The 72,089-nt window shown below is 39.5% G+C and overlaps 1 protein-coding gene and 1 pseudogene across 1 annotated transcript; both read right to left on the reverse strand.

The window, feature by feature from the left end:
* Nucleotides 1-21,491: 21,491 nt before the first annotated feature.
* Nucleotides 21,492-26,597, reverse strand: LOC114204766 (cell division control protein 42 homolog pseudogene; annotated as a pseudogene).
* An 18,466-nt stretch (nt 26,598-45,063) lies between these two features.
* ISL1 (ISL LIM homeobox 1) lies at nt 45,064-54,773 on the reverse strand. The gene is made up of 6 exons (XM_028097921.2): nt 54,746-54,773; nt 53,730-53,919; nt 50,698-50,957; nt 48,585-48,871; nt 47,234-47,401; nt 45,064-45,180 (listed from the first exon to the last, which is right to left on the reverse strand). Exons 1-6 carry the CDS (start codon nt 54,771-54,773, stop codon nt 45,064-45,066), a joined length of 1,050 nt encoding a protein of 349 aa, XP_027953722.1.
* Nucleotides 54,774-72,089: the final 17,316 nt, after the last annotated feature.

Raw genomic sequence — 72,089 nt, forward strand, 5'->3', positions numbered from 1 at the left:
CAACTTGCTAAAGGAAGTGATGAAGTGGCGCCATAGGAGACAAGAAGTCATGACCAATTTATTGCTCCATTCTGATATTGCATATGTATGCGAAGTTTTATTTATAAAGGTAATTTATGTGGCACTTGAGTTATGTGGTAATCGCCAGGACATAGTGTCTAAAACTACATAATGTCATGCTGGAATGTAGACAGAAATTCTCTTGTATTGATCTACATACGAAAGCCCCACAAGAGATTATGCTACAATCAAAATGTATCATTTGTTTTTCCATATACTTCCTTGAAGGAGAGAAAATGAAAACCTGATATTTCTAAAAGTCATTAATTATTGCTACTCCCATTTCGGTCTACATTTTGCTAAAAATAAATTATAAAATCTTATATCAATAATTCACTGTGGCTTTCTTATGTTCCTTTAATTCTAAGCTTTTAATGTATCTTAAAATGTTGATATTATTATTTAATATCTGCTCGATTCATATTTAACAAAAGTTCAAATGGAATAAGCTCAGTGTTGATCAGAAACCCAGGTTAAATGAAGTCAGAGTCACAATGTCTATATTTGATCTCAGAGCCGATATATTTATTGACAACTTTTCAATGAAAATTTGTATTTTAAAGAGAAGGGAACAGCTTAGCAATTTGAAACCTAGAAGTCTGTTCTCTCTCTTTTAAATCCAGTGAATAGATTCTTACAATGAATAATCTGCACCGTTTAATTGTTTCCATCATATTTAAATTTACACACACCACTTTCTTAAATTTACATATTCATTCATAATCAACAAAGCACAACAACTAGAACCATCTCTAGATTTCCGAAGACAACAACAGGAAAACAGAAAAAGTATTTAAAGGCTGGAATTCCATAAATATCCTCATTATTTATTGTTTTCTTTTCTCCACGCTTGCTCCACCACTGTTCTTCTTTGGACTTCACTCTTATTTACCCTCTCATTATTTCCAGCTGTTACTTCTCTGTAAAGCATTTCACAGACTTACACACATTACATAAAATTTGAAGAGAAGGACATTTCCTAACATCTTCAGTTGTCAGATGCATGTGAATTTAAAACCATCACAAGATACTACTATATACCCACTAGAATGAATTAAAGAAAGATTGACAATATCAAATGTTGGAAGGATGTGGAAAAACTGGCGCTCTCATATTGTTTCCGGAGAATGCAAGCTAATACAATGAGTTTGGCAATTTATGATGGATTTAAATATAAACTTTTGATATGACCCATGTGTAACTTCAGATCCTCTAAGAAGCAGATGTTATGACCTCGTTTAGAGGTGCAAGAAATTTGTTTGGGAGACACCTCGGAACAATGAAGGGATGGGATGCGGAGAAGGTGGGATAGCCCTCAAACCATGATGTAGGTCTGACACCTGTGAAAGAGAGGGGGGAGGAAGAAAGGATTGACAGAATCACTGCACAGTTCCAAAAAAGCAGTCAAGAGTACTCAAGTCAAACTCACTGGTCAGAGAAGACCCACATTTTACAGCACAGATTCTCTATAGTTCCCCTGCTGTGATGAGTCACCGGCCTGGAAGTGTGGAAAAGCATTGAGTAGCATGGCTGAGGTGCAAACTTGGTGGTGCAAACAGAGGGCGACAACTAGAACTGTCTGTCACTATGCCTCTCACAGCAGGAGGCATGACTAGCAGTTTCAGGGCAGCCATGACCCAGCAATTTCAATCATAGATATTTACCCAAAAGAAATGAAAACCTATCCACAAAAAGATTTCGTATGATTTAATAGCTTCCTCCTCTATTCTCCAACACTTTATGGATACTCAGAGAACTTACCAGCTTGCATTAATTGCCAATTATTATGAATCTAGTTCCGTTTCTTGAATGTAAAGTTCTTAAATCATCACTTTATTTTATATCTTTTACTCTCTAACTGCATTACCCAGTAATTCTGAATGAGCATGCACGAAGACGTACACACAAGTGTTGACAGAATATTCATTCACATTAGCCAAAAACTGAAAATACATCCGAAACAGCTATACAGCGGTATATCCATACAATACAATGCTATTCAGCAATAAAACAAAACTAACTATGGGTATACATAAAGAAAGCAGATCAGTGGCTGCTGCAGAGGCTGGAAGGAACTTTTTGGGATAATGATGTTCTATATTTTTGATGTGGTAGTAGTTACATAGGGAGATGTATTTTTCAAATTTCATTGAACTACACTTTTAAAATGGTACATTTATTATGTGGGAATTATATCTCAAAAGGCTGACATTTAAAAAGTAAACTAGAATTTTATAAAATAACGTTTTTTAGTATTTGCTTTTCTGTAAATATAGAAGATTCAAGAGACTGGTTGTTCAAAAATGCAAAAGATAAACAAAATAGAAATGGATTATTTCTTTACCTTTGGCCATACATTAAACGAATAGTAGTATATGGTCATGCAAGGTGTTTCTATCATAAGTGATATGATGAACAAATAATTGTATATTTAAACCAATTTTTAAAACCATCAATACTGACCTCTTAAATATCAGGAAAAGTAAGGAAAGGCCACAGAAGTCCCTGATGTAAAACAGGTAAGTAAAATTCACAATTATATTTTTTGAAAATCCTAACATGGGAATGAAACACACAAGTTACCTGTTTTATTCATGAGTTCAAGGTCTCCCACTTTTGTTACAGTCATTGAAGATGGAACACCAAGAGGTACCTCATTCCCAGAGGAGACAGAGAATAAGAGGGATATTGTGCAGGTGACTGGCTTTAAAAAGAAGTTCTTGTGAGAGTATTATTAACAAAGTCAGTGCTATGGTTGAAAATATAGTTATTTTCACAGGAAGGAAAATGCAGCAACAAGCCTTTGCTGGCAACTTTATCCTCAGTCAGCATTTTATCAATAGTAACTGAAGGACAAATGGAAACCATAAAAAAAATATGGTTATATGTGAAAAAAAAATAACAACTTGAAATCCACATCCCACTGGATGTGGGTCAGAAGTACATTTCTAATGGAAATAAAAAATGAAAGTGCCTGGGGGTGCCTGGGTGGCTTAGTCAGTTAATCGTCTGCCTTCAGCTCAGGTCATGATCCCTGGATCCTGGAATGGAGCCCCGCATCAGGCTCCCTGCTTAGCAGGGAGCCTGCTTCTCCCTGTCCTCCCTGCTTGTGCTCTCTCTCACCGTCTCTGTCGCTCTCTCTCTCTCTCTCTCAAATAAGTAAATAAAATCTTTAAAAAAAAACAAAAACAAAGAAAGAAAAGAAAAATTTGCCTGACCTAAAGAGTGGTGTATGTTAATAAGAAACTCTCTTTCATCCTCTGCCTAGCAGAGTATGAAACCACCAGTACAAATGAGGAACAGAAATCAAAGGAAAGATTATCTATGAATATTTTCATTGAAATCATTATATTGAAATTATTACCCAAACCATTCAAGCAAAAATGATTCTTCTTATACAAATGACTTAGATAGGGGCATCTGGGTGGCTTAGTCAGTTAAGCGTCTGCCATTGGCTCAGGTCATGATCCCAGGGTCCTGGGATTAAGTCCTTCATCGGGCTCCTTGCTCAGCAGGGAGTCTGCTTCTCCCTCTCCTTTTGCCCCTCCCCCTGTTTGTGCCGTCTCTTGCTCTCTCTCTCCCCCTCTCTCTCTCATGAATAAATAAAATCTTTAAAAAAACAAAAACAAATGACTTAGTTAAAGAAAACTAATTATAAAATATTTATCATAATAGGTCATAATGTATATTTCTTTTTACCCTCAAAATTCCCAAAATTATGGCAAATATATAACATCTATCATTCATTAGCTTTGTAGCGAAAGACAGATTGAATAAAAATGCAATTTTTTTCTTGAATCACTACATGGTTTTTGTTCTACTTCCCATTTCACTGAGTTCTGTCAGAATCAGTGTACTTTTGTATTCTTTTTTTAATTAGAAAATTCACAGTTGTATATGTTTTTGCACATCCCCAAATAAAATAAAGTGACATATATTTGTTTATTCAACATTTATGAAGCAACTACTATGTGCAAAAAAATGTGCTACTCATTGAAGATAAAACAATATACTATATACAGACATCTTTTCTACCCGCATAGAGCTTAGACAATTAGAATAATTAGAAAAAAATAAATAAATTGTAGTAAGTGCTATGAAGGAAAAGCAATAATCGGAGGACAAAAATGATAGAGAGTAGTCAAGAAGGTTTTCTAGAGGTGGACCATTTAAACAGAGATCCAAAGGAAGAGAGGGACCTATTCAGGTGATGAGAACTAGGGTGAATTTCCCTGGCAGAGGTGAGAACATCTACAAAACTTCTGGAGACAAAGGGCTCAGACCTTGCAACAAAGAAGAAAATTAGCTAGATTGTAACCTAGCAAATGAGGAAGAGAGTGTTGTTAGGCAAAGGCTGGATCACAGAGGGATTTTTCAGTCCTGATGAGAAGTTCCAATGTAATTCTAAGTGCAGTGGAAAATCAATGGAGGACTTTTACAAGGAAAATGATGTGGTTCTGTTGACATTTTGATAAAGTCACTTTTCCTACCAAGTCAAAATTGGGTTGAAAGAGAGGAAAAGCCTGTGGAGGACACCCAATATTAGACTATTGCTGTCATTCAGGAGAGAAATAACAGAGGCCTGGGTTAAGGTGACAATGGTGGAACTAGAGAAAAGAGAATGGGTCCATATCTGCTTTGTAGAGAGTAGAAGCAGGATTGCTACTAGATGAGTAGGGCATAGGACAAGAAAGAAATCAACATCAGCTTCTAGCATCTGGCTTCAACAATAAAATGGAGGATGGTACTATTTACTGAATCAGAAATGACTGGGAGAAGTAAATGGGCTTAGTGGGATAAAGAACCAAGATTTCCATTGTGGAGATACAAAGCGCAAGGTGACTATAATACATCTTAAAAGAGATGCTAAGTAGACAGTAGAATGCATGTGACACAGGTGAGGACTAGAGAAATACATGTAGGAGTCATCAAAACAAACTGGTGCATCAGACTTAATGAGATCATCTATGGTAGAAGTGTAGAATAGAAAAGTGAACCCAGCAGTAAATGTAGATGAATGCCAATATTTGTAAGTTTGGTAAAGGAGAAACCAACAAAAGGAACTGATAGAGAAGGGTCAGTTATGGAGGAAGAAAACCAAGAAAAAGACATGTCCATGAAGGCATGTCCTCTAAGCCAACAAAAGATGGTAAGTCAAGTAAGAAAATACCAAACTGAGGACAAAGAGTCATCTAGAAATGGTACAAGCAAGTCATCAGTGACATTGACTAGAGCAGTTTCAGTGTGGTAGTGATGACTAAAATCATGAGAAGTGAATGAGAGGTAAAAAAAAATAGAGACGTGTAGATAGCTCTTTTGAGAAGTTTATTCAGACTAGGAGAGAGACTTTAAAAATTTTTGCTGCAATGAGAAATATTGCCACATGATTGAATGCTAGTGGTAATAATCTAGAAGGAAGTGAGAGAAAATAATGTGAGAAAAATTGTACCATCAAAGGAATGAAGAACTTGAGGCAGAGGCTGCAGAAAATTTTCCTCCATTGTGACAGAAGTGAGGAAAGAGAACACGGAATCTAGCATAGGCAAGTTGTAGTTCTGGAGAAAAGAAGATTGAAAATTAGTGTTTAATGATTTGTCTTTCTATATTTTCTGTCCAATTCTCCCAAAATGTTTAAGTATTAAAATTTAATTCATCCTGACTTGGAAGTTTAGCTAAAGGAACAGATTAAATAAACCTCAAATATAGTACTCATCCTTCTCTGTGGTAACTCCCTAAAAAATTGTCTCTGAGTACAAACGAATCATTTTTCTGGAAAGTTAATATATATGGGTCACAACTAATATGCTTAAAAACACATGAAGTTTTTCCAAAGATAATTACAGACCAAATAGAATACCATTTACTCCTTCCTCTCTATGCAAGAGAAATTTAGGGCATGTTAAAGCACAAACATATATTATAGTTATCTGTATCATATATCAGTTGAAGGAAGCACACATTTTTGTTATTACTTAGTTGAATCCACTTAGATGACATAATACTGCAAATATCTATGATTTTAGAAGTATGGATAAAAGGTCATGGCAAAACAAAAATCACATGTCTCATGTATAGGCGTGCTACCAATCAACGGCTGAACCAATCCATTTTTCAAAAAGGCTTTTTTTCAGTCATCCACTGCTGTATAAAACAAGTAGGGCCACCCCTCAAAACTTTGGAACCTTAGGAGTCAAGGAATAAAGTTTTGGAAAGTGATAGAATTACCACAGGATAAAACTAGAATGAGTTTTTGAGATCATCTAATTTCATGGTTTTTATAATTCCTCTCAAAAATTTTTTTTATTTTCCAGTGAAATATCATGTGAAACAGATGAGAATTGTGCTCAGATTCTGATGCTAGGCCTATCCCACATACTCCTGGTAGCCCTCAATGAATCTCCAAAGAACCACAGAGCCCCAAGGAGACAGAGAGAGAGAGAGAGAGAGAGCAAGTGAGAGACATAATAGATCTGGTTGGTGACAATGGCATTTGGACAACCCAGATCCTCAGGCTGACAGATTCACCATGGGAGTCAAGTCATCTTGAGAGACTCTAAATATTTATATTGGCTGTAAGACATTGACCCCAAGAACAAAACCATGGTGTCTGGGATGACTCCAGCTCAGAGAATGTGTCCTAGAGACTACATGATGGGTTTCTGTTGTGCTCTCCCATTGAGATAATCCTCCAAATTGTGAGAAACCCAAACTAGCTCAGAATGAGCAAGTAAGCCATGGACCATACATCACACAAGCACTGTGCTTTGGCACAAGGCACAGTGATATTAGTGGGACTTTTTCTTCATACTTTTCATAGAAAATGGGAAGTGCAATTAAATGATAAGAAAATAATAGTTTTCATTTTATGTGGCACATATATTAAAATATATAAAAATTTAAATATTTAAATAATACACCACATATGGAAAATGGTCTTGTATCTGTCCATATTTAGAATATAAAACTCACTTTAAATCCATAGCATAAAGAAAAATTACTGAATTTTTAAAATTGCTCTTCCCGTCAAAAGATGATCATTGAAGGAACCGATCCTACTAGTTGTGTCGGCGAAAAACAATTCTAAGACAAGGATTACAGCATTTTATTCAAGACTAATGCAGGTTTTGCTATATTTTGTCACTGTATGGTCTACAGTATCTCCCTCCCTCCCTCTTACATACACACACAGACTCAAAAATATGTTCCTTCAGTGTGAGTGTGGTTTGCTTGCTGCACTGATTCTTAGTGACAAGGGACTCTGCCAGCATGGTATGCTTCAAAATGTCTCTCTTGACATCATATTTCTGCACCACAAGCTGCCCTTCTTCACCTCCCTATCATTGAGAACAGGGTACATTTTTATAGGATAGATCTTCATTATCCATCATCATATTTATAATAAAATATAGTAATGAAAATAATATAGTAATAAAAGGAAGTCTACATAACCATATAAGATGTTGCAAAAAGAAAGAAAATATTAAAACACACATATGCCTTATTAAATCATCTATATAATTTAGTCACATACCAAAGTAGAGATGGTATCTGCATTTCCTATATGGTTGCCCAAATTTCCTTTTTTCTCTCTTATATGCAATTTAGCTCTAGATGTTTTTCCATATTTGTTGGAGATGAAATTTCCAGTGTATACATGGGAATTATGGGTCCAGCAGGAGAGAAGGAAACCCCTCAGAACTTAGTCTTCTTCTATTACACATCTAATAGGGAACTCTGACTTTAGCACAGCAGGGGATCATCCTTGAAGACTATAATTTATGTATTGATGTTCTTTGGAGACACCGTAGTTACTTCAGGAAAATGATACACCACTAAAATTGGCATAACTTAATATACAAAGATTATAATGATGTTCAATAGACTGACTTCAAGGAATGTGCTTTCTAAGAGAAAGGTGAAATTAAGAAATGATCTGGAAGGAGGAGCTTGGGTAGATGCAGAGTAGGAGGACACTGAGCTCACCCCACACCACATTTACACCTAGATATCACCCACATCCAAGCCAATAAACCACAGAGTGATCTGAAGACTGGAGAAACAAACTCCACAACTAAATATAGAGAAAAATCTGCATCTGAAAGCTTAGAAATTTCAGAAAGTCAGAAGGAGGCTGCCTGCAGGAGGGAGGTAGCTGTGTGCTCAGAGAGGGCAGAGAAATGGGCTCTTGCACCAGTGAGTTCACACAGGGAAGACTAATCCCCATAATGTTTGGCTTTAAAAACCAGAAGGTCTAGGTGCCTGGGTGGCTCAGTTGGTTAAACATCTGACTCTTGATTTCAGTTCAGGTCTTGATCTCAGGGTCATGAAATCAAGATCCAGGGTTGTGAGAATAAGAACCCTGCTGGGCTACCCGCTCAGTGGGGAGTCTGCTTCTCTCCCTTTTACACTCTCTCTCTCTCAAATAATAATCTTTTTTAAAATAAAACCCAAAAAGGGCTGAATTCCATGAGTTTGTAAAATGAATGGGATTTGGAGCCTGGAGCTTTAAAAGTCATCTGACTCAGCACCGGGCAAGCCAGGAGGGTAAATGATAGCTGGGTCACTTCCTTTAAAGAGACAGTAGCCTCTCTATAGAAAGGAAACATAAAAATGGCAATTTACACAGCACTGGGGGCAAACTGGAGACAGATCTGTTCATTCTAATTTCAGAGCATGTTGGAGGACTTCTTTGAAAACAAGGGAGCTGACAGGTGCCATTTTCCTCCTCTACCACCTGCCATAAACACAGTGCCACCTGTGGGAAGCAGGGCTGCCCAGACAATTGTAGCTTTGGCCCGGGGCTCAGGGAAAATTTTATTAAAGCTGTGCACTTGCCCCACCGAGCAGTCAGGTGCACAGCTGCCTCTGCATGCCCTGCCCAGCTGCAGCACAGTGCCCAGCCACATGCCCAGCCATGGTCACATTCTGCTCCCAGCCTCATGCCATCAGCCACCCTGGTGCACAGTCCCCAGCCACCACAGTTCTTTGGGGTATCTGGCATAGGACTAGTGGCCCAATGCAAATTTTGCTAATACCTCCGCCCTGCTCCCAATTCCCCAGAAAGTACACTGCCCCCCTCCAGATCTAGCCTGCCTGGGTCCCACTAACACCAGAGAGAACAAACACAGCCTACAACAGACAGAGTCAGTGCAGACAACTGCACTGACAGCAAGAGTGACTCAGACACAACAGCAAGGCATAAACAACACAATGAATGGCTCAACCAAGAAATAAAAGAAGAAATAAAAAAGTACAGAAAAACAAATGAAAATGACAGCACATCCAAAACCTCTGGAATGCAGAAAAAGCAGTTCCAAAAGGCAAGTATATAGCAATATAGGCCTACTTCAAGAAGAAAGAAAAATCTCAAATAAATAAGCTAACTTTATACCTAAAGGAGCTAGAAAAAGGACAACAAACAAAATCTAATGCCAGCAAAAGGAAGGGAATAATAAGATTAGAGCAGAAATAAATGATATAGAAACTAAAAATCAATAGAACAAATGAATGAAACCAGGAGCTGGTTCTTTGAAAAAGATCAATAAAACTGACAAAACCCTAGCCAGACTTTTTAAGAAAAAAAAGAAAAAGGACTCAAATAAATAAAATCACAAATGAGAGTGGAGAAATAATAACCAACACCACAGAAATAGAAATAATTGTAAGATAATATTATGAAAAACTATATGCCAACAAATTGGACAACCTAGAAGAACTATATGCCTACAAATTGGACAACCTAGAAGAATTTATTCATGTATAAATTCCTAGAAACATATAAACTACCATAACTGAAACAGGAAGAAATAGAAAACCTGAACAGATCCATAATCAAGGAAATTGAAGCAGTAATAAAAAATCTCCCAACAAACAAGAGCCCAGGACCAGAAGGCTTCAGAGACAAATTCCACCAAAAATTTAAAGAAGAGTTAATACCTGTTCTTCTCAAACTATTTCAAAAAATAGAAAAAGAAGGAAAACTTTCCAATTTGTTCTATGAGGCCAGCATTATCCTGTTACCAAAATCAGATAAAGACATCACTAAAAAAGAGAAGTACAAGCCAATATCCCTGATGAATATAGGTGCAATAATCCTCAATGAAATACTAGCAAACTGAATTCAACAATACATTAAAAAAATCATTCACCATGACCAAGTGGGATTCATTTCTGGGTTACAACATTGTTCAATATTCACAAATCAATCAACACGATACATCACATCAATAATAAAAAGGATAAGAACTATATGATCATTTCAATAGATGCAGAAAAAGCACGTGACAAAGTACAACATCCATTCATGATAAAAAACTCAACAAAGTAGGTTTAGAGCGAATAAACCTCAATATAATAAAGGCCTGATATGAAAAATCCAAGGTTAATATCATCTTCAATAGGGAAAAACTGTCTGATCAATCATGACTAGCACAACTGTAAATTGATACATTTCTAGAAGGCAATTTGACAATATAAATCAAAGACTTTACAACTATATACATTCTTTGACTCAGCAGCTACAAGTCTGGAAAATAGTCCAAGGAAATAATAAGACTGGTTTGCAGAAACCACTCAAAGCAGTTTATGTATAAAGATGTCCCAACACTGAGAAGCCAAATAAATAAGTGACTAATCAGCATGTGGAATACTATGTAATTATTAAAAATGATGAAAATCTATACTCCAAAACAAAGTAGGGAGGAAACCAAGTCAGCATGCTGAAAGCTGTTGCAACAGCGTCTTACCCTCCCCCTCAACAGGCCAGTTCCTGACAGAGTTCTGGGGACATCAGTCCCACTAGACATCATTGCAAGCAGAAAAGTATTTGCTTGGTAATCTTATATTGAAGTTTGTCTGCAGGAACAATGGAGCAATGTATTTAGGAACTGTGTAAAGGTTTTATTGACTTTGAGGATTTAGGGCAGGAACAGAGAAAGAACTTTTTACTTTCCAGAAGACCTGGTGCCCAGAGCTGAGTGTCAGGCTCCATTGAAAAGAACCATCAAGTCTCCATTCATGAGAAGTTTGTACCTCAGGAACATGTTCTATTGTTAGAAATTTCATTATCAGAAGTAATTTTGGGAGTAAATGAGTCTAGGTTACGATGGCAGAACAGGATGAAGTGTAATGAGTAATAATAAGAAGAATTGCCAATCAAGACAATTTGCTACCACTCTGATAAAATACTCCATTCTGTAGCAGTTCTAGTGTTCAATTTCCAGGGACTTTGTAAAGTGATTCTGATATCCATCCATACATACGTGTATGTGTGTGTGTGTGTGTGTGTGTGTACACATATATATAATATATATAATTAATGTATATGATTATTTAATAATTAATTAATAATTAATGTAATAAATATAAATATAAAATAAATAATAATTAATTTATATATAATTTAATTTTTGTGTATTTAACAGATTTGAAGCATTGGTGAAGCAATAGTTTGTGTGAGCTAAGGAGGGGATTAAGAATCATGGTTCTGCAGTTTCATTTTCATGATGATCTGGTAGTGGGATGGCAGACAAAATGGACACACCAGAAGAGGTTGAAAACCCCCAGATTTTCTCATGAAAGAATCACATTAAAAAAAAAAATACACCTCACTTGAAAAGAACATATGATGACTCACATTTACCCAGAATCTCCCCATAACTTTTATGACTCCTCTTCCTCCACGAGCCAGTTCAGATAAAGCCAACTTCAACTGATAAATATGTGCTCTGAGATATACATATTAATGTAATTTTTGTCAATGTCAGCATATTTTTCTCATTGTTATTTCAGATTGACCTTTACTACAGAGGTTTATAAAGTGAAATTTTATATTTCTCAACAGCTGATCACTCTGTCAAGGAGGTAAAAACTAACTTTAAATAAATATACAAGGAGGTATTATAATTAAGCATGCCCTAGGAAAATGCAGAAATTTTTTGTGATAGAAAGAAAATCCTTCCATATTTACCTAGGTTTTCAACATATCACAACAAATCTTCTGAAAACTTATTTGTGAGCCATTAGGGCCTCAAAGATAATCTTTAAAGATACCCCACAATCTATATTATTCTAAATAAACAAAGGCTGTCTATTTAACTTTTGTTATATTAATCACAATTAATGAGATATATATTAGAAATTCAATGGTAATGAACATCCACAAAAGTTCAGACTCTAGCAACCATTAACATTCCCAGGAAGGCTAATTACTATGTGGCCAGAAGCACACAGAATACAATGACTGAGGTCTTTGATTGGAAGAATACTATACCGGTATAGGCTTGTTATTAATGCTGCCAGGAGTTTTACTAAATACTATAAACATGAGCAATAAGATTGCCTACTTCATGAAGTTCAGAATTTGATGGGGAGGACAGACATATGAACAAATAACTATAGGCAATGAGATAAATGGTGTAAGAGCATGTTGGAGGACTTCTTTGAAAACAAGGGAGCTGGCAGGTGCCATTTTCCTCCTCTACCACCTGCCATAAACACAGTGCCACCTGTGGGAAGCAGGGCTGCCCAGACAATTGTAGCTTTGGCCCGGGGCTCAGGGAAAATTTTATTAAAGCTGTGCACTTGCCCCACCGAGCAGTAAGAAGATGAACAGGTGCTTCCAAATCACAGCATTTAGCTTTAACTGGTTATCTGACAATAGTCCCTGAACTATAAAGATATTTGGTTGAGAACTAAAGGATAAGACTTTTCCAAGCAAGCAGCATAAAAGCATATGAGGTAGAAGGGTCAGCATGCTCAAGAAAAAGCATGGCCCCTTTTGAGAATTCCAAGTATAATTCCAAGAGACTAGATCACTAAGGAGCTAAGGAGTTTTGTCAGTCCTGTAGGTAATAGAGCACTTTTGAAGAGTTTTTACACAAAAGTGTTATGCCATACCTGCACTAGTCAAGGTTCTCCAGAAATAAGAATACAGTAGCATGTGCAAATATGTAGTAAAACATTTATTAAAAGGAATTGGCTATATGATTATGGAGACTAGCAAATCCAAAATTTTCAGGGGGAGCGGGCAACAGGCTGGAAACCCAGGAGAACTAATATTCTAGTTCAAGTCTAAAGGCCATTTGCTATAGAGCCAGGAAGAGTTGATGTTGCAGATGAAGTCCAAAGGCAGTTGCTAGAGAAGTCCCTCTTGCTCCAGAGAGGTCCACATTTGTTCTATTCATGTCTTCAACTGATTGGATGTGGTCCATCCACATCTTGGAGGACAATGTGATTTACATAAAGCCCACCAATTTAAATGTAAATCTCATTCAAAAACACCATCACCAACACTGAGCGCTGGGTGTTGTATGTAAGTGATGAATCCCTAAATTCTACATCAGAAACCAATATTACACTGCATGTTGACTAACTGGAATTTAAATAAAAATTTGGAGATATAAACAACAACAACATTAACAAGTTTGTAAAAAACAAAACAAAACAAAAACCCCATCACAGAAATATCCAGAATAATGTTTGATCAAATATCTGGGTAATCCATGGCCCAGCTAAGAAATTAAGAATTAATTCTTAACAGAATTACACAAAGAATTAACCATCACAGTACCATATCTCAAATTTCAAATCTCAAATCAAGTTGGAAGGAGTTATACCATGTGAAGTAGACCACCCAGCACCTTTTATATATTAGTGCACAGCCAAAGTTTAAAATATGTTTCCCTTGGGGTGCCTGAGTGGCTTAGTTGGCTAGGTATCTAACTCTTGGTTTCCTCTCAGGTCATGATCTCAGGGTTGTGAGATGGAACCCCACATTGGGTTCCACAGTGGATGTGGAGCCTGCTTGCAATTGTCTCTCTCCCTCTTCCTCTGCCGCTCACCCCTGTGCGTGCACATGCTCTCTCTTCAAAAAAAAAGGACTGATTTTTTTAAAACTCTGCTTTTTATTATGGCAGCCACCTAAAATCTCTTTGTAGTTCTGGTTATCAAGAGTCAGTTTTGTTATTTGCCACAAAAAGCCAACAACCAATATAATATTATTCCCCACCTAGCAAAAAGATTTCTCTCTTATCCTCTATTAAAATCTGACCTTCATGTGCAACCCAAAGTAAGCCTTTATTGACTTCCATTGATCTCTTTCAGTTTGGAACCCACCTAGGAATAAATCTGATACAACAACACTTTGTAAATACAGATGTGCATGCTAATATTACTCTGTAATATAGAGTTATCCAATATTTTAGTATTCTTTCCCCAACTATACTCCCATCCACCCAACTCTATCATATAACATGGTTCTGGGTGTAATGATAAACATTGAACATATATATATATATATATATATATATAGAATTGAATCATCACTATCGAATACACATTATAGGGGCACCTGGGTGGCTCAGTCAGATAAGTGACTGCCTTTGGCTCAGGTCATGATCCTGGGGTTCTGGGATGAAACTCTGAGCCAGGCTCTCTGCTCAGTGGGAACCCTGCTTCTCCCTCTCCCTCTGCCACTCCCCTTGCTTATGCTCTCTCTCTCTCTCTGTTAAATAAATAAATAAAATCTTTAAAAAATATGAATTATAATTGTGTATAATTTATTCTATATAAACAGTCTCATCATAATAGGAATCTTATTTTGTAGTACACTGCAAATATCTTTAGCAGAGGACTAGATGTTTGTCCTTTGCCAAGGTAAGAACACTTTCAAACTAGACATTATGTTACAGCAGTAAATTCAACCTTATCTCAAAATGTATAGATTTTCTTTAGAGCTTAAACCTCATAAACAAAAATTTTGACCACATGCTACCTTTCACATTCTCCGGTCTGATCACCCCACAGAATGCTGAGATACAGTAACTTTTCAGTTATGTTAAGACCACTTGCCTTGCCACCCAGCCTAAGATTAGCAAATAAAGAGTTCTGGACAGAAGCCACAAAATCAAGGTAATAGAATCTTGGACAAGTTAGTTCTTTTCTTTAAATTTCACTTTCCTCGATTGTAAGGTGAAAATTGATAATTATTCTAATCTGCAGTGTCGTATTAAGGACTAAATGGGATAAAGTTACTAAAGTGTTTATTGCAGGTGGTGCTGCAAACATCAATATATTTGAGAATCAGGTTGAAGCAAAACAAACTCAGGAGTTTTACTTACAGAAAAGCCTCTTGGACTTGCTCAAAAAAAAGTTTATTCGTTTCTTGTACATAGTTTTTACAAACCCGGTTATGCATTTTCCACCCTACAACAGATTAAGAGTAGCAAATTAAAACACTGGTAGGGAAAATCTCCAAGCAACCATTACAGTGACTGGCTCACAGTGACTCATCTGTAAGTATTTATTGGTTATTGTTGTCCATGTCAGAAGCAAGGAAGCTGAAAGCAAGACACATTTAGAGTTACCTTGCTGAAACTGAGGAAGCACATATAAAAATCTATTTTAAAAGAAATATCCACAACCCCAAAAAGCAGATATCATGCAAATATAGCCCTGGACACTTATATAGACTGGAGGGCTTCCGAATATTTTTTTGAGGGCCTCAGAATATTAATACACAATATAAGTGTGTTGGCCATAGCATAAAAAGCAGAGGGTTTAAACTTAGGTTCAAATCATAGGCTGTGTCTATTATCTATTGTCTCTGTAACCTCAGTGGCTCCTACAAAAGGAGATAACAGTAACTATTTTGCAAGGTTGTTTTGAAGACCAAATTTTACATATGCATGAAACATTTTTATGATTTTGTGGAGTACATTTTGTACAAGGAAGGAAGGAGGTGGATTACACAATTTAGAATGATTTTTCATTTAAAAATTGTCTTTCCATTATAAAAAAAAAGCCTCAATTATTTGGACACTCTATTTAGGTGGTATTCCTCATTCGTTGACAATACCAGATAAATAAAGCACTACCTATGAATTGAAAATGTGTACCTCATTTTTAAAATCATCAAAAACATAATTTAAAAAGCAATGAAAAAGTGGGAAAGTGGGAAAACGTATTCACAACACATATGAGAGGGATTAATAACTTTAATGTACAAAGATCTCCTAAAAATTATGAGAAAAAGTTGGACCACCATCATGAACAAGCAATTTAAAAAGAATTACAACTGGACTCTACATATTGGTTTAAGTGCTAATTAAAAAGTGAGATACTATTTGCACCTATGACCTTGATACGGAGTTTCTTAAGTTATTGTAATGCCCAATATTGATTAGGATGTGGGGAAACAGGCACCTTTACACCCTTTACACACTGCAAGGAAAAATAGAAACTGGCAGTCAGCCTAGAAGGCAAGTTGGCAATTTATATTAAAAGGCTCAAAATGCTATTTACTCTTTCATCCAGAAATACTAGTGAATGTATACAAGGAGTAATAGAAAAGAATAGTCATCTCTTTGAGAGATTGGAAACTCCTAAAGTCTTTCTTCAACTAATAGGGAAATAGTTAGGTAAATTATAATTGTGGTTTATTCACATAAAGGAGTATATATGAATTTACACAATCCTATGAAGTACATGTATTGTCCTAAAAACATAATCATAATATAATGTTAAGGGAAAAGGTACAATCTACATACTGCATATTGTGCACTGCAATAATAGTGTATACTTTTAAAAACTATATGCAGAAGTAAAAGTTTAGGTGAAAATTTAGAATGATGATGGGTGATTCTTAGTTCCTTCTTTTTGCTTTGTTTTAATTTTCTGTTTTTTATATTTCACCTTCACCATGTATTGCTTTTTCAATGAGGTAATTGAAACAAATGTGTATTAATTTTTATAGAACTTGAATATAAACAATAGCATTTATTAGAAAATAGGGAATATCTTCAACAACCTTACATTTACATAAGATTTTGTTTGTAACACTTTTCCATGCATTGTTGTCTTAAGGCTCTGTGACATATCTATTATCATACCAATTTTAAGGATGAAGAAACTAAGTTATTTGAGCAAAGTCATCCCATTGATAAATGACATGGCTCTGTCTTAAATGCAGCTCTTCTGAGTTTAAGGCCATGGTCCTTTCCACAGCACCAAGAGCTGCCTCCCATTTACTCCCTGCCGGCAGTAAAAAAGCCGACTGAGCATTAAAATATAGTATCTTTAGCACTTCTATTCCAAATGTCTGTAGGCGCAAGCCAGCAGATCATTATTTTTCATTTCATTGAGTTTTTTTAATGACAAATTTTGACTGCGAACTCTTTTCACACTGGAGAGTTCAAATTAAAATGTCAATTTTGATTCAGTGAAGATGCTTTACTTTCAAAATATTTAAGGAAAATATTTTCATGAAAACCAAGATGATTGGATGTTAGAGTATATAAATGTCATGATGAGTTCCACCATTTAGTAAAAAGACTTCAGGCCTTATTGGACAAATCCTGAAACTTTATAATGCAGGAAAACACTCTCGTTTCAAATATACATGTGCCTATGTATAGTCACGTAAATATTTTAAATGTATGCAAAAGTTCAAGATCTTTATGCTACAATTTGTCAGTGTCTATGACAAACAATCCAATTTGTTGACAAGCAGTCTCCAACAATTATTGACAGATAGCATCCATTAGACTTCTGGATACTAATATAGCTCTCATTGATGAATTGCTATGCATTTTGCTAAGCCTCATTTCTTTCCATATATACATGTTAACTCCTTTGTAGTCATTTTATTTTACAGGAGATCAATGAAGACTTTTGAGGTTTGCTTTAGTCCAGGTTGACAGTCTCTAGACAAACAAAACAAAAATTTTATAGATCTCTCATTATGCAGAAAAATCTTACAATTTATCATAACCAATCACTCTACTCCCCAATGATCAAGCACTTCACTAAAACCTATTAGAGCCACACCTCACAAGCAGTTTTAGTTTTAATGTAATTCATCCATAGTTAGGTACTGATCTCTTCAACCGGGGATCACTACTGGCTTAAGAAAAAAGGCTTTTGCACAAATCTCCTTTACCTCTCCTTTTTTCTGTCTTCCAGAACCAAAAACAATTCTGCCCCACCTCTCTCTCCCTCTGCCTTCCCTCTTCTCTGAAATTTCCAGTGAAGATAAGAAGGAAGGGATGTCTTTATGCCTTCCTCTTCTGAGAACTCCTGAGTACTCTTCCCCAAGCCATAGGAAGATAAATCAGAATGAGAAGATGTAAGTTGATAGTGCTGTCCTGTGTAGGACATAGGAAATAGCCTTTCACTATTTTCTCTCCTCTCTTCTACCTTCCCTCTTAGCATTCATCTTTATTTTTCTGCTTCACACAAATACAAGCAGCTCTCCTTGAGATCTCCCCAACATGACTTTTTGCTAAAGGAAATTAAGAGGTTTTCCAATGACACACCCTGGATCATCACAATCTTTGTTGCTTGTTTTGTTTTCACTACTTGAACCACTGAAAGACTCCTCAGCCATACACACGGCCCTAGCAGGGGTATTTTTTTGTCTTACTTGTAAGTGGTCTTATTGCACATGTAAAGTAATTCCAAAAACATAATTACAAATATTTTATTTTTAATGGATTCAATCCAATTGTCAAAATACTTAAAAAAAAGTAGTCTGCTGAATTTAAACAGATTTCCTTAGCCATTGTTTTTAGACATAGTAAATCATAAGCTGACAGATCCATTGGAAAGCAAAATAAAGAGGGCTTTGGTAATATCCAGTTTCAGAAGGTTTCTCTAGGTCAATCCAAAGTTCAAGTTAACAATTATTTATAGAGTACTTATATTCTAACACTATTCTAAATTCATTGAAGTTACAATAGAAAAATAAGACAAATTAGTTGAGAATTCAGGAGAAGTATACACAAAAGAAATTAGAGAACAATGCAAAAATGTAATATAAATATATGTTTTAAAGTGTAAAATTAAAAGGCAACCACCCAGGCAAAAGCCAGAAGTACTAAAGAAACTCTCATAAGTGAAATACTGGTAAAGAGAGGTTTTGTGGAAGATACAGAATGCAAAATGGACTATGTGGCTGAGAAACATTTCAGAAAAGTCCATAGAAAGGACGCAGAGGTGTAAATTAACAAACGTGTGTGGACCTAGAACTAAAAGCTGTAGGAAATAGATGACCTTATTCACATGTTTCACATACATTCCACACTGGAAAAATCAAAATGGCTGTAAATTCTCTTCTCATCAAGAGCTAGAGTCTGTCTGGACAACTCCTGAATCAGGGCTGTTATCGTGGCTTCCTTTGGCCAATGGGAACTTGGGAGGCATGACACAAGCAGAGGCTTGAGAAACACTTGCACCTTGTATAGCCTTTTGCTGTACTCGGTACCCTGAGACTACCATGGATGGGAAAGAACCCAAGCTAGTCTCCTGAAGGATGAAAGATGAAATACCTCAAAGAGGAGTGAGGTGACACAGACAACAAACACAGTCCCCTTGCCAAAGCCTGCCACCAGCCAGGGATGCAAGTGAGGCTCGCTGACCACAGAAACACAAGCACACCCAGTGGAGATCGATAGAGCCAGTCCAGACAGCATGCTCCCAGTCCACAGAGTTCAAACATATACATTCACGCACACACACACACACACACACACACACACTTTTTATTTTTTTCTTTAAAATTGCTATCATCCACTTAACCAAGTAAGTCTCCAAATTAGTCACCCAGTATTCAGTTTTTCCTTCCAAGTTACCTTAACCATTACTGTCAGATTAAGTTTTCAAAAAAGGACAGCTTTGATGCTCTCACTCTTCTGCTCACAAACATCTACTAAGTATTCATTCATTCATTCATTCATTCATTCATTTAACACACATTACCAACCATCTGCTAGGTGCCAGCGACTAATCTAGATGCAGGAAATACAGCCTTAAAAATGTTGTACAAAGTCCCTGTTCCACAAGACTAACAAACATTCTAGCTCATCATTTTCTACAGTAAAGGCTCTCTAGTCTGGCTCCACATAAGTTCACTGGGACAGATTTACAATTATGTACTGAACATAAACAATAAATGACAAACCATACACTATTTAAATGGTCATCCACAGGGAGAGGAAGCAGAGAGGCTGATGGGACAGGCTAAATTACTTTGACAATAATTTGTTTTGTAAATGTAACTTTGAAACCATGTAAATATTGCACATAATTACAAAACAAAATTAAATTTATAAATTTATCTCTAAAAATTAAAATAAAATAAAACAAATGAGCCTGAATATGTAACAAACTGCTGGTATAATCAAATAGATGAACTATTCAAAGTAACCTTAAGATGGAGCAAACACCTATACATCCTTAGTGGCATATACACCAAGAACAAAAACATTAAAAGAAGAGCATTTCAGCAGTAATATTATTAGAAAAGGTGTTAGTACTTTTTAAGGGGTTTTTGTTTGTTTAATACATCTGAAAAGAATGCATATACAAGAAACTGAGACATGAGAAACATTGGTTCAACAGTAGTGAATCTACAAGAATTAGGATTTGGGGAAGGGGGACAAGATTACCTAAACATTTTAAAAAATTGGAAATTGCAACCAAACTAAGCAAATAAGATCCCTGCTAACACATAGTTATGAAGTCTTCATAAGACTGCAGGATCTTTTTATTAAACTACAGAGCCTTAACTAGCTACTCTAGAGTTCCTCATATACAAAACAGAAATAAGGGGATTCTCCTAACTGGTCCCCTTGTTGTTAAATGTTCTCCCCAACCCCAGCTTCTTCATGAAGCAGGTCTCCATCCTCCCAACTTAGACGATGTGCATCATTACATAGACCTCTGTCTTCTGGCGCCATCCCTCACATTTTCTCCATTTACCAGATCTTCAGCTGTGTTCTAGGAACACCATATCATATGCTAGTAAGCTGGACATCTATGCTAAGCATATAAGACAATGACTGACAGTGAAAAAAGATGTTTTTTAATTATGTACTCAATCCATCTGGTGTATTTCAAAAGGTGAAACACTTTTCTTCATTGATCAGTGAAAGAAGTTAGAAATTAATTTTAAAAAATTAGCAAATGGCAAATCATTCTTGAAAGTCACAGTCACATATATAGTGCACCCTAGAAAAAAGGAGGGGAAAGACAGGTTCCACCCACTTTCATGAGTTTCATCAAATACTGGACCTACTTAAGGGTGGAGAGAAAAGGCAAAGTTCAAAAAGGAGTATGATATGAAATGAGGCATTTACTATACTCCTTCTAATAGCCCCAGGTGGGGAACAAGTTTCCTAAACTAGATCTAAGAAGCAGAATGTGGAATGAATCCGTCCTTCTCCCATTAAGGGTTGCCCCATCATTAATGAATTTTAAAAACATGACTAAATAAAAACAGACCCCACACACCCTTCCTACCCCCGCAAAAATAAATAAATAAATAAAATAAAAAACCTAAATGTCCCAGATTATTCTACAGAGTGGATGGAGACTGGGAGCAGCTTCAACAACCCAAATAAAATGAATTTTAATCTTTAATCTTTAGTTTGATTTCACATTGCCTTTAGAACAATGCTGACACCAGCTGTGGCGAAAGGGCTCTGGGAGACGTTCACAGCAGCACGCAGGCACCTGCGGCTCTTCCACGGTTCTGGAGGCTCCAGGGCAGCTAATACTGCTCCATCAAATACATTCTTTAGGCCTTTCCGTGTGAGTGCAGAACAGTCCACATCCTCGACTGCCTTCAGGTCACGCGCCAGCTTTTCAGCAGTCTCTGCAGTGATAGGCTTTTGTTCGTTCTTGGCAAGTTTCTCAATCGTAAAGGGGTCATCTCCGAGATCAATTTGAGTCCCAACAAGCAAGAAAGGAGTCTTTGGACAATGGTGAGAGATCTCTGGCACCCACTTTTCCCTCACATTTTCATATGAGGTTGGAGAAAAACAAACTGGAAATACATCTGTTTGTGGATAGCTCAGTGGTCGTAATCTGTCAGAATCCTCTTGCCCTGCAGTATCACAAAGTCCAAGAGCATATGGCTCTCCACCAATCATAACCATGACTGCATAGCTGTCAAAAACAGTAGGTTAATACTCAGATGGAAATCTGTTTGTTGTGTGGGATAACAGGAGCCGTGTTTTACCAACGGCACCATTGCCCACAACAACACATTTAATTATCTGTATTGCTGAAACAGTTTTGTATCCACTTTAAATATTTCAAATTCAATGATGTCATCAGGTACTCCACCAGGACATTGGTGGCACCACGCAGGGTCCCCTCGGCTCTAGTGTTGTTAATCTGAAACATCCATGTGTGCACTGTAGGGCAAAGGATTTAGTATAAACAGTTTCATTTTAATATTCCTGATGTCATTGAGAACTGGGATTTGGGGGAAAGCTAGGGAAAAAGAGATACCCTGTGGTTCTGGCTTTGAATTAAAAGTATCAGTATACATTTGTGATATGAAGTTACCTTAAAAAAGAAAATCTCCCTTAGCTTTTTGTATTGAAGAGGCTCAGAAACATTGCATAATAGCAATGAGAACCACTAGCATCTAGACTGCGGTCTTAAAATATGGTTTCCTACTAAAGAGCTCTTTGGAGGAATAACTGTAGGTTTGGGGCAGGAAATGTATGTGATGTATGTGATGATGCTGGAATATCTTTTCTTACCAAATAGTAAATAATATTTTAAATACTGTTAGGGTTATGTTAAAAGGACTCAGGAGCCAAATTGAACAGGTTCCCACTAAGCAAAGAGAAAACAATCTGAGCATCAATAACAGTAATATTGCAATGGACTAGAACACCCCATACATGTTTAAATTCATATTAATAGCAAGTCAAATAATTACTCTAATAATTGAATTCTGTTACATGATGCTAATGAACAAATTCATTATTTTGAAAACTGATAAATAAGGGAGTCATGTATCTTGCCTTTCCTATTTAAACTGTACCACTTTTTAAGCAACTAGTAGATGAGAGAAAATGTCTCTACAGAAGTATTCCAGCAAGTTAATGAAGATAAGATAGAATATCATCATTTTGCAATTTATATTAAATGGCTCTAGGCATTGATTATCAGTGGTTGCTAACACCTCAATAAGAGAGACACATAGATATTATATGCTCCTAATTAAAGAACACACCTAGAAAATGGTCTTGCAAAAAACAAAACAAACAAACAACAACAACAACAACAACAACAACAAAACAAAACCCTGGAACCTAAATCTTATTAAACCTCTAGATCCAAATATCTATAAATGATTAGAAAATATGTTACATGATACCACAGGAATGTAATCAGTAAAATGCAGGGTGAGGGAAGCTGTAGGACAATCTAGTTTCTTGAAGAAAACTAAACTAAAAGAGAGAGAGAGAAATAGAGAGGAAACACATAGATTGAAAGAGACATATCAACCAATCATAATGTGTAGACCTAGTCAAAACTCTGAATCAAACAATCTGTAAAAATTTATATGCATACGCACATTTATGAAACAGTAAAAAATCGAATGCAACTGGCTATTTCATGATATTTAAAAATTACTGGTTGGGATGCGTGGGTGGCTCAGTTGGTTAAGCATCTGCCTTCGGCTCAGGTCATGATCCCAGGGTCCTGGGATCTAATCCCACATCGGGCACCCTGCTCGGCGGGGAGCCTGCTTCTTCCACTGCCTGCTGTTCCCCCTGCGTGTAGGCACGCTCTCTCTCTCTCTCTCTGGCAAATAAATAAATAAATAAATAATCTTTAAAAATTATGTTTTGTTTTTTTTAAGATGTATTCATTTCTTAGGAGACTCCCCACTGAGTGCAGAGTCTGACAAGGGGCTCGATCTCAGGACCCTGAGATGATGATCTAAGCTAAAACTGAGTCGGATGCTCAACTGATTGAGCCACACGGATGCCCCTAAAAACTTACCATTTTTTTAAGTGTTTTAAGAGTATTATGGCACTTTTACATCCTTACTTAGAGATACATACTGAAATGCTATAAATGAAATTTTGAGGGAGGCAAGATGGCAGAAGAGTAGGGGACCTCATTTAATCTGATCTCTTGAATTTAGCTAGACAACTATCAAATCATCCTGAACACCTATGAATTCAACCTGAGATGTAAGAAAAGAATTGCTGGATTCTATAAATAGAAAAGCACCACTTTTTGCAAGGTAGGAGGTATGGAGAAGTGAATCCAAGGGGATATATCGAAAGATAAACAGCAGGGGGAGAAAGCCTCTGTAAGCCAGCTACGGGAAAGTGATATAGCCCCAGAGTGCAAAATCGGAACCTTTAGAAATCTGAAATGTTATAGACAAAATTTTGTAATGTACAGGATTTTTTTCAAAATCATATAGAAGGTGAGAAAACTGATAGAGATGCAAATGAAATACAACTGGTACAGTTACTGAAATTGGGTGGTAGGTGCATCGGGTGTTCACTATAGTGTTCTGCTCACTTTTATATATATTTAAATTTTTCCATAATAATACAATGGAATATTTCTCAACCATGAAAAAGAATGAGAGCTTGCCATTTGCAACAACATGGATGGATCTAGAAAGTATTATGCTAAGTGAAATAAGTCAGACAAAGACAAATATATGATTTCCCTCATATGTGGAATTTAAGAAACAAAACAAAGAAAAAAACAAAAAAAAGAGACAAATAAAAAAACAGACTCTTTAACACAGAGAACAAATTGGTGGTTACCAGAGGGGAGTAGATGGAGGGGGGATGGGTGAAATTGATAAGAGGGATTAAGGGTACACTTACTGTGATGAGCATTAAGTGTACTCTTATAGTGATGTTAAATCACTATATTGTACTCCAGAAATTAATATAACACTGTATGTTCATTATACTCAATTTTTTAAATTCCATAATAAAAAGTTAAAAAATATATACATTGATACATAGGCCCCATGCTCAGAGATTCTAGTTTAATTGGCCTGGGGTTTAGTTATGAAAGAAAGAGAAAAGGAAAGAAGGAAGGGAGAAAGGGACGGAGAGAGCATGGGAGGGAGGATGAGCCACCTCTCTGCTTGATCTTAATGTGTGTGCAGCCTGGGCTAAGAACCACTTGTCTACCCTCCAGCCATTCCATTATTTCCAGTTACTCAGCCATGTCTGTTTCTCAGTGGTTCTATCCGAATGAACTGGGATCCATGTTAAACATGCTAACTCCTGGGCCTCATCCCAGAGGGACTTTCGGGAGGCTAAGAGGGGCTTGGGAGTATGTGATTCTGCTATAAACCCATGGCGAAATGCACATCAAAGGGGGACTTCTCATTGTTCCCTGTACACAGCCCTCACACTATCATTCACGTTTTTGTTCATTTTATTCCTTCCTTCTTCCACCTGAAATGTCTTCCGCTTATATTTATTCAAATCATACCTACTCGATAACCAAGTTCAAAAATCACCCATTCGTGAAGTCTAATCCCTTCAGCTGAAGGGATTCTTCCTCCTGTGAACTCAGCTTTTCGCCCTTCCACACGTTTATATCTGTTTATATATAATGTTTCAGCTCCCTTACTCAACAATAAGCTGCCGTAGGTCAAAAAGCCTTTTTTACATATCTTTGTAATTTCACAGAATTTAGACATAATTAAGAGTTCAATAAGTCTAGGCTAAATTGATGAAGTAATGAAAACGTAACCGCTGAGAGTGTCCAGGATATTTACCCAGTAAGCTCTCTTAAGAACTAGTTAACTTCCCCATTCCACCCTCAGTATGCAAAGAAGCTTCTCTAGGAAAGGTACTGGGAGGAAGGCAGCTCAAGATAAATGGCTATCAGCATTTCTCAAGAATCAGCCAAATAAGCTATAAAATCTTAACTACTATCTTAATAAAAAATGCCAATCTTACCATTTTTACAAGCTAAAGAAATTAGTTTAAAGGAAAATATTCCGAAGTACTATTTTACATATAATAACTGTGTCCAAAAAGTGTTGACTATCCTGAGAGGCCACGTTTTATAAAAATGTAAATAAATATGCTTTTATGGATAAATATGCTTCAATTTTATGAGTCTTCTAAAGAAAAGGGGTATGTTTTTATAAAGACCTCTATTTCAAGTTCCTGAAGGAAAGGGGGAAAAAAACCTTTCAAACTTTGACTGGGAGGCTTATCTTTATAAATTAATGCATGGTGCTCATTGAGTGCCTGCTATGCTCCGCAGCTGATCTGATTCTCTCACTCAGTCTTCCATGAGTTAGGATTATCCACAGCTTGTCAAGGAGAACAGTGAGACCTGGAGAGGTCAGCTAACTGCCCAGGTCACTCAACTGGCAGAAAGGGGATTTGAGCCCCCATGGGCTTGAGTTTTTCTTGCTGTAGACCTTTGTTTCCTTAGTACTTTCCTGTCTTTGGGAGGAAAACCACACATGGCCAGGGAAGGGAGTGGGAAAAGAGGGGAGGGTGGATTAGAGGAGGAGAAACAAGATGGAGGGCTTTTCTGTCAAAGAGATCTAGGTTCCCATCTTACCACCTTCTCTGTATTGGACTTCTCTGATCTTCAGCTTCCTTCTCTGTAATAACATGAACCGTTTGGAGCTGTTGTGAGGACTGTGTAAAGTGATGCATATGAGGATCCTGGATCAATAAATGGAAGGTATTGGTAAAAACAACTGGTGTGGTCAACTTTGGTCTCATCCTGAACAGGGTGTTCTTGTAGATTTCCCATTACTGGGTTATCAACTCTTTCAGTGAAATGAACTGACTGACTTTTCACCCTACACAGATTTTGCTGAAATCACTATCTAATTTGTTATTGTTCTTTGGGGAGTTTTCTTGTCAAATATCTAAAAGCATTATATATGTATGTATGTATACACACACACACACACACACACACACACACATATATAATATTCAAACTGTTGCAGATCTTTGTTGAATCCCAAACCCACCAGCTAAGCTGCTCTCAACTACCTCACCTCCCATGATCTGTCATATAAGCAGAAGCTCCACTCTGTGCACAAATCTTGCCCAAAGGGATGAGACCCAGGAAGGGTCAATGCAGTACACCTGTCACAATCAGCCTCTACAGCAGCCTTTCTGCAGCTTGTTTTACGTTACCCAGGCATAATGATCATTATTTTTTCCTAGAGCAATTCTTTCTAAAGGCTCAGACATGACAGAAGGGAATGGTCTAGGGAGGACACTGGGACATGCAGGATGACATTTTTCCCTATTTCTCTTATTAGATTGATTTTATCCTAAACCAATGGGTAGATGTTGATTTCTTAGGATACACAAGTTAGAAAATATATATATATATATATTTTTTTTTTTTCTGGAATCAATTTGTACCACCCATCCAGAAGGTAAATAGGGATTTTATTTTATTTTTCTTTAGGATTTTATTTATTTATTTATTTATTTATTTATTTATTTATTTATTTGCCAGAGAGAGTAAAAGCAGGGGGAGCAACAGAGGGAGAGGGAGAATCAGACTCCCCACTGAGCAAGAAGCCCGACTCGGGACTTGATCCCAGGACCCTGGGATCATGACCTGAGCCGAAGGCAGACACTCAACCCATTGAGTCACCCAGGTGAAATAGGGATTTTATGGAGTGTCTGATTCCTTGGTTAAATTCTGAGGTGACCCAATACTTAGAGATGCAAATTCTTGTGCCTTCAAACTGGTGTGAAGCTTGAGCGATTGAGACAATAGTGAAGGGTACTGAAAGAGATTAAAAACCACTGATGAATTATCTTTTTATTGACCAGTTATAGCCACAGATATTATTTATGGAAAAATGTTTATAATCTCTACATTGCTTGTGAGAAACATAAGTTACTAACCAATATAATCAATTCATAATTGTGTACAGTCTTTAGTCCTCAAAACAAGGCTATGCCTTCTTATACCTGACTTGAAGAAGAAAGTAATAAAATTGTCTATTTATAACTTAGAAATAACTTTATAAATATTTTGACAGAATGATCCAGATACCCATACTAATGAGCATACATGTTTTTCCTAGCAAATAGTGTGGTTCTCATACCTCTACAATGCTGAGAATCTCTTGCTCTCTGGGGGAATATTCAACATACTAATTTATTCTCCCTTTATTCACAGAGAGCTAAGATTGAAGAGGCTACCCTTTTAAGGTAGTACAAACATTTCTTAAAACTTAAGATCACTCATGTTTTTCTAAAAGATATGTTCAGATGTTTATACTTTTAATAATATGGCTATTTTAAACATAAACATAAAAAACATAAGACATAAATACAAGATTAAAACTATAATCTTGTTGTGGAACCAGCACTAAAAAAGGATTTTTATTGTTAAAATCTTCCTGAAAGCACTCTGCATTTATGAGATTAAGCTGTTGTGAAGTCTGTTTTATCTATCCCTGAAATTATTTTGTCAGTCTTTTTAACTATCTAAGTATTTTTTACAGTTAGAATTAAAAACCCAAACCTATCATTAGTATTCTTATAAATCCTTAGTAGAAAATCTGTTTACCAAGGAAAAGAAACAGAGAATTTCTTCTTAAGCAGGGGATGCGCTATAACCAGAAACAAAGCATAAACGATGTAAATTACACATTTTTCCAAATTTTTATTTTCTCTATTAGAATGATAGAGAAGACAAATTATAGCCAAATATGCAAGGAAAGCTTGGTCATGTTTCCAGTACAAGGGATTAAGCTTTCTTCAGTGCTCCTGTACCATTCTACACTGGTTGCTGAGTAGCATTAGCATAATCCTGAATTATTAAGAAAATTAGAGGTCAGATTTACTTTACAGGAGAATTCGACCTATCTGAATCAGAACTGAGAGGGTCGTAGCATTCCAGATGTGAGCCTGGTGGTAGGTGTAAAGTGCACCACATGGAGAGAATGTGCACAGTAAGGAAAAAGACAAATTACCCAGAGCTATTACTGTCATTAGTTCCATCAGCCTGGGAAGCCCTCCCACCGCATTTTCAGAGCAGTGTGTGGAGAGGGCCTGGGGCTTATCACATCTCGCAGGGGGTTGTCTTCTGCCGGGCATAGTCACATAGCTTGACATTTCAGTTAAAAAAAAAAAAAAAAAAACTCTGGGCCTTCATTCTCCATGCAGGCTTCTGTCTCGCAGCTCTACAACCAGTAGCTAAAATAAAGGGAGCCAGCCCACTGAAGGCTGCAATCATTTATCTGATGGCAGAATTGCTAGCCTTTCTAGAGGTGCACACTGTTCTTTCACAGAATCAGTTTTAAGCCAGGGACAATAAGCCTGGGGAACTATATTGTACCAGGGGCTCCTTTGGGGGTTGTTTCATTAACCTTTTGAATATTTTGCCATAATTAAAAGGTTAGGAATCTATGCCATGAGAAATGCGATGAAATAATAGAACATACACAATAATGTTAGATGGACTATTACATTTAGACTGTACAATGGTAATCAATGAGAAGGGCGTAAGGGACCAATTGATGTAACAAAGCCTTTTTCCCAGATGTTTTCGATTCTGGAAGTACACATGGATAATACTTATTATGACATATTAAGCAAAAGAGCAGAATATAATATATACTTATGCATATTATATACACAACATATATACACACAATAATCATAACTAGGTAAGAATCTGTGCTTGTGGCGAGTTGTATGCAAAAGAGAAATGGGTTGGTCTAGGGTGGTATGATTTTTTTAATTGTCTTTTAATTATTTGTTAAATCCTTTTAATGGTGCATATTCTCCTCAGTTAAAAGAAGCCATAGGAGTATAACATATACAAACATTCTCATGAAGGAAATAGGAACAACAGAAAGGAAAACGGATGTAAAAATATAAAGCATCTTCCACCTTGCCTAAAATCAAGAAAAAGCATAAAGACTCAGCATCCATCTCAACAGGGAACAAAGAAAAAGATGCACAGAACCAAGTAAATTTATCCAAGAGAATAATACTTTTCTAATACCCTTCATAATAATAATAATAGTAATGCCACATACAGGGTTTTTTACATAGTAGGCAAACATCAAACTAGCGCAACAACCCTTTCTTAAACACATGAAAAAGTAGTTCAGAGAAATTAAGTAACATGCCCAAGTTCAAAGAACAAGTATTAATATCCAAGACTGCTTGACTCCAATAAATTACAGCATTCTCTCTCTCTCTCTCCACCTCCCCAACCCTACATCTGTCTCTTTGTCCCTGTTTGCCTCTCTCTCATTATTTTATTAAGTTCCAGTCCTCATTCTGAAATAGCCCTATTTTCTGTTTCTTTCTTGCCTTCAGCCCTTAATAAAGCAGTGCAGTTCTTTCATCTGACTTCGGCAGGTCTGATAGTCACTTATACTTTAATGTATATACAGTAAATAAATATTTGAGTACCTGTTCTGCATTGTGCTGGTTCTGGGGTTACAAAGCTGAAAAAATTATATACTCTGGGCACCCACAGGCAAGTGGGGGTACAAGCATGCAAGCAGGCAAAGGCACACAGCTGGGGCACATGACCTCGGCTTCTTGAGGAATTGGCATCTGAATTGAGAAACCAAAGGCTGAGTTGGGATTGGGCAGATGGATGGTGCATCACAGGAAATAATCCCTGTAGAGGGCCAAGGGGGGATAATCAAAAGAAGACAAAAACAAGACAAAACAAACATGGTACATTCCAGAAACTGAAAGTGACCCATAGAGCTGGACTTAGAGAGCCAATGATAACCACACATTGTTGTACCTACAAGTCTTATTTTCTGAAGACCTGAAGGGTTTGCTTTTCAAGGAAAAAAATGATTCATGATGTCAAAAAGCAACACTTAAAACTTTTTAGGTTTTCCTTGATTGCGTATCAATAATAAAAATGGCTTTGTGAATAAACACATCAGAATTAAGTGTTACAAATGCAATTAATTTAAATATAATTGTGTCTCTAGCCACATATTCTGAGACACTGAGCAACTTCTCTTGACTGGAGATTACTTTCCTTTTCTGCAAAATGGGATACACTTATCTTACATGTTTGTAGATGAGAAAGAGAAATAATATAAGGCTAGCACCTAGTCTGGTGCCTGGTACATAGAAGACAACTATTAAATGGTAGTTACAGTAGAAGAGTTTAGACAGCCAAATGCCCATAAGTCTCATTTGTGTGACAAGAAGAAGAAAATGCCATTTTCTCATCAGCCTCACACTTGGTTCCCAGTCCTGACTGGCTGTTCAAATATAAGATTATTTCACTCATAGCAAACTTCAACCGGGTTAATGATTCTCAAGCCTTCCTGTCTTTCCCTACTCCCTATCGATTCCTGTTTGATATAAGAATATGTGCTATGGATTAGTGGCTACAGGTCACAACATAAGGCTTGATTCATTCAGGATACAGCCTCTGGGGACAGATAGGACATTACTAAACTAAGAAGAAGGTGTCACAAAAGATCTCACTTACTGCCTCTGTCATCCAGTCACCCATCTGGCTTATGCATGGCTTACTATAGCACTAATTAGTTCAATGCAAGAGGTTTGGGGACTCTTGTAGAATTCTAACTTCATGAATTTATGCTGTTTTTTTGTCAGTTGTTAATTGCATTATGTCTTATAAAACCAAGACCTTCAATTAACTCTACAACTTTCCAAAACATGTTGCTTATGTATTCTTGCTAAGCAATAGTGAGTGATTTCAGGCTGCCATTCTGATTTAGTGGGTGGTGGGGAAGGAAAGGATTCTCGCTAAATCTCAAATATAAAAATAGATTTATCATCATTAATTTTGAAGAAAAATGTTTTTTCTCTCTAGAAGAAAAACAATTTTCTAAAAACAAATGTAGCTTGGTTTGTTGTGGCATTTTTTTCCCATACAGACAATCAAGGCTTTGTCTTTGAAAAAAGACAACCAGTGTCAGGTGATTGCAAATTAATCTAACTATAAGAGGTAAATTATGTTTCCGCTATTAATATACTTTGTACATGATGTGCATTTTAGAAAGTACACAGGGTAAACACAAATGCTAATTTTTTCAGAAAAAAAATCATAGGTTAAATTGGAAAACATTTTATGTAACAATTCTGGATTCCACAAGGAATAGAGTAACTAAAACCTCTACAGTTATGAGGTGTCTTCGTTTTATTGCCTAATGCACTTTAACGTAGTCCTAAAATTAGAGCCTGGGGGAAAAAAACGGAATCCCCATCATTCTGAGGGAAAAACAGCATTAAAGAAATCACCATGACTAAACATTTTTACAACAAAGTATCTCAACTATCTTCACCGAAGTCTTTTGCTTTGTCTAGTCGCACTTTTCCATACCACACCTTGTGCATTTACCCATCAGATGAGTGCTTCTTCCCTATTTCTTTTGTGTTGGCCCTCAAATCAAGTAAGGCTTTTTTCTTCTTCCTCGATTCATGACTACTCTTACCAAAGATTTTATGTTTTATCCTCTTCTGTAGACTCTAAAGTATTGGGTGGGGGATAATTGATCTTCTAAAATTATTTTGAACTACAAATAATAACTAACCTCGTGTGCTTGCATGTGTTACTAGGTTTGGTTTTTATTTACTTGGGCTTGCAGTACAGGCAAACCTACAGTTGTATATGCCCTATTATTTCACACAGAGCAAAGTAAAACTCAGAGAAACTATAAATTATTGGGAAGATTCCATTTCCAGAGAAGCAGATTATGGCAAATTTTATCACTGATTTTCTCTTGCCGTGGATGCCTTGGAGATGCAAAGCTGTATGCCACCTGATTCTCCAGTGTTTTCAGACTGGCCAAGCATCAGCTGGATGATGGCTCACAATCCAAAATGCAGGAGGATTTTGCTTCTTGCTACCTGAATTTCTAAGGCCCAGCTGATTTCTTTACTTCCTGTCATTTTCACATGTGTTGATTTTTTTCAGAGTCTTTTCAGCTGAGTTTTTAATAGTAATGGTAATAGAGAGCCCAAGGAACATCACCTTCTGATGAAACACATATTTTAGCCTAGTGTCAACAAAACTAAGCAAATTGTTAACCTCTCAAACAGTTTTACAACATGCCAATAGACCTTTTTTCTCTTAGATTTTTGCCTAGTTTCTTATAATTGCTGGATAATTACCTTTCTACCCTCACTTTTTTCTGACAGCTTAGTTGTAGCCTCTGGTATTTTAACATCTAATTGGTTTGTCTGCTTAGGTTGTGGATACTTGAGTCTTGCTGAATTCAGCAGAGCCAGGCAACCAAAAGGGTTAAAAATATTTTGTAATTCTGTCCTCCAGAGCCCTTCTAAAAGGGTTAACAGAGGTGCCAGACTCTGGTACTTCTTCAGTTATTCTTCACAAATGTGGTAACTAGACTCAGTGAATACTTTGGTTATCAGAGTAGAGCTCTATAGAATCACTGCACTCAATAAATGTCCAATAACAATGGTGAGGAGTTAGATGAACTATATTTAAAGTATTTCCCCCCCTAATTCCCCTCCTAAATCTGGCTTCCATCTTTGCCTCTTTATGGTATCCAATGATCTCAATTCAGCCAAGTTCAAAGGCATTTTCTCTGTCCTTATCTTCCTTGATCTTTCTGATGTATGGGGCACAGCTTTTCATACCTGCCCCTTTGAAGACTTCTGGCTTCAGTTCCTGAGACATTTCTATTGTCTTTTATTTTTCTTCATCACCATCCTGATCTCTTCACCTATTTCTCACATTTATAGGTCTTTTTTTCTTATACCTTCCCAGTCACTTTTCTTCCAACAGATCTTTGATAATTACTATATTCATTGTGTCCTCTTGCTTTTTGTTTTTACTCTTCACAGATTCCTTTGTTTTCACTGAGTTATATAGGTGAATAATGTACAGATACCCTCTAACATTGATCCATATCTTTTTGTACAGTCCCAGCTACATCAAGGGCACATCAAAACTCAAATATGCAGTTTCAATACAGAATCAGTGCAGTATATACAGATCTCATTTTCACTTTCTCAGGTGCTCATCACTTCTTCAAAAGTCAATTCTTCAGAGAAATCTTACTTGATTACTCTTCCTCAAATTCTCTGTGCCCTTTATCTGCCTGAGTTTTCTTCCTAGCATCTGTCACTACTCTCATCGTATTTATTTGCATGGCATTGGAAGGCAACCACAAAAATATAGGCTTCTTGAAGGCAAGAACTTTTTGCTTTGTTCACTGCTGAATAGCCAGCACATAGAACAGTACATGGCAAATAACAAGCACTAGATAAATATTTGAGTGAGTTAATGAATAAGTGAGTAAGGAAGTGAACACATGCATGATTTATTCAGAATCTGTCATTCTGGTTCAGAACCTTAGAGTTATCCTTGATTTCTTACTATCTCAAAGCTCTACTCTATATCCTGTTGTATGAGGGTAAGGCTAAGCTAATGTAATAAATGGGGCCACTAATAATTCAGTGGCTTAAAGCAGGTAAAAATTTGTTTCTCAGTTTGAATGTAGGCTGAATGCTTCAGGTGAATAGGCAGCTGCATTCCCCAAAGTTATTTAGAACATTGGTTATATCCATCACGTTGTTCCACCATACGCATAAGGCACTTTCATCATCTGCCCAATTAAAGCTGGACTTTCGTGGGTTCTAGCTAATGGGAAGGCAAAAGAGAACGTAAAGGAAGCACATCCCCAAGGCTAGCCTACCATTATTTCTGCCTAGATTCTGTCGGCAAGGATGAGGTCATGTGCACCCACCCTCCAACCTGTAAGGGAACCTGGGCTACATGGCCAATCCATGTGCTTGTGAAGAAATGGAAAACAAATCTTGATGGGCCACTGCCAGTCTCCTCCACATCAGTCAATTTCTCAGAATATCTCTCAAACCAATGCTTTTCTTTTCTTCTCATGCTGCCTATAAAAATGTCCATCCTTTGCCTGAAACCACTATGCTCCTTGACTTGCTTTTTTTCTAGCCTTCGTCTTTCATCTCACAAGGCTATCTCATTCCAAAAACCACATGACTACTCCAAATTATAACTATTTTTAATTCCTTGCCTCAGAATGCTGTGGTTAACAATTCCTACCTATGCCAAGTCTGAATTATTTGTTACAGATTTCGGGGCTCATTAGCCTCCATGACTTCACAAGGATAAAGGGTAAAAAGATAAAGGAGTCCAGCACATATTACATATACTAGTCCACATCCATAGGTCTGTCTTTCCTAGAGTGTTTTTTTAGAAAGGAGACTTAAATTTTCAGTTAAATAACATCACAATATTTTTTTTCTTCAAGGCCCAGGGTATAAATGACTTTCAGATCAGTAGTTGATGATGGAACTTAAAAGACAAAATAAAACTGTGACCCAGACTTGGCTTAAAAACAAATCTGTATCACGAGAGCATTATTATAAGCAATTAAATTCCCTCAAACAATAGTTTCTCTATAAGCCTTCTGTAAAAGTCCATTTTTAAGGCAGAAGTACTCACTATGTGTTCTGAGGACCTCTCAAGGGTGTCCCTGAAACTTTTTCAGGAGGTCTAGGACGTCAAAACTCTTTTCATAATAATGCTAAAAAATTATTTACCTTTTTACTTTCATTCTCTCACAAGTGGACATGGAGTTTTCCAGAGGCTCCCTGATGTGTGATATTGCCACAGATTGAATAATGAAGCAGATATGAGAATTAAGCTCTCTTCTATTAAGCCAGATACTTAAAAAATTTGCAAAATTAGAAAACTCTGCCACTCCTCTCACTAATTTTTTTGTTTTGTGACCTATACTTATTTTTCATCAAAAAGTTATTTATGGTAACATGTTATTTTAAATGAATAATAAATATTGCAAAGCCCTTATTTTTAACTTATCATACAGCAAATATTAATAGATATAATTCAGATAAACAAAAGCTTTTTGAGATCCTCAAAAATTTTGCAGAGTATAAAGGGGTCCTGAAATCAAAAAGTTTGAGAGTCACAGCTTTCAGGGGATAAATTACAGTTCTGCTAATTTATTGGATCCACTGGCATCACCATTCAGCATCTCTCCTCAACTCCTGGAAGTAAGGAGAGTGGGCATCACTGAAAATGTCTATAAAATAGTTTCCATTCTCTGATCTAATATAGTCCCCCTTGAAGTCATCAAGGACAGAGCATTGCTTCTTTGATGTTCTGCTCTTAAACATATGAAGAAAAGAAGAAGGAATTGAGAATTGTGCTGAGAAACAGGTACAGAGGTCATTAGGAAAACGGGCTCTGTGGACTCTCATGCATAACTAATGACTGTAAAGTGCTTTACAGATAGAAAAGTGTCATGTCACGGCAGAAACTACCACTATGCATCTTTTGCTCTAGGAGAAACTGCCTCCTTTCTTGATATTCCTTATGAAGAAGATTTAAAATATTCTTAGTCTGTATAGTGATTCTGGAAGATTTCAACTTGAATAACCAAAACAACATCCATGATGAATAACATTCGTCATTTACACTCTTGGACCATCACTCAATTCTGTAATGTTACAGATTCTATTCTGATGCTAGCCACTTAGCTTTGCCCTAGAGAAAACTCTACACCATGGCCAAAGGCTGCCATAATACACATTACAAATGCATACCTTTATCCACAAGAATGATTTCATAGAGTCCATCACCACTACAAAATGAAAACAAATAAACAAAGCATCACTCAAATTCCAGTAAATAATTCAATGGAAACAACTTCCTATATGTTGAGTCAGCAGTATATAACCAGGTTTGCTCCCAGATCTCAGTGGTAGAGAAGCTACTGGATTTGCCTGGAAGGAGTATTTCTGAACTGTTAAATAGGGGTTACTCCAAAAAATTCTAAAAGATGGTGGTGGGAGGTTGTTTTCAGGCCTTTTTAAAAAATAATACACCTATTTTTAAAGTCAGTTCTAATCCAGCCACTTCATATGCTCATTTGCACCTGCAAGACTAACATTATCTGGGCTTAGATGTGATGGGAACTACTTCTTAGGTCATTTTAGCCCTAGCATACTTGCTATAAAGACATTGCTGGGTGAAGTATCTCCAAGCCCTATTTTGCACATGACACATATAGATGTTTTCCATTAACATTAATGAGACCTATGAATCCGTTGATGGGATAATAGAACTAAAAGGTGAGGTTTTATTGGTGATGTACCATCTTTCATCCAAGTGTTTAACTTCTCGTAAATAGGCAGAAATTTGGCTGTGCGTAAAATACAAGAGTGACTATTGTCTCTGAAGTTGTAAAGACTTCAAGGACACATCAGAGTTTTAAAAATATGAAATGTACATTGATACAAATATAGAATTCTAAGTAGTGAGCTCTAAAATATTTCCATGTATTACTGTAGAAAGTGAAAGTTTTCAGAATTTACTAAGCATTTTCATTCTCCAGAAACTGGTAATCTATATGTTCCACATTTAATCATTTTAGACATCAGCATTCATTGTTAGTGGGAGCAATTATTGCATTTTACAAATAAAGTCACCCATCTTGTTTTATGAATTAAATCTTTAAATGTATTTGGGTTGACAGGCTATTTTAATTTCAAGTATTTCTTTTTGAGAACTGATATCCCAGAATAAAAATTTTTGACTGCTGATATAAAATGTTAAATAACTAGCAGGTATATATTGTGAGTTTAAAATGAGATTTTCCACTATTTGGTCCATAAGTATTTTTCACTTTATTGCTTAAGATGCACTGTTTCAAAGTATATATGCTTTTTTCACGAATCTATCTCAGTTTTTTCTGTTTCCTGCTAGTCCTCTCCTAAAATAAAATACACTTTTTGCTTTGCTAAAGCTATTTTTAAAGTAAACTTCCTGTACATACTTAAAAACAAAGTAATAGTTGTTCTAATAAGTAATCATTGAAATTTTTAAGACAAAAAGTGTTTTTACCTAGGTGTGGGCATTTTTTTAATGAAGGAAAAGAAGACTTATTTAAAACTAATTAAGAATATAGGTAACTTACCGAAATGACTGCAGGATAGAACCTGCATAAGGAACATGTTGCCAATCATACCTTTACTGTGCACGGAACAACTAGTTTACTGCTGCTATTACAGGACTATGAGCAAAGAAATATAACATTTTGTAGAAATATTAATTAAAAAACTATTAGAAAAAAGTAAAATCCTTCATAGCCCTTAAGTTAATTCCCACCATATTTTACTTTATCCTATTCAGTGGCCTGTCTAGTATTATCTCCATATACCTGCTAAGTATAACAAGTTTCAAACAACACATTGTATTTGTGACAGGTCAAAATAAACAGCAACCCTTACCCATGAGAACAAGACAAGTCAGTGCCTGAGTACAGTTAAGAATTATTTTCTGGAGAAAGAATATTTTTTCCAATCTCCTTACTGAAATTCGTCAATTTTATGAAACTCGGGTTTTTGTCTTGCTTTGTCTTTTTTTCATCTAACACACAGTTGTGAGGCTGAGACTAGGCAGGGAAAGCATGATATGGATTTGTGGTGCCTCCAAAGCTGGGAGATGGTGGTGTTTGTATTACCACCACATTAAGCACATAACCAAATTACTCTCACCCACATCTCTGATTAGTTTTCAAACAGAGGCAATATTATCTATTCCATGCCAGGGACACGCACGGACACAGAATGTTGTTTGCAAACTACAAGAATAGTGAATAACAAGATGTAACTAGAATCTCTCCCTCCTTTCTGAAACAAGAGAAAGATCTCATAGGGAAGGACCAAAATTATAATTAACTTAATCTCAATTAATCTGAAATGCGAGCCACAAATCCTTGATTATAAATCCCCAAGCTTGGCTATTTGTCCTTCCAAGAAAGAGCACTGCAAGCAATCCCTGCCCCAATGGTCCCCTTGCTCCCAAGTGATGGCAGTGCCACCTTCTCCGTGGTAGAAGCCAGCTGGAGGACCAAGGAAGACCCATGGTCTGCCCGATGAAGCGGTCACGAAAACACTGGACAGTCACGTCACTTCTTTGTGCTCATGGGGAAAGAAAGGGCGCTCCGCCGCTCTGGGACACCCTGTCCAAGATGGTGACGCATCTTTCTCGGTCTATTGAGAGGTGGGCGGGGGGAGGGAGCAGCTTATTACTGAACTAAATGTTTTTATTGATCGCCCTTGAGTCAGAGCTCACTGACCCCGCAAACCATAAATGGCTATAGCGCAGAACTGCCATTTCCAGGCAGCAAGAAGAGATACCGGATTAGTCCAAGACACCTCGCCCTAGGCTTTCTCCACAGTCCCTCCACCCACTCCGCCTCGGGGGTTCAGAGTAAAGAAAAGGGCAGCAGCGGGTTTCCCCCGTAGGCCCTCCCGGGGGGCCTGGATAGAGGGGAGGAGGCAGGACGGAGCTGCGGAAAGCGCTCTCCCTCGCGGTGCCGGAGCGGACAACCGGGCGCTGGTGCACACCCCACCCAGAGTTGGTGGCCAGAACGCGAAGCGGCCGGGGCGCGGGTCCAAGAAAACAAATGACTGTTCTGTAGCATTCCCATTAAACAATAAAGCAAGCTGTAAAGCCTCAGGTGCTGTGTTTGTTGTGCCGTCTGTGCTGAGCGGTGGCTCCGGCAAGGGTGAGCGGAGCGCATTGGGCCGGGGGAGCGCCTCTTCGGCTGATTCCAGGGAAAGATAAGGAGCCGCCGAGCCACCAGCTCTGTCTAGACTCGCGACCTCACAAGTCAAGCGCCTTGTTTGGATTAGCCCTCCAGATCTGCCAACCTGATCAACTCCTGAAAGAGAAGGGCCCAGCAACACCCTTTTTTCCTCTTACGGACCACGATTGTCCCTTCTTTAAGGGATCAAGGGTTGACTTGCCTGCAGGAGTCGCGGGGCTGGTTAGACCAGTGTCGGTCCCCGCTTCTTAGCGCCCACCCACAGGAAACGCACCAGAAGGAAGAACCACCAGGAAGATCGGCAAAAATAAGTAGCCATCTCAATCAAATCCATAAATAACACCACCCTGAAATAAACACGAACTTTCAATCAATGGAATGGAAAGAGGATCCCAGGCAAGGAGAGGGCTAAGTAGAATCTCCCACAGGACTGTCTTAAAGTGCCTTCCCCGCCCCCCCCCCCACGCCACCTGGCGAAAAGCAATCTTATCCACGTCTTTTTCTCCAAATCTAGGCGTCCTCTTTTGGAGGGGGGGGAGAAGGTTTTCTTTTTAGAACGCTTTGCTTATCATCGCCGAGCGCTTTTCCAAAGGATAATTAGGCAGAAAGATTTGGAAAATAAATTAAAAAAAAAAAAATAAAAAGAGTCAAGTAGTCTTAAGTGCGGCTCTGGGGAGAGACTGGTTTCTCCAAGGCACAGAAACTGGCTTCTCAGAGCTAACAGCTTAAGCGCCATAAAAATTAAAGGATGTGATAGTAACAATGCTCACAGCAAACACTCAGCAGCGTTCCCTCCCACCCCTCCCCCTCCTTCGCTCCCTGTGAACCAACTTCTCTGTCTACACTTCAGAAGTCTCCGGGAGGTGTGGAGAGATCCTCCATCACGACTTGGGACATTGTAAGCTGTGAAGTTTATGTTTGTGGCGCCTGGGCTCAAACAGCCATTCAGTGGCTTGCTCAGTTATCAAGAAAACAACAATCAGAAAAGATCAGTAAACAGAATCGGCTGCCAGCGCCCTGAATTAACCACTTGCATTTTAGTTTAAAAGCATTGACCCACACTGTACAAGTTAATTGTTTTTATTTTAAATAGTTAATGAGAATTTAAGATTTGGGGGCATTTTTGAAAGTAACACTTTTTAAATAAATGCACACACACAAAGAAATGCTTTAGCCTTTTCTCCCTGCACATCCGTCCAAAGAAAATTTGACTTGCCTTGTTGTTGTGACTAATCTTTAATTGTTGATTAGCAGAAAGGAAGTAAATAGCCCTTAATGAATAAAACTCAAGCATAATTTGGATTATAAATCTCCCTTATAAAAACTGACTAAACTTTACAGATAAGAAAATAAGTACTTTCTGCTTAGTTTACTTGTACTAGGGCTGGAATTAAAAACCCAAACTGATTGAGTTCTATCCAGATTTAGCTCTTCTGGTGGTTTGGACAGAATTTTTAACTTTTTCCTTCTTTTCTTAAGAAAATGGAAAAGACTAAATAAATCCACATGGGATTTACAAGAGATATTTCATTGAGAACGATCTTATGGCTTAAAGATTCAAGGTGCTAGGGAAATGCCAACTACTTGTAGGTACCTTAAAAGCACATTGTCTTTTAGCTAATAGTCAAAAGACCAAAAAAAGAGGTCAATGCAATGAGTTTAACAAGCTTATTAGAGTGAATTGCAGCAGAGTATTACAAAGTCATCCATTTAATCTTGAATTCCAAAAAAAAAAAAAAACTTGTGAATTGGTAAGTGGGTACACACACCCACGAAGAATGTCAAATAACCAGAAATGTTATTTCAATGAAGAAAAAAGTCTCTTCAAATATGATTCTAACTTAGAAAGGACCTTTTTTAATGGTAAGGAAAACCAGGCCCATTTAATGAAAAGGAAAGAGAGACAGTAGACTGAAATAGAAGATGTTATTGCTCTGAAACAATGGAGGGGGGAAATCCTGAGTATCGACATTGATATGGATTGCCTGATTTAAGGAGAGCATCCTGGATGTTTTTAGGTGCATTAAGTTTTAGCTTGCAGAAGCTGGAGGAAATGAGTCATAATGTCCAGAAGGAAGAATTCAAAGTAATAAGGGGAAGGAGGATCAAAGATAATAGCAAACAGGAGGAATTTCATTAGAAGAGCACAGCTCAAAGCTAGGTCTCCAGAGGTGTGCAGGAAAAAGGAGAGTATGTGCAAGAGATGGTTTGCAAACAAGGAGACATTTCAGCTACACATTTTAGAGCGCGTGCTGAGGAGTCTAGAGGGGAACACACCTTTCATATGAATAATACAAGAACTAGAATGCTATCGACCCATCAATCCATTCTCAGCCATCAGGCAACAAATATCTTGAATCTAGCAAGTGAAACCAAATCGTTCATCACTCCCCTCCCAAATTACTGTACTTAAATTCAAGCTGTGGACCTCAGAAAAGTCTGACATCTACATATGTAAAACATCACCTCCTTCCCCACCCTCCACCCCCCTAATCTAAGGAATAAATGTCAGGATGAGAAAGCATCACAAAGATGTGTGCCTCACTTAAGTCCCTCCAGTGCATTCAAATCCTAAATAAATTTTTCCCATCTAATCTCTACAGAGTCCACCAGAGGCTATGGCTGGGGAAGGGCATTTAATGGTTTCCAAACCAGGGCTTGGGCGGTCAGTAACTTTGCAGACACCAATATTCACGTTAGACCTGCCATCTTTGCAATTATCAGTTAGCCATCCCAGGTATGATGGGGAGAAAAAGGAAAACTGAAAAGGCAGGCAAATAGAAATAGTGAACAGAAAGGTAAAAGAGCCAAGTCTGATGGGGGACATTAGAGAGAGATGGGAGAGGGGAGAGACAGAGATAGATGATAGATGATGATAGATGATAGATTGATAGATGATAGATAGATAGATAGATAGATAGATAGATAGATAGATAATAGAGAAAGAGAGAGATCTTTCCAGGAGAGGATCTGTGTAAGATAAGACGTAACTCCTGTTTTTCTCAACAGAAGACCACAAGCCATTATTACCGCCGGCCAAATTATTACCCCTCTGTGAAGAATTAGACACAACAATCAAAGTAATCAACTGGCATGTCTAATGCACTGTAACATTTTCAATGCAAAGTTTGTTTTCTCTTTGCCCCCACGTTAGAGCCTGTAATTAACCCGTTATGTAGAACGATGCCAAACAAAAGGCTAATTGAGGCTCGTTTCCCGACTTGCGGCAGGTTTGGAGAGTGTGAAAGCAACTGAAGAGCCCGGGAGCGCGGGGCTCACCCGGTCTCCAGCCAGGCCTCCACGCTGCCCCCTGTCAGGGGTCTGAAGGGGCACGCGCCACAAGACACACGATTAGGGTACGTTAGCTCTCGTATTTATTAAGAATTGTCAGATACTTAAAACGGCATGACACTCGAGCATACAAATGAATCCAGTTTCTAAAAAGTCAAAGTATCATCCTGGGGTGGAGAAAGGAAAGGCGACAGGGTGGAGCCCCAAATCCTAACTCTACACCCGCAAACGAAGAAGCACCAAGAAGCCTGATTTCGGGTAGGGCCCTTTTTCTAACCCTGGGTTCTGGCTCTCACACAGAACTACTGCTAAATGCAGGGGCGGGAGACTGGGTTGGGGGAGTGTTAGAGCGCAACTCAGACCGCGGAGGGGGCCTGCAGAGCACGCGACCCGGCCCCAACCCATAAAAGGCTTTTTCCAAAGGAGCCTCCGCCGCGCTTCTCTGCCCTAGCCCGACATCCTTCCAAGGTTTGGGGAATTAGAGTTGGGGGAGAAAAAGGAAAGGAGAAGGGCGTTGGAAACAAATTGGGGGTGGGGAAGAGAGACAAGAAAAAAACACACGCTGACTGGTCTGGGAATTGCTGAGAAAACTCTCCCCTCTCGGCCTGCTCTTCCTGCGCAAATAAAGCAGCATTTCCCAATCGGCTGACAGCCGCCACTGGTAAATAATGGTCATACCTCACTGACTAGGCAGAAAGGCTCTCTTTTAGCAAGAGCTTATACTTGAAATATAGGTCATTTCAACAATCCTAAGCAGGAGACTTTGGTATAAAGCACTTACTCCCAGAAAATAAAATAGTGACTCAGAACCAAAGCCCATTTTAAGCAGGACCCTCTTCCTATTTGGGGTGGGGTGGATCGGGCAAGAAAAGAGACAGGAGGAAGGAGAGGTAGGGAGCAGAATGGGGGGGATAGCATCTCATTTTCAAAAAAAAAAAAAAACAGGAACATCATCACAGCTGAGAACCAAAGGCTTCCAACCAGTTTTGATTAGACTATTAAAATGCAAACTGGCAAATTCGACCTTAACTATTTGCAATAAAATATCATACCTATTGTATGTCAGTTTACCCCATTCACATGCAGTCCTTAATTTCAGACATTTTAATGGCTTACTTGTAAACATATAAAAGAGGGACCCTGGATCATTGCATTTATTTATTTATCTATGCCAAACGTTTATTAGTGAAATAGTCCTGAAGATATAATTCTACATATGGCGCTTTGATTTCACATAATATTTAGGAAAAAAGACAAAACACATAGAATTAGACATATAATTCAAAGACCACGGTATAACCTTTATCTTTTTTTTTTACTTCAGCAAACAAAAAATAATGTCAAATGACATGAAAAGTGGCAAGTCTTTCGACAATAAATAATAAATTACTTTATAATTTTTGCAATGCAAGAGCAAACAAAAAAAAAAAGTTTCCTTTTTTTTTTTCCTCTTTATTTCCAGAGAGAGAAAACAGTCATTTTAACCAATAACTATACACATCTTTGGGGGAAAAGTTCATGGATAGACACAAGTCAAACACAATCCCGAGACGCTTGTGGCAAAATAGAGGTAACCTTGTTGCAATGCTTTATAAGTTGGTTTTTAAATTTGAATTCAAAAACCTTTAAAGTCGCTTCAGACTTCTTGATAGAGGATGGATCTCAAAAAAAAAAAAAAAGAAAAAGAAAAAGAAAGAAAGAAGAAGGGGGAGGGGCAAAAGTAAAAAAGAAACCAGCTACAGGACATGCTAAGAGACCCAGGATTTCACTTAACCCCTTGTTAAAGTCAACTAAAAACATCGCAAACCAACGCAGCTCCACCTTCCTGAAAGGACTCTTTCAGCCAAGGAGGCCAGTTTCTCTTCCTGCTCATTTGCTGGAGCTCCTGTTTGGCAAGGCAATGACCAATATAGAAACAGCACCATTCAGAATAGGATGGACTAGAAAATCTCTATTTCTGCTTTTCTCTAGATGTGCAGTGAAATGAAAATGCTTTTTTTGAGATCCTTGAATATAAATCCTCTACGTTTTAAAAACGTCTTTTTTTTTTTTTTTTTCAGTACTCCTAAGGTCATTGGATAGCGTATGTTGGGTTTGGGTTTTGTTTGTTGTTTAATTCTAGTAAAATCCCATGATTGTCTTCACAGTGTTGCTACCATATCACCTTGTCATTAAAACAGACTTCGTGCATTTCATGGAGCATTCATTTCTCGATTCAGTTTTCATTGACTGGGTCGTTAAATACTTTTGTTTCGGAGTTCAACATTATACTTTCCCACTTTCTCCAACAGGGAAAAAAAAAAATACATCTGAATGAATGTTCCTCATGCCTCAATAGGACTGGCTACCATGCTGTTAGGTGTATCTGGGAGCTGAGAGGACATCGACGCCACTTCACTGCCAGTGGAATTAGAGCCCGGTCCTCCTTCTGAAAAATTCACCTGCATGGAAGGTTGAGAAATGAATAAAGGAGGCTGCGATCGTATTCTTAAAAGGATTATAAACTTGTCATATGTGTATATGTACGTGCGAGTGTTTGCGTGTGTGGATGGGTACGCAGATAAAGATATCTACATATATAACTGAATTTTAACAGGCTTAAAGAAAGCCCACAAAGAAAAGAACTTGAGAAGAAATCTTATCGCTTTCCCATCTTTCAAGAGATCTCTGTTTTAACTGAAACTGAATTCCCAACATTGTGTTGCATTAAATTATTTAAGAACAAATGTGTTTCCCACTGTAAAATGGCATCACAACTCTACCATGCATGCTCGAAATAAAATTATCCTGCTGGCTACATGCTGCCCTGGGAGCAGGCGAGTTCTCAGTCTCTAGGCATCAAAGCCTCTCTTCTTGAGTTGGAAAATCCATAACATACGCTCAGATCGTGTGACAGGAGATTCAGAGGAGGCTCCACAGAACAATGATTAACTCCTCAGAGGGTTCACAGCGTGGGCTTTCTTCCTTGTTGTTGGTCCTACTGCCTTTTGGCCTTCCTCTGTCTTTCTCTTTCTCTCTCTCTCTTTAAATCAGGCTCTTCCTTCGGAGAAGAGACCCATATATTATAACGTCATCGCATTATAAATATCTGGCTCCTTCTTTTAAACCGAAAGTATTGTGTTGCTGCTGGAAACCTCCTTCTCCACTCTGCCTCCACATCCCCCTCCTGTCTTGGCTTCCCTCCCACTGCGCTCATCTAACACTAAAGTTTTAGAAGGTACAAACACTTGGCTGCCCTGAACCCTTCTCTTACTTGCCTTCTATGATCCAAGTTTTGCTCAAATAACTCATAAGATTAACCTCACTTTAAAATAAGTCCTTTTTCCTAATTCCAGCGTCTACCTTCCTTTCTATTCTATTAAACTTTCCCATGGTGAGGTCAAGGGGCTTCTCAAATTTGCCCAGCCTCTAGACTGGCCCACTTACAAATGTAAACCTGGGCCAAGTCCTTGTAACCACTGCCTCTGGCCTATTACCTAACTGTTGCCACAGAGAAAGAAAATGTTCCCCGGGTAAGTGTGAGGGTAAAAAGCTAACCTCAACTAAAGTTTTATTTTCAAAGAAAGGAACAAGTTTTTAGAATAGATCTTGTTTTATAGAACAAGATTCTCTAGGACTGTTGACTATTTAAGAAAAAAAATGATGTGTATATATGCCCTATCACAAAGTACATAAATTTAATGATCCTATTTATCTTGATCCTTAAGCCTTTTGTAGGCATAAGGTGAGTTAATTTTCTCTTCTCTGGGTCTGTAAAACATATTAATGCTAAAACAGGTGTTCATGCGCTATCTCTCTGATGGGTAAAACTCATGTTCCTTTGGCTAGACATGCCCCACAGTATGTGATTGTGTATGACATCTGAACTCATACACTTCAAATGTTAAAGTAGTCCTGCATTGTAGATTAACGTGGTCCCAGAAAGGGATATTAATAACCAAAGGTATCCATCGTGTCTTTAAATAACTGAACTCTCTATTGATACATTTGGAAAATTGTGCTCAGACAGGTGCCTGCTGCCCATTGATAATAGCATTGATTATGTCTTACAACATCGGTTATTAATACAAACACCTTGATTTAGGTCTTTAAATATACCATTCTCTAGGAGCTGAGGAGGGAGTAAATTTACTAATTGCTGATCTAAAGCCCCTTCCAGCTCTAAAAGTTTAAGATGTTTGATTTTGCAACCCTGTACACCTTCCCATGCATGTCTAGGTACTTAGATACCTTGGAGGTTATCCCTCAAAGCAGGCCCAGTTGATAGAAAATTCAACCTGTATGGTCAAATTAGGAACTCACAGAAAAGACTCACAAGAAGTTTGTTTTCCTTGAGCACTTGCCTCATCTACACCAAGCCTTCTTCATCTCTCCTCAACCCTGGAGCCAGGGAGGCACCCTCTCCCTGCCTGAATCTTTCATTGTGTGACAGTTAAACCAGAATCTTCTTTTTTTTGGAGATTCAGCCTCCTCACTCTGAGAGCTGACACTTACCAGTTGCTGAAAAGCAGGCTGATCTATGTCACTCTGCAAGGCGAAGTCACTCAGTACTTTCCAAGGCGGCTGGTAACTCTGCACCTCCACTGGGTTTGCCTGTAAGCCACCATCGTGTCTCTCTGGACTGGCAGCCACCATGGGAGTTCCTGTCATCCCCTGGATATTCTGTGAATAGGTTCCCCCAACCCCAACATGTTAATGACCAAACTCCCTCCCTCCATTGTCCGCACAGGCTAAGCAAATATACCCTGGCATTATCTTATCTATATAGTGGCCATTATTGACTCAGTTAATCTGTTGCATGTATGGATATTAGCCAGAGTTCAGTTTTGTTTTATTTTATTCTGTTTTTCTGCTTCTGCGGGTGAGACTAGTAGGTCTGCTTGGACCTTATTAAACTAAATTCTATTCTTTCTCCTTTCCCTTCACATTCACAGCTCATCCCAATTCCTCCCATCTGCCTTCACAGGCTATGGCATCACAGGGGTGGAGAGCTGCAGCCTCCAGACATGGTGGGTTTCGTGGGCAGTTTCAGTTACACTTTCTACAGGCACTTCTTTTCACAGCGCCAACCCCCACCCCCAAGCATTTGGGTCTGGCCGCTATTGTGTGCTATTACACACTCACCAACTTGAAAAGTGCCCCGGCTCAGGCTTGGCTGGCCTGCCAAGTTTAATGACAGCAGGGGTTTTATGGCATTTAAAAATAGGGCTGAAGCAGTAAAAAGAAAAAAAAAGAACCTCTTTAGTTTAACTCAACCAGAAATCCTGTGGAGTGGGTGCTGCCACGGGCCTGGGATGACAGTGTATAGTAATATCTCCGGAGGCCTGGGCTTGACCTAGAGCAGAGGGTGCCCTGTCTTCTCAGGTCACCTTGGTGGACCTCGCCAGTCTGAAGGCGCTGAGGCAGGCCTTGCTCAGAGTCAAGGGGCACACTCAGGGGGTCGGCAGCCAGGGTGACCCACCCACCAACCCCTGAATTAGATAGGGAGCCAAGGAGGTGTCTCTTACTCTGGTGCCTGAGGAACTGACACCCTGAACCCTGGCAAAACAGGGCCAGGCCTTGTTGCCCCCTGCCGGTGCAGTGCAGCGGTGACCCTGTCCTTCGGTGCCTGCCGGAGTGGGGGCAAGGTTGAAGGGCACAAGCCCACCCACGTGGGCTGGGGGTGAAGGTGCCGGGCTCAGCAGGTGGCCCTTGCTGGCTTGGGTAGAGAGGGTGAGGGGCTGCTGGCTTTTGCCCTGGAGCAGGATGGAACGTACTTGCAGGCCAACCTGGGCAGCCCCTCTCGTACCTTGCATACTTGCTCTGCTCCCCCCTCAAGTCCCGTACAGACCCCAGGGCCACTCACAGTTTTGTCATTGGGCTGCTGCTGCTGGAGCTGCTTCATCATGATGCTCCGCTTCTTGTCCTTGCACCGCTTGTTTTGAAACCAGACCCGGATCACGCGGGGGCTGAGGCCTGTCATCTCCACCAGTTGCTCCTTCATGAGGGCATCTGGCCGTGGGTTGGCGGCATAGCAGGTCCGCAAGGTGTGGAGCTGCTTCTCGTTCAGCACAGTCCGAACGCGGGTGGTCTTCTCGGGCTGCTTGTGGACGTGGGGCCGCAGGGCCGGCTGCCTGGCAGAGATGGGCTCGGCTGCGAGGCAAGGGGTGCAGTGAGCGCGGGCCAGGCAGCTCGCTCTCCCGTACTGCTCCCAGACAATGGCCAGTGCTTTGCAGCCTCGACAGACAAAGCAGGGGCAGCAGAGGTGGGGACCAGGGAAGCAAAAGGGAGAATAATATCTGGCTCTCTAATCTGAGAGGTCAGTGCTGAGTAATTCAGGCCCAGAACACAGCCTCCACCCTTGCTCTTGTCAACACAACCTTAGCAAAGGGGCCCAGGTCTCAGGGGCAGCATCATTCAGCATTTTTTCTCCTCCTTCCTCGCCTGTCCTCATACCCAGACTGGGCCTAGGTTACACGAGTACGCACTACCTCCAGGCTCTTGGACAAAGGCCACAGATGGTACAAGGGGAAATGCAGAACACCCCAATGTCAACCAGAGACACTGTAGCAGCCCGGGAGGTCTCTAATGCAAAGGTCAAAGAGAATTCTGTCAGAAAGTCTTGAACATCAGTCCAGAGAGGGCAAGCATGTCAAGGGGCTAAAGAAATTCAGTATTCTGGCCATAACTCCAGTCCTTGATCTTTCTTACTTCGAAATCTACTTGGCTGTTCCTGAGATGTGCTGACCCCATGCAAAAGAAAACTGAAACTGTTGAGCTGCCCAGGCTCTAGATAAATGACAGCTGGGGAGTGTTCTGTCTCCTGACTGCCTCCCAATATTTCCACCTCTTCTGTGTTTCCCCACAAGGAGAGCACAGGTTGCACAGAACAGAAATTGCCACTCTGGCTTTGCCTCTGTGCAAGCTAGTCACACATCCCCCAGAACAGAAGTTTTACAGCCTCTGAGAAAGCGGAGTGGACAGATCTGTGTTTCCTCACCTTCAGTGTTTAGTAAGAAAGATACTTTAAAAATGCACCAGGTAGATCTATTCCTGAGGGGAAGTAAGGTTTGGAAACATTGTCTGCCTTCTAAGGGAAGGCCTCCTCCTGGCCAACCTTGCCCTGTTTCTATTCTCCTTCTTGGGGAAAGGGCTCTCGAAATGTATGGTACAAATCCTTCACCTTCCAGGACCCCTAGGGTCAGGTCAAAACCTACTGGGTCAATTTAGTGTTACAGTGACAGACCTGAAGATGAAATTCTTACCAAATCACATACAATGAATGGTTTAAAGAGGCAGGCTCCCTTTAAATGGCAATTATTGCAGATTAGCTTGTTGACAGTTTTAAATTACAGCTCTGTGCAATGGCCTGCAGTTATTAAGACTGTATCTTTTCACATCCATTCTTTCACAAAAGGATAAAAATAAATTTTAAAAATGTTTTAGAGTGTGGGGCAGTTGTAAGGAAAAAGGATTTGAAAGGCTAAATGACTTAGGGCCACCTAAGCTTCCTTCATTGGGTTAAAGGAGGAAGCTCCGGGCGACCGGAGCTCCACCCCTTTAATTAGGCAGCGGCAGGAAGAATACCTGGCAGGGAGCTGAAGCCCATTTTCAGGAAGCCCGGGTTTGGAGGCCAAGGTGAACTGGAAGTACTGTTTGGATGTGTGTATACATGTATGCACAAGAGGCGTACATTCATGTGTACTCATATTTAGACACGCAGATGTGTAGATGTGCTGGGGGCGGAGGGGGGGTTAGTCTGTGGACACCGTGAGTGTACGGAATCTTGCGCAAAAGAGTGAAATACAGTGCAAACTGCTCCCAGAACATCTCCTTTAACTGCCAGCCACGGCCTCAGCAACTGCCCTGTGGCTACCAAGGTGACCGCGGTGGCCTACGCACTGGCTGGGGCTGCTGCTGGCCTAGCCAGCCCAGCGCCAGCCCCCGCCCCAGCCATCCTCCCTCCCGGCAAGGAGTACCTGCCATTTGCAGTGGCCGCGCCGGGTGCAGAGGGCTGAGTGGGTCACCGGCGCCCAGGCTGGCCCTCTCCACCACGTCGTGGTCCGCACGACAGAAAAGCCCGTCCTCCCGAAGCGCGAACTCGTCCCCAGGGATGAGCTGACGGCTGCAGGCCACGCAGCGGAAACACTCGATGTGGTACACCTTGGAGCGGGCGCGCATCACGAAGTCGTTCTTGCTGAAGCCGATGCTGCACTTGGCGCATTTGATCCCGTACAACCTGCACGCCGCCGGGCAGGGACAAGGAGAAAAACACAGAAAAAGGGGATCACTTCAAGCCGGCACTGCCCTGGCCCAAGACTGCCGAGGACCCGGGCCACACTGCCCTGGGACGCTGAAATCAGCATTAGCCGACCAGCTGGGAATGGGAGGAAAGAAATCATTAAGTTTCTCTCACTTCTCCTCCCTTTCTTTTACCCCCCTTTTCTTTTCCTATGAACCTCTGTGTCTCCAACCATAGCTCTTAGTTCAGAACACCCCCAAAGTAAAAACGTTTGATGTGTTGGAAACCTGGACCTCTATTCTAGCCCAACCCCAGGGTAACCCTTGCAGCTTTTGGCAGAAAGGAGTCAGGGGGGACTCTGGTATCCACTGGCCCCACACTTTTGCCTTCCTATTCCCCAATTTCTGCCGCTAGAAATGTCTTTAAAACTGCTACAAAAAGTCTCTCCAAGAGAAAAAGGTTAGGAGACGAGACTGTCACCCCACTCTTTGGTAAATATACACAGATGCACAAGCAGAGTAACAAAATGAAACCTCTGAGGGTTTCCAGATTCCCTTCTGCACAATAAGCATGTTGCAGTTTTTCCACAACTAAAGATTTTTCCTCCGGTGTTTTTCCTCGGGTAACAATGTTAACAGAAAGTTTCCTCTCCATTCTTCCTTTTATTATTATCTTTAAAATCTGTTCCTGCTCCCTCAATCTTTTTCAAGCTGCTGAAGCATCTACCTCTATTTCAGTTTGCTTGAGAACCAGGACCAGCCAGAAAAATGAAAAAACCCATTTCTAAGGTCTTCCTCACGCCTGACCTTTCCTTACCAAAGGACAATCCTTGTAGGTTCCACCTAGGCGGCACTGCCCTGGCCCCCTCTCTATGTATCAGTAATAACAGAAGTGGGGGCATTCCTACAAACAGAGAATGGACCAGAGGAAAAGATCCACACATAATGGGAGGAGGGCACCTCACTCCCTCAAGGGGAGAAGGGCATTCAGACCTAAATAGTCTCTCTGTTCTGCTTTTACAACTACAGGAGTTCAAAGGGACACACACACACACACACACACACACACACACACACACACAATTGAGAGAGAGTGAAGGGGAAAAGGCAAAAGCAATTGGCTCCTTCTATAAATATGTACGTGAAATTGGCTACATGAAGGTCTATATGCAGTTGAGGAAAACACTATCTCCATGGAGGAAAGATAGTCCTAGAGGTGCAAAGTGAGCTCTCCCTCTCCAGAATCTTGAGTTCACACACTAACCAAGTAAACAATGAAAATGGCTCATTTGTCAGAGGTTAGAAGGTAGATTGAAAAGTTTTTCTTCCCTCCGCCTACTCTATGTGAGATCTTCCATTTCATAGGATGAGGACTTTACCTTGCCTGTGACCAAACAATTTGGAAAATCCCTCCCCCTTCCTCCTGTTCCCCACTTCCCCTATTTCCTCCCACTCTCCTTCCCTCCCCACCCCCATCCCACAAAGTATTAATAAACCCTTAGACACACTGTTCAGTTTTACATATCAAGATTATACTCTCTATTTCATGATTTTACGCTAAGAAAAAGTGCTGGACACTAAGTGAACAGGTAAAAATTGTGACCACATACTTAATTCTTAACTAAACTTTAATATAAGTTCTCAGCTCCAGAAATTCTATACACTTACAAAAGCTAATTACTTGTTAATAGCCGCTGGAGAAATTTTAAAATTATATAATATTTTTATATTATTTAACATAAGAGTGAAGATGTTATCTCTTCTGTTTGTTATTAAAACAATAAAATTTTCTTTCGGAATTCTACTGACATCCTAAGGCAGAAAATGAAATTTCTGATACATCTCTGACACAGGTAGAGAAAATTTGAGATTTGTGAAGCATGAAGTTGAGACACAAAATAAACTGAAAGAAAAAAAAAAAACCCTCAGAAAGTCCCCTATGTGGTTTTAGTCTTGTCAGTATGGGCAATTCGCTCATTTTATCAGTTACCAGATTTTAATGTGAGAAAGGAAGCTGTTCAATTATCTAAATATACCAATTGTTCGTAGACAGATGATGGGCAATTTGATCTGCTCTGTCTAATTCATCAGCTCAGATAAGATAAGAAAGAAAAGATAGTCAGATGTCACCAAAGGGTTAATATTTAAAAAGATTAAATTTCCGGTCTTTTTTGCAGGGAATATTTGGATTGGTTTTGGAATTTTCCAAGAAAGGACTCTTATCCTAAAAATAAATGGGGCAATATTTCTATTTGCACTTTCAAGGTGCACGTTTAAACATCCTTAGGTCAAACTTTTATTTCACCTATTGCATTGACATCTCCACAAAATTTATTACTAATGAAACACTAAACTATAAAAATAAATAAATGAATAGGGAAAAACACTGCACAATACAATAAAAACCAATCTTTAAAAAAGCAAGTTTAGAAAGCCCAATTATCCATCTTTAAATTTCTGCTTGTTTTGGAAGGGGGAGGGTGAAAGAAGAAAATAATTTGAGCATCACAAATTCCAAGGGCAATTAAACAAGCTTCAACACCACACAATTTATGAAAACCACTATTGAGTTTGTGGGGGGATTTTCCCCTAAAAAGTGAGGTAAACAGAATAGTTTAATTTACGTTAACATACCTAAAGAATAACTTTTGTACACTGGACTCCACTAAGGCATACTTCGCAAAAAGACAAAGCCACATCAAGTAATAAAAAAAGGAGTAGAGAGACAGGGAAATCTCACAAAATTAAGGAAGCAATATAAATGGCGTACCTGATATAATCTCTTTTACAGTAGGTTTTCCCATCTCTAACAAAGCACGTACAGCTCTCATCCAAATACTGATTACACTCCGCACATTTCAAACATGCCGCATGCCATTCCAAATCCGGAGAAACCCTCAGAATATACTGATCGTGAATTTGATTGCCGCAACCAACACATAGGGAAATCAGACGTTTTTCTGAAATGAAAATAAATACATGATTGACTAACCGTTTACTTCCTACAGAGATAAACACACTTTTAGTGTCGTTCTCTTACTGGGCGTACTCTAGGAGTTTTTTTTTTCTCCCTTTCTTTTTTTTTTTTTTTTTTAAGAGTATTGCACTTTGGGATGGTAATTGAAGTGTGCCATCAAAACCTTGACTCGTTTTAAAAAGGAGGTGGAATATATGTAAAATGCAGATTTGAATAGTCTACATTTGTAAGCCTAGCACGCAATCAAACCCGTTCATTTTGTGTTTCTTTTTCCTCCCTCCTCCCTCTTTGCCGTAATCATTGGGAAAGATTATGGGTAAGTCAAGTCAAAGAAAAGGTTTTGACTAGAAGCGTTAAGTGAACGCTTATATTTTCCATGAAGCACGCTCTTAAATAGCACATAGGACTGGATATTGTTAGTAAGAGCAGACATCAATACAGTTGTCACTCGTTCTCTTTTGCAAGTCTAATGCTAATTCACATCTCCGGGTATTGTATGTACAGGCAGACCTTTGCAACGGAATAACCTCGGAGAGCTCAAGATTCCCGAGGAGGAAACCACCGCTTTAGCACCAGAAGGCTAGGGTTTTGGAGGGCACACAGGCGAATTCAAACACAAGGTACGATCAGTTTCCCGAAGATCAGAACCGACAGCAAGCATGCAGGCGTGGCGGCAACAAGAAAAAGCCACCTCTTCTCTCTCTCCAGGCAATGACTCCAACTGTGAAGAGCCCTTGGCACCCGTGCCTGAGAGAGACCCCCGCACAAGAACAGCACACCGAGCCCCACAAGGTAAAATAGCCTCTTACTTTTTGGTGGATCTCCCATGTCTCCCATATCTGTAAGAGGGAGTAATGTCCACAGTGAAATGGTGGTTGTACAGTTGGTGAACAGCCCACAGAGAGGATGCTGGAGCTGTGGCTAAGTGGGAAATAGTGGCCCCTGGGGTTGCCAAGGCTGAGAGAACCGCTGCCCGGCTGCGCCTCGCCCTCGCGGATCTGGGAGTCCAATTTAAGCCGGCGGAGTTGGCGGAGCAGAGGCGCTGCGGCGGCGGCGGACTCGGCGCGGCTCGGGCACCTCTCTTCCTTATCTCTTACTCAAACTTCTCAGCTCCAACTCAGCTCCATCGCCATTGGTCTGACGCAGCGCGCGGGGACGTCAGGCGAGCGCCGCGCCCATTGGCTGTGGGGCGCGCGGCGCAGCTGTTCTGATTATCATATTTCAGCCTCGCCGCTGCCGTGCGCCACTGACCGCTCGGCGAGCCCGCGGGAGAGGATTAGGGCTCCCGAGGCAACTTACTCTGGGCTCAGGCCGCTCTCCCCCGAAGCTCGGGCTGCCCGGCTGCTCTGGCTTTTGGCCTTCCTCTCCTTCTCCTTCTCCTCCTGCCCCCCCTCCCGTGCTCCTTCCCGGCGGTGCTGTCAGCGCCCTCGCCTCCTGTCGCGCTGCTCCTCCGCCCTGCGCTCCTGGGGTCCCCGCAATCCGGCTGGCCGTGTTGCGCGCGGGGCACTTTTCTGCCGCCGGTGGCGAGTGGCTGGTGGGTAGGTCTTCCTGATGACGAGGTCCTTCCAGGCCTCTAGGAAAAGGGGCGACTTGGAACAGGCCGTTTGGCTCGCTTTGGTCTCGCGCTTTAGCGCTCAGCTCCGGGCCTGGCCCGGCTTGGCTGCCCGGGAGGGTGAGTTCCCGAACTGGCTGCGACTGGTGCGCTGGGAGCTGCCTGGGGGAAGAAGAACCGGGAATGGGATGAATAAACCCACAGGAACTGTTCTCTTTTGCTACCCCACTATCCCGTTACCACCGACCTCAGATCTCCAAAGAGCTGGGGTGGGAGGAAAAGAGTGCTTCTTGCCTTTAGCGGAGAATCAGGTTGGGAGCACACAGGTAAAACTAAGTTGACTCCGCGACTCCTCTCTCTTCTAACAGTCCTTGAGGTCTGCTTTTGCAGTTTAGCCCTAGAATTTAGAAGCGCACTAACCCAAAGCCAAAGACTGAAATGATCTTCCAGTAGCGGAAAGTTTGTAAAGCGATTAATATATATCCTGTCCAGTTCCTCTGTCTGCTGGTGTCCTGCCCTTTGTTTTTAAGCAAACGTGTGCAATTTGCTGGTGGTGTTTTCGGCAATTATAAGGACAGTTCTCCATGTCTGTAGTCTAGAGATTTTAAAAAATGTGTTAGTTTAAGAGCGTGAGGAGGAAGGGATCAAATACTGAAAGGCAGTGAAATACCTGTTTCACTTCAGCGGGTTTGTTTATCTGATAATTTTCTCTCGGGAAACAACCTGGAGAAAGATGAACGTTGGCTCCAACTCGCGGGTAACCTTTTTCAATAATTTCTGACATGTTCCCGTCACCTTTTACAGTCTCCCAAAAACAAAGTCACGGGAAAGTCCACGAAGAACACCCACACGTCTCCCAAAGCTTCTAAATAGCTAATCCTTATGTAAAGTGACTGCCAGTTTTCTCTTAAAAGGTCCACCAACCCAAGCAGAAGGCTTAACTTCGGTGTCTTGCTGCCGCGAGAAAACCCAGTTGTGTTAGGAAACTCCTTTCTTTGTACTTTTCGCCAGATCCAACCCTTGATAAGAGCTCTGAGCTCTCAGCTGGCCTCAGTAGCTCAGTTTGCATGGATATGCTTTTCCAGAGTGCAAAAAAAACCTAAGATGTTTGAGTTTCCTCCTGACCTAGTTGGGCTTTACCAAGAACACGTATCTGTTTCGTTTTGTTTTCTCTCGAGGAAGAGTTTTAACTGGATCTCATGCCTTCTATTTTTATTATATCTGTGTGTGTGTGAAATTGAAAGTTGGAATAGACATAGGTTGATAAATTTATCCAATTTTTTGTTTAAACTGTTTTGTTTAAAGTTTCTAGTCTCCGGTATTATATGCATAGAGCCTTTTGTCAGGCTGCTTTTGCAAAGCTGCTGCTGGTAATCAAAACACGAAGCCAAGTCTTCCCGGTATAAGGGCATGTTTCCCTTCCAGATAACCAAGTTGACTCTAGTTTAAAAAAAAAAAGAAAAGAAAAAAAGATACCACTATAATGCCAGAAAGTAAATGGAGGATTTTAACCAATCAAATTACATTATGCCACCTTTATAACATGGAATTAAACAACAGAAGCTGCCGAAGCCTGATGACATATTTGAGATCCACAAAGCGCCCTCACTATCCATTCTCCTTCAAACCAGTCACATACACAGTGTGGTATTTTAACTTCCTGAACTGATAACCTATTCCAAAGAATTATTGCTGATGATGGTAGCAATTCCAAATAGAAAAGCTGGCATGTGGCTCGGAGGAAAACGTTTACTCATGGGCAGTTTCATCATAATGGTGAAGACACTTTTTTTTCCCTTTTTTTCAACCCACACTGTTACTGTAATCAAGTATTTATTTTCTTAGTAAGTTCCTAAGCTGATAGAGGTAAAGATCATGCAGAAGGTACTCCCTGTTAAAGGGAGAAAGTTGAAGGAACCCAATAATATATTGTTCCATGATGGATGTGTTCCTGAGTTCTGTGTCTACTGCTAATACATTTTGCATCAGAATCAAAGTTAGGGGAGAAGCCATTATTTTTTTCACTTCACCTGAAAGTTTAAATGTGACCACAGATTATTCTCCTCTTTCCTTAGCTGATTGCTACATGTGCATTTAATGCATCAAATATATCGGTAAAAAAATTGTGTAATGTTTTTATAGAATACAACAAACTGTGTGATTAGCAATATTTTCCCCCAGTACTTGATCACAGGAGCGACCTCTTGTGTTCAAAGGGGAGATTAGACCCTCTCCCCTCTCCTGACAAAAATGGACTTATTTTGACCTTTGCATGTTCTGTTAGGTCAAAAATACATCTTTCAGAACAGGAGTTGTGTGAATCCCCTTCTGTGAGCTCCTCTCTTGATAAGAGGAGAAGAAGAAGAATATTGGTAGTTACTAAGTATAGTCCCCATTACCTTCAGGCCACCCCAGTATACTTCACAGTGTCTTTGAATATAAAAGGTATATTGAGATTAAGTAAGTTCCTCTTGACTCTGTGGCGTCTGCCCACGTATACTTGTACACACCTTCCAAAATGCAGCTATTACACTTAAAATTCCTGGTGGGCTCTTAAGCCTATGTGTTTGTGTGCTGTTACTTTCTTTCTCTGCTTTAAAATGTAAACATTCCACATCAAACTTAATGCCAGATTGCCCTGAATGAATATGTTCTCAGGCTACTTTTCAGAAATCTAAATAGCTTTTAATTGCAATTGAAAAGTGGCATTACACATTTAGAATGTATTTATTCCCCAACAAGTTCTGGCAGATAAAAGTGAATTTTAGCTCAGTTCTTTGGAAAATTATGTACAGTAAAGGAAAAAGCTTTCTCCTTCCCCACTAACCAAGATTGGGAAGAAAAGGGGGTTTTGATCAGCTTTCTCTGAACTATGAATTTGTTTTGGAACTTATTCCCAGGGAGATGAAGCTCTCTTTAGCCCACATCAGAATCGGATTTGAAGGAGTAGAATAACAATTGGTCTTCCAGTTTCCGTGAAAAAAAAAAAAATATATATATATATATATGACAGAAGGATTTATTTTTTCTGGTATTCAAAAAACATATAATTTGGAGGTCAAAATGAACATATTCACCTCAGAAAATAGGTATAGAATATATGAATATGTACTCCATTCCCCTTCTCATTTTTACTTTTTCTGTGTAGTCTTAATCATGTAGAAAAGGCTGTATAACCATCAGTATCTTAAATCACATCCAAGGGTCAGATAAAATTATGTGTGTTTAAAGAGCGTAATGATTAACCATTTATATTCCTCCCAGAATGAGAGTATGGGTGTTCAGAGCCAATTTGCCCCTCTTCCAGTTGTTTTTAGGTGGTGGCTTACTGAGGATGAATCAAGAGAATCTACACTATAATTTCAGAGGAGAAGGGAAGAGATCTTTCTGTACCATTGGGTTTGAAATGATTGTCTCTCTTTCCTTTAATCGTCCATTAAAAAAATACCAAGCAATGATAATAATAAAGGCAGTTGTTAACAACAACAACAACAAAAAACCCTTCAGTTGTGATTCTAGTTTTATTGACGGGGACTCCTGCTGTGAATGTGGTTTTGTTGAGTGTCAATTGCTTTATTAACCAGTTAGAACAATCTGGGTGAATTAGCAAGAATCTTCTTCTGCAGGCTGAACTTGTTAGCCTGCGTTTCTGGGTTCAGGTAGCTGTTTCTGTCACCAATGTTCCCGATATTCTTTACTGGCAGAGGCAGCCCAGGGAGGCAGCGTTCATGTGCGGTCTGCTGCTCGATTACCAGCCGAGATAGAATTCCATGCTCCCGGCAGCCGGGAAGCCACAAACCTCAGATCATTCTTGAGAATGCGAGGTTCGCTGTTCATTGCAGGAAGGAGTTCGACCAATAGAGGACAGAAATTTGCACCCTTCATTTAAAATTGTGCCTCTGGCAGTATGATCACACAGAAGCGGCTGGTAGTGTCAGGTCAAATTTTTTTTCTTCCCTTTTTTTGGGGGGGGATTGTTTATTGTTTTTGGAACTGTAAATGACTAGGAACAGGTAATTTTTAACTGGACCAGAGTTCTGCGTGGAACCCAGGTTGGAGCCAGTGAGTGCTATGTGCTGACTGGGAGGTTCTGGCCCAAGGACGCACTGAAACCTACAGCTCGCAAAGCTTTCATTAAATGTATCGGATTCTCGCGAGGGTAGCTGGGAGTCTGGAGAGGAGAAAAAACTTCATCTCCCAAGTCCTGGACGATTCGGCTGAAAGCTAACATACCTGCACTGAAGCTAGCAAAACACCCACGGGCCCACCGGAGCTCTCAGGAAACCGGGAGCAAGTTAACTCGGTCTAGCTGATCAAATGACATTCTTTCTGACAGAAATGACACCCTTTCCCCCACTACAATTTTGTCCAACGGACATCTCTGAGTTTAGCGCCAAAGGATTGATTTCCACCGCCCGCTGGAGGTTTACTGGGAATGAGCGGAGGAGGGGAGGCGAAGGTACCTTGGAGGAGGTCAAGAGGAGGAGAAGGAGGAGCAGCAGAAAATTACCAGCCAAGCGGGGGAGGGAATTGGAAGTCCGGAAATCTATTAGGATGCCTCAAATAACCTTCCCTTACTCTCAGAATTCAGCGCTCAAAAATCAGCCTCGTAGAAAGGTGTCCTGGGCTGGAGTCCTCGGGTGGGTTGCGGAGGTGATGTCAAGAGCTAAGCTACTTTCTATGACTTAAACTGGTGGCTAGACTGTGTCAGGGCTGTTTAGTGAAGCTGAGAGATGTGTGGGTAGGGGCTGTTTTTAAGGGGAAGGGGCAACCATTGGTGACATCTACAAGTAGATTCTGAGAGTGGAAGGGGAGGTGGATTCGGGACTGGAGAAAAATCTTCAACTCTTAGTAAGCGGCTGATCGGTTCGAAAGAAGATTTTAGCGAAAATTTTGAAGGTGGCCGTCTGCTTCGACTCCGCGGACGTGAACGAGAGGATGGAGCTCTGGGCTTGTATGCGTTTAGAATTATCTGCGCCTCCGGATCCAGTCTGTTAAGAAAACTCCTCAATTCTTTGAGACTTCAGGTGGAGAGACGGATTTGCCATGCTACTGTACCTGCTAAATACCAAGAAGAGGGGATCTGGAGACGACCCCTTCCAGAAAGAATGTCATTTGATCAACTCAACTGAGTTAATAACTTGCTCCGGAAAGGGTCAAGAACGCCTACCCTTCGCACCCGCGCAGTTGCGCGGCGCCGAGGTCAACTTCCCTTCCCCAGGTAGCCTCTCAGCGAGGGCCCAGGAACTCCCGTCCTCTGATTCTTTTCGGGCTCAGAGTCCTGCGATCAAGTTTCTGGTATTTCCAAGAACCTACATCCTTCTGTGTTCAAGCACATATGTTCAAGAAATTCAGCCTAGCCCAGGTCCCGGGATAAGAGAAGCTTGAAACAAAGAGACGCAACCCCCGCCCCCTCCGGATCCCCTGGGTCTCCTCCCTCCAGGATTTCCAATTTACCAACCTTCTAGCTGGACCCTCACCCCCACCCCCTAGTGTTCTGCGCTCAAAGGCATTTTTCGATTCCATCTTCCCTTTGGCAAAGGAGGAGAAATCGAACTGAATCTACACCCCTTGCCCTCCTGCTAGACTTAAGGAGAAAATCAACGTCATGCAGACCTCTCTCCTTCTAGGTTGGCGAGCGCAGCCCCTGGAGAGGCCACTCAGTCCCTTAGTGTGAATTTCCTTGCCACCCACGTTTGGGACCAGAGCCCGGGTTGGCCTCCGACGCGCTTTGGTGGGCCCAGGTGGGGACGTGAAAGCAAAGGTGAATGAATCCTGTCGCCCGCGGCTCCGATCACTAAAAGAGGAGGGGGTCCCTACGTGCCACCTGGGGGCTGTCTGCTGGGGGACCTTCCAACCTCCTAAAGGTGAAGAGTGGAGAAAGAAAGCTCAACCTCCGGCTGTGGCCTCAGAGATGCAACCCTCTGGGAAGGTTAAACTTTCAGTCTTAGGTTGCTCCCTTTCTTCTCTGCTCGTGCTTCAATACCCCGGGTTTCCCCAAAATGCATACACTTGTGGAAATGAAAGAATCAAGGTACCATTTTAATTGCTTCAAACTCTGTCAAATCACCTCAATATGCCATCTCCAGAAGCTCAACTTTCTCTGAGTGCCTACATTCCAGAAAATTGTAAGGACAAACATTCCCTCTTCATTCGCCTTGTTGGTGGCGTCGGGAAATGACATTATAGTTAATGGTACACAATATTTTAAAAAATAGTTTAATTCTTAATATCATCCTCAAAATATAGACACCCCAAAGTATTAGTTGTCATTTTTTTCAAGTTTATTCTATTCACTTTGTGTTGCAAACGTTGAATTGGAAAACAGGAGAAACCCTGCAGCGTAGATTCACTTCTGTGCTCTACTGTCAGGCGGGGGAGCCGCCTGGGCTGATTAGCAGAGAGAGGGCTCCTTTGTTGATTTAAGAGTTCACCAGCCAAGACGTAACAATTACCTTGATGCCTTTTCTCAGTTGTCTATTGTTGGCTTATGTCTGCGGTGCCTCCACTGTACAAAATGTGATCCAAAAGAAGAAAAACAAAAAAATTTAAGTGAAAATATAATAATGGTAATAGAGGTCTATTTTAACTGGCTTTGTTTATGGATTGTATATATTTCACACACATCTAAATGAAAGATACCAAAAGTGTATAGCACATATTTTATGTATAATTTATATGTTATAATTACATGCTAATGTAACATCATTTTTATAAGTTAATGCCATAAAGAAAAGTTTGAAATGCTATTTCTTATACACATAACACCCTCTGTCCAAGAAAATAATTAGCAGGCTTAAAATTGACATTCGGAGGTGTTTCTATAGAAAACAAAATCCGAAACTTCGAGAACAGAAATCCCAACAAATATGATGGTACATAACTAGGTTGCTACAGATTAATATCATAAGAAAATACTCTCCTGTTTTGCACAATCTCATTTTCTTGTAGCTGTGCACTTAAAATTTGTATTTTTTCATTTAACTGTTCTGAAATCTCTGATCACATGATATTAGCAAGAAATAAAATCTGAAAAAGTCATCGATAATGCTTAAGGAATTACTATAATTAAATATTGTATTTTGACAGTATTGTGCTCATCTTTATTTAAATGTAAATATTGATATATTAAAGTTAACATAACTGTATAACAAGATAATATCACCTCATCATAATTTACAAGAGTTAATATAAAGTAAAAGAGCAAGTGTAAGCTACTTTCCATAGTGGCTAGTTAGGGTTTATTATCAAAATATAGTAATAATAATAAGATTTATATGTGTAACAATTATGTAGCTATCCATTCTCCTATCAGAGTGTTCAATCTAGTTATAAAAATATTGAACTATTATTATACGATGTATGGTCTCACTTGAATGTAGCTAAATTGATGTTTTGCCATATTTTAAGAATCCTTTCCCTACTCCCTAGATACGTGTAACAGCCTAGAAAGATCACTGCATCTTGAACTGTAAGGCTAAATCAGAAATTATATTATTACCCATAACTAGCAGCCTGCTGACTTTCACTTAAATATCAGGACCCAAATTATTTTATATCTCACTTCAGAATGTGGTACAATGTGCTATTTCATTTTCTTGGCCTTGTCTTAGAATTTATTATACACCCTCCTTTTTATGAGCTCCACAAACCATTGGTGATAGTGATGAGAAGCACTGTATATAGTTTCACTGGCTTTGGATTCTTGTAGGGTGTATGAAAAAGAAAAATCTTATCTTTTAGGTCTTGATGGCGTATTCCTTCCAATCCTGAGATGTTGATTTAGCTGTCCCGAATGTCACATGATGTGCCTCTCCATACTGTACTCAAGCCATTGCAGAAATGCTGACGTGACTTTGGTGTGCTGTGCCAGGGCAAATATATTCTTTTGAATTATGCCAGCAGTGAGGAGGAAACATGAGTACAGATCTCAAAATGGAAGAAAAGGTGAGTGGATGGAAAATCACTCTTTTTGAATATGGTGGTAGAGGAAGAATTGAGTGTGCATGACTTTATCAGCCATCAAAAAAGAGGATGAGGGCGCCTGGGTGTCTCAGTTCGTTAGGTGACTGCCTTCGGCTCAGGTCATGATCCTGGAGTGCCTGGATCAGAGTCCCGCATCAGGCTCCCTGGCTCAGCGGGGAACCTGCTTCTCCCTCTAACCCTCCCCCCTCTCATGTACACTCTCTCTCTCTCATTCTCGCTCTCTCAAATAAATAAGTAAATCTCTAAAAAAAAAAAAGGATGAAAATAGGTGTTAGACTAAGATGAGGAAAGTATTCAGTTTTGAAAAGAGAAAGAGAAAGCTTATTGAGGAAAGAGACGAGTGGGGTCAATGTCAAGAGAAACAAAGGAAAGGAACCGGCCTCAGTGACTCAGTTCATCCTGATAGACTGTGCATTTAAGGCAAAATCCTTATTAGTAGATGGAAGTTGCGAAAGTAGATGAAGACTAGGAAAAAGTAGCCTTTATAGAGTTATTTTTATAATTTGGCATTTAAAACTTTAAAACTCCAATTTAAGAGGTTTCTTTTTTTTCTTTTTGAGAAGTAGACTGGCAATTTTTAAAAGTTGCTTTGCATCCTTAAACGTATACTAGAATGCTTACAAAAGTAAGCTCACTGTTGGTAAACAGTAACAGCACAGAACATACAAACCAAAAGTGCTGGAAATACCATAAAATGGATTCCTCCATTTTTAAAAAATGTCTATGTAAAGTAGGCTCCTTTAGCAACAAGATTCAGGACTCAGAAAGGAGAAGAGACTAGATCTGAGAAGGAATTTTTAAAAAATGGCTTCAAAGTTTTCTAGAGTTTTTGTTAGCCACTGTTTTCTCTACAGTTTGGATTATACCAGAAAGTGTAATTCATATATTTGGAACTGCTCCTTTAAACCACAATAAAAGCAGAAAGATGTGAAAACACTGCCTGATGCTCAAACTTGAAGGGCTGCCAGCGACATTGCTGTGACGTTAGCATTTCTGACCTGGCTTCACGTTCTCCCAGACCGTTTCTTCAGATGTGAGAAGAACGTAAGCCAAAACCACCAGGGAGCATTCTTCGCACCCATGCACTTGAGAGGGTTTGGGTGTCCAAAATGTTGAAAAGGTCCGATACAGTTGTTCTCATAGAATCAATTCTGGTGGTCACGGGGTCAGAATGTCTGCACATGTGCACGAACCGACAGGCCCATAAAAGCCTGAGAGGAGGCAGCAGTGCCCCATAAAAGGTCACACCCAGCCAGGATCCAACAACATTTGAAAGGCGTCTGCTATAGAGAAGAAATATGAGACTGACAGCATTGGTAGTGGCAGTGGCAGAGAGAGATGGATGGGGATTAATCATGGTAAAATACTGAGCAAAAGAGACAGCAAATTCTGCCAAGCATGAATACTTCTCTACTCACATGTTTCACAAAGTACACTCTTCAAAGTACAAGCCGATTGGCCAAGGTCAGGTTGATCTTTGCTAGGCTAAAAGAAGCAGCTGCTGAGTGTATATCCTGGCCAATGGGGAACACCTAAGGATTTTTAATGTTAAAAAAAGGAAAATTAGTTGCGGTTTAACAGTAGAAAAACGCCTGATAGCACAGGTAATCAAAATTGCATTCCCTCTCTGAGCTTAGGCCATAAACTTTGGGGGTAGTACCCATTTATGAAGATTATCGATTGTCATTAGCCTGTGGATCTCTAGGACTTTTTAATGTATGCCCCTTGTGTTTCTTACATTTAGCATCTTGCCTTATTTCATCATCTCTCCTCATTGAGGCACCTTCTTTTAAGCAAAACAGGTTACATGACAACCTTTGGAAGACCGAATAGGTAGCCCCACACAGTGCAGTTTACAGGACTCTAAGCAAGGGCACCACAACTGAAATAGCATTTCTCGGTTTTATCAAGGTGCACCGACTAACTGGTAAAGATTTACTTCCTTGACACTCATAATGGCTCTTTTTTTTTGTTTCGTTTTGTTTCTTTTTAACTTATATACTGAGGCTTTCTGTAGGTGATTTTTTCCTGTTTCTTTATCATTTTATATGATTATGAAAGTTTTTTATAATAAGCATGTTATGCTGACAGTAAGAAAGAAAAAAAGGAATATGTTAAAAAGGAAACAAGAAAGACCTAAAAAAAATGATATATGATGAAATATCACTTAACACTGAAAAGAAATGAACTATTGATACGTGCTATCACCCAGATAAAACTCAAAATAAATATGCTGAATGGAAGAAGTCAGACCAACAAATGGATACACAGTGTGATTCCATTAATTCTAGGACATACACAGATTAATGTAGAGTGACAGATCCATTGGGGCTTAGGGATGGGGGTTGGTGACAGGGAGAGGCAACAGTAAGGGATTGCAAAGGGGATTCAGGAAACTTTTGGAAGTGATGTATCTTTTGGAGGTTCATTATCTTGACTGAGGTGATAGTTTCACATGTACATATACATATATATCAATATATTGATATATATATATCAAAGTTTACCAAATCATACACTTTAAATATGTATAGTTTATCATATGTCAATTATACTTCAATAAAGCTATTAGAAATGGATTCCTAGAAGGGAAGAAACTGAGCATTGTGTTGCCTTACTCTTTTTTTTTTTTAAGATTTTATTTATTTATGAAAGGGTGAGCGAGGAGGGGGAGGAGCAGAGGGAGAGGGACTAGCAGACTCTGCGGTGAGAGCCAAGTCTGATGGGTTGGTGGGGGTTAAGGGGGCTCAGTCTCAGGACCCTGAAATCATAACTTGAGATGAAGTCAGATGCTTAACCGCTTAACCGACTGAGCCAGCCAGGCACCCCACCTTATTCTTTATTATTATTGTTGTTATGATTATTATCATTATTATGTACTTTTTACAGTGAGGTGATAGGGCAAAGGGCAAATGCACAGCATTGTATGCGATAAAATAAGTCACTTGAGAAAGAGGAGAAGAGAATAAGGGGAGAAAAGAGAAGGGGCGAGAAGAAGAAACTTACCTCAACCATTGGCCTGACCAGTGTTTTGTCAGTTGTTGCTCAAGAACACCAATCTGAATTTTCTGTGACCTAATCCTGTAATTTTAACACTTTTCTGTCCTCTTGTAGTATCAGCGTTAGGGATCCCAGCATACACTTTCAAGAAGGCATCTCAAATATCCTGCTTTCCCCAAAGTAAAATTATTCTCTAATTTCTAGTGCTTTGGGGGGTAACTTTTTTTTATGATATCATTTTCTACTTGTTTAGGCATTGGTCTTTCTACCATCTTCAAAAACTCAAGTTTTTAAGGAGAGAGTCCACTTCTACACCGTTACTATAAACCTTTGGCTTTTTGCAGATCTTTAATGAACTATCAAATGATCTCCCAGCCAGATTGTTGGAGTTCTGCTGCCTTTGGCTGAACTTCCTCAGACGGCAGTGGCTGGTTCCTGAACACTCTGTCCTGTCACCCAGTGGGTCCTAGAGTCAGCCTGATTTACGTCTGAGCTCTTCATACACTTTCTTTGGGCACTGCTTCCAATACCTGGCCGCAGCCTAAGGCTTCCCAGACAGGTTAGCCACCTTCCTCTTTCTGCCCACTGTGGATGGGTCTCTAGCATGTCCCTAGTTTATTCCTTCTTCCTTGTAAACTTAAGTTGCTGTGAAGTGACCTTTATACCTGATCTTCAAGTAGTCATGTTAGTTCTGTCTTTAATCATTCAGCAACACACTAGCCTGTGTGTTTCCATGAGGCAGGGAAAAAGGTAAAGGGAAGTGATTTAAATGTGATGGTGCTTAAATAGAAGGTTTATTTCTCTTCATGTTTTGGATTTGGGTTTAAACACTGATCAAGGAAAGGATCAGGCAGTGGCTCATTTTTGTGGGTCTTTCCACAGGACAGGACATGAACCCAGTGGGTGACCAAATGACTGTTAAAGATGGGGAAGGGTATAAGGCATTTGGGGGCAGAAGAGATGGAGCAAGATCAAGAACATTAGTGTTGATTAGAAACTTTTCTTTAAGGTGTCTGGGTGGCTTGGTTGTTAAGCGTCTGCCTTCAGCTCAGGTCATGGTCCCAGGGTCCTGGGATTGAGTCCCACGTCAGGCTCCCTGCTCAGCAGAAAGCCTGCTTCTCCCTTTCCTGCTCCCCTGCTTGTGTTCCCTCTCTGGCTGTCTCTCTCTCTCTCTGTCAAATAAATAAAATCTTTAAAAAAACAACAAAACATTTCTTTATACTCTGGTCAGAAGGTTGCTTTTTACTATGCTTCTGTGTTTCTATAGGCATTCTGCTTAGAAAATTCTCTCCTACCAGCAAACTTTCAAAGCAGAAAAAAAGGACATTGAAAGACTGATGTCAGGAAATGTGTTTTTCCTTTGTTTTTCTCTTTGTGGAAGAGACTGTTATTTACTCACCAAATGTCCATTCCCTCCCACCCATCTTCTTTCTTGCTAATAGAATTCTGGTTTTGTTTGCTTGTTTTTTAGATATTTCCAGATAAAACACTCTATTTCCTATCTTCTCCTGTAGATAGGAGTGGTCAGTAAGGTAGAAGTGTAGGTTTATGTGTAGGTCTTCTGGGAGAACTACTTAAAAGGTCAACAGACAACTAGCATGTACCTCCCTTGCTCCTATTTTTTTCTCTTCTTGATTAGAACCTGTGGCCAGAGCTCCAACAGCCACCTTGTGTCTTTGGGATAATCTTGAGGAGGAAGACATGCAAAACCAGTAGATGGAAGGGTTGCCTGGATCTCTGTTTATTTTCTAGAGCCATCTGGATCTCTGTTTATTTTCTAGAGCCATCATATCATTTCTGAACTGTTGTATTATCTATTGCTGTGTAACAAATTGCTACAATTTTATCAGCTTGAAACAACACCTATCTATTATCTCACAGTTTCCTTGGGTCATGAGTCTGGGCATGAGTTCTTTTTTTTTTTTTTTTTTTAAAGATTTTATTTATTTATTTGAGAGAGAGAATGAGATAGAGAGAGAGCATGAGAGGGGAGAGGGTCAGAGGGAGCAGACTCCCCGCCGAGCAGGGAGCCCCATGCGGAACTCGATCCCGGGACTCCAGGATCATGACCTGTGCCGAAGGCAGTCGCTTAACCGACTGAGCCACCCAGGTGCCCCTGGGCATGAGTTCTTTGCTCTAGGTTTCACAAGGTTTCAATCAAGGCATCCGCCAGCCAGCATTTTCATCATGAGCCTTGACTGGGGAAAGATTCTGCTTCTGAGATCACTCAGGATATTGGCATAATTTATTTCCTTGCAGTTGTTACAGACTGAGGTCCCCATTTTCATGCTAGCTGTTGGCCAGGGACTACTCTCAGCATGTAGTTCAGGACTTCTCTATGTGGCCATCTCCATAGTTCATAAGATGGCTGTTATCTTCTTCAAGGCCATCAGAAGAGTCTCTCTCTTCAGAAAGGGCCCAGTCCCCCTTTTAAAGATTTTGCTTAATGAAGTCAGGTGACCCAGGATAATCTCCCTTTTGATTAACTCAAAAAATGACCAATTTGGGACCTTAATTATATCTGTAAAGTCCTTTCACCTTTGCCACATTTGATATCCTAATCATGGGAGTGACATCCCATCATATTCACAGGTCTTGTCCACACTCAAAGGCATGTGTAGCAGAGGTGAGAAGCTTGGAGGCCATCTTAGAATTCTGCTTACCACAACTATCAACCCATGGGCTTCCTTTATATTCAGAGAACGAACCTCTCATTCCTTTGTCCAGATAGACAGGGACATCTCTATTGCTTGCAACCAAATACAATTCCTAACTGTTACAGTATCTGGAGATGTAAGGGAAAATATATAAAAGAATGAGTTAAAAAAATGTGATTTCAAAATTAATATAAAAAAACATGTTAGTTAAACATGTAAGTTTCAACAAGAGTCAAAAATGAAAGCCCTCATATATATGTATAATAAAACATGTAATTATATATCTCTACATAGATACATCTATATTTATTAAAAATAGAATCACACAATATATGATATTGTCATCAAATGTTCACGTATGTTAATGCCTTCCATCCAATAGACCACTAGGAATTCACCTGTAGTCGAACAAGCTGGGTTTATTGTTCATTGCAGCAAGAGAGACTGCACACCATGGAGAACTGTAGTGTGTTAGTAAAATGGTGTTAGAAGGGATTTAGAGGATTCGTGCCTTGGTTTGATGATTTTGGTGGGGGAGTCAAGGAAATGGAGGTTTGCTTACTCTGGATAGGGAGCTATCAAGAAGTGAGGAAAATTCCATGATTGGGTATCTTAATAATTTTTTTCTAGAAGGAGGGACAACTAGAAGGAAAATAAAGCTGTAAGGAAGCAGCAAGCACTTAAATTAGCCAGGAGATGTTTGATATTTCTGTGGTTTGTGCAGTGACCTGTGCTTAGCCAAACTTATGAAGTGGTCTTTTTCTTTACAGTGACAAAGAAACCTCGCCTCATGTTGATATTCTCTGAGATTGTTTTGGTCAGTCAAATAGGAGAAAACTGAGTCTTAGCTGGGAGGGCCAAGCCAACTCCTAACAACTAGCAATACTAAGGCCCAGCTGTAAGTGTCAGACCAAGTTTCTGGATGTCAGCAGCTGCTTTACTCTTTCTCCCAGAGAATCTCTCTAGTGAGAGAAAAAGAGACACAAATGAGGTAATATATTGCCTTTAATCAGTCCATTACACACATAATCATATATATATGAATATAATGTAGTTAATAATTCTAGACTTTATTTCAAGACATTTCCATGTTGTTTGAAATGTCCAATGTTGGTGGGATGCACACACATATCACACATACGTACATATATGAAATATATGCTTTATATATGTATCATGTATATATACTTATAGATATATACTTTTTAAGAGAAAGCATTACTTTAAAGTTATCTATAGACACATTTATAATACATAATATATAACATCTACTATATCTACTTTGTTGAGAGAAAACATTATTAACTCTCACATCCAGAATCCGTATATTAGTGAGAACTTGTAGGGTTTATCTTGATTGGTCTTTGTTTCAAAATTGTATGAAATAAACAACTAGCTGCTGCTGCTAATATCAACAACGTTTTCTAAAAATATGTTGAGTATGTTGTGTCCTTCTAAATATTTATCTTTTTTAATAATCTCAATAAGCTATATTTTGGGAAGCTTTTTGGGTGGGCAAATAAATACTTCCAACTGAGACAAAATGAAGAACAGTTCAACTTTCCTCCAGCATTTACAGAGATTCCCTTCTTATCTACTCATCAAAATGTCCTTGGCCCAAAATAGGCCTAGTCTATAATGATTTTTCTCCCCAACTTTGGAGGAAGAGAGATTTGACCCACTGGTCGAACAACCACTCTGGCCTCTCATCTTTCTATTAGAGGAAGTGGCCCTTTCCAAATTCATTCTGAAGTTCCAGCTGGAATATTGTGCATTTCTCACAATTCTAGTCTTTCAAGGGTTATAAACCTTCTCTACAAAGTAATTGCACAGTTATCTGAAAGGAAATGTGGATTGCTTGTCTACATTAGTAAGGATAATTTGTAATTTCTTGGGGAAAAAGTCAGAAAATGAAAGTTATCTTTGAGTGTATGAATTGGATTTCAATATTCAAAGGATGAAATCTTCCACAAATCTTTCCATTAAATGTTTTTGAAAAAGGTGTAATGTATTCAATACTGAATCTTCTTTCTGTAACTCCTGGAAAGGTTCCATAGAATATGCATTTACATCAAGTCTTTGCTTGAGGTGAGTAAGCAATTACCATCGATCAGCTTACCAGCCAAAAAGGCACCAAATTCATTATTCAGTTTCTTGATCCTTGATCTTGCCAGGTATTCTATACACGTGCCTCCTGCAATCTGTAAACTGAACTGTTACTTCATATCCAGGTCACCTGGTGAATCAAAGGGAAAGTGAAATAGCATTGCTGCCTCTTGAGAAGGCACCATGATGAAGCACCATGATCTTTAGCACCTTCCACATCTTATGGTGCTGTTGCCAGGATGCTTGAGGAGATATCCTGCCAAACCTTGAACTCTATGAGAATCATTCGGATGTCCATGCTGGTTCCGATTGAGCTCAAGTGACCAACAAGGTGATCTGGATTGGGCCATTCTCCCAGCTTTGGTTTGTCCATTCTAGATTTGTTCCCTATTCCTATTTGGCCACTGAAGTACCCTCATTGCTCTCAGTTGATGCGTCTGGTGGGTTGAGGCAGCCCCACATCAGCTGAGGTTTGGTTGGTTTTTAAGCACCAATCCAGAAAGTGCATTTTGAATATATCTGCTTCAGATTTCCTGAAGTCATGCATGGAAAGTCTTACTCACAGAGAAGGTAAAGTGCAAGTCTTAGTTGCAAGAGATATATGAGAGAAATAAGTCTAATCTTCCTCTTCTACCACCTGCAATGCATACCTCTATACCTCTAATATTAAAGAGTATATTTTAACATCACAAAGCTGATGTGAAAAAAACTAAGATAATTGATGTGAAAATAATTTGTAAATACCAAGCAGATTGATTCTATAGGCATGTAGTGATAGCACTAATGATAGCATTATTATTATTATCATCATTACTATTATTACTACGGTTATTATCATTGGTGGTAGTGATG

Source organism: Eumetopias jubatus, unplaced genomic scaffold, assembly GCF_037043125.1.
Source record: "Eumetopias jubatus isolate StellerSeaLion01/CBP00866 unplaced genomic scaffold, mEumJub1_p1.0 scaffold_5, whole genome shotgun sequence".
NCBI lineage: Eukaryota > Metazoa > Chordata > Mammalia > Carnivora > Otariidae > Eumetopias > Eumetopias jubatus.

What these genes read in the sequence shown, in the direction of transcription:
- ISL1 (XM_028097921.2), bottom strand. Translation starts at nt 54,773, where the DNA reads ATGGGAGACATGGGAGATCCACCAAAAA. An exon ending in CATGGGAGATCCACCAAAAA is followed by an intron (nt 53,920 to 54,745) that starts GTAAGAGGCTAT and finishes TTTTCATTTCAG; the next exon opens with AAAAACGTCTGATTTCCCTA. An exon ending in TGTAAAAGAGATTATATCAG is followed by an intron (nt 50,958 to 53,729) that starts GTACGCCATTTA and finishes GGCGGCGTGCAG; the next exon opens with GTTGTACGGGATCAAATGCG.